The sequence below is a fragment of the Pomacea canaliculata genome, linkage group LG4, assembly GCF_003073045.1.
Source record: "Pomacea canaliculata isolate SZHN2017 linkage group LG4, ASM307304v1, whole genome shotgun sequence".
NCBI lineage: Eukaryota > Metazoa > Mollusca > Gastropoda > Architaenioglossa > Ampullariidae > Pomacea > Pomacea canaliculata.
Window position 1 is genome coordinate 22575062 of NC_037593.1, and position 72089 is coordinate 22647150.

At 37.8% G+C, this 72089-nt stretch overlaps 5 protein-coding genes across 5 annotated transcripts in view; 2 read left to right on the forward strand and 3 right to left on the reverse strand.

Moving 5' to 3' along the window:
• Window positions 1–16129: 16129 nt before the first annotated feature.
• Window positions 16130–24028, forward strand: LOC112561935 (cubilin-like). Its single transcript, XM_025234803.1, has 13 exons — window positions 16130–16267; window positions 16662–16740; window positions 17082–17206; window positions 17453–17602; window positions 18196–18289; window positions 18968–19083; window positions 19332–19493; window positions 19925–20009; window positions 21362–21486; window positions 21673–21833; window positions 22602–22685; window positions 23341–23450; window positions 23891–24028. The coding sequence occupies exons 2-12, from the start codon at window positions 16718–16720 to the stop codon at window positions 23425–23427; spliced, it is 1212 nt and encodes a 403-aa protein (XP_025090588.1). The 5' UTR covers window positions 16130–16267; window positions 16662–16717; the 3' UTR covers window positions 23428–23450; window positions 23891–24028.
• Window positions 24029–30104: 6076 nt separating this feature from the next.
• On the reverse strand, window positions 30105–47350 carry LOC112561934 (T-complex protein 1 subunit alpha-like). The gene is made up of 12 exons (XM_025234802.1): window positions 47230–47350; window positions 40002–40087; window positions 38219–38347; window positions 37819–37916; window positions 36727–36837; window positions 36104–36285; window positions 33874–34000; window positions 33130–33305; window positions 32823–32946; window positions 32336–32528; window positions 31845–32008; window positions 30105–30672 (listed from the first exon to the last, which is right to left on the reverse strand). The coding sequence occupies exons 1-12, from the start codon at window positions 47300–47302 to the stop codon at window positions 30462–30464; spliced, it is 1674 nt and encodes a 557-aa protein (XP_025090587.1). The 5' UTR covers window positions 47303–47350; the 3' UTR covers window positions 30105–30461.
• A 130-nt stretch (window positions 47351–47480) lies between these two features.
• Window positions 47481–55937, forward strand: LOC112562647 (2,3-dehydroadipyl-CoA hydratase-like). The gene is made up of 7 exons (XM_025236025.1): window positions 47481–47588; window positions 48054–48215; window positions 48627–48727; window positions 52626–52770; window positions 53624–53773; window positions 54329–54502; window positions 55538–55937. The coding sequence occupies exons 1-7, from the start codon at window positions 47495–47497 to the stop codon at window positions 55600–55602; spliced, it is 891 nt and encodes a 296-aa protein (XP_025091810.1). The 5' UTR covers window positions 47481–47494; the 3' UTR covers window positions 55603–55937.
• Window positions 55938–56464: 527 nt separating this feature from the next.
• Window positions 56465–59293, reverse strand: LOC112562648 (serine/threonine-protein phosphatase 6 regulatory ankyrin repeat subunit A-like). Its single transcript, XM_025236026.1, has one exon. The coding sequence runs from the start codon at window positions 58682–58684 to the stop codon at window positions 58031–58033; it is 654 nt and encodes a 217-aa protein (XP_025091811.1). The 5' UTR covers window positions 58685–59293; the 3' UTR covers window positions 56465–58030.
• A 4759-nt stretch (window positions 59294–64052) lies between these two features.
• Window positions 64053–72089, reverse strand: part of LOC112561689 (solute carrier organic anion transporter family member 4A1-like) — a 29599-nt gene continuing 21562 nt past the window's right edge. The window contains 5 exon segments of the mRNA XM_025234304.1: window positions 64053–69110; window positions 69395–69459; window positions 70652–70709; window positions 70712–70832; window positions 71800–71962. Of these exon segments, the coding sequence (XP_025090089.1) occupies window positions 68710–69110; window positions 69395–69459; window positions 70652–70709; window positions 70712–70832; window positions 71800–71962 (808 nt within the window). The 3' untranslated portion in view covers window positions 64053–68709.

A 72089-nucleotide genomic window follows, 5' to 3' on the forward strand; every position in this document is an offset into this window, starting at 1 on the left:
TCACCTCCTGACTACCTCGACTGCCTGATATTCTACCATATCACCTCCTGACTACTGTGACCGCCTGATATTCTACCATATCACCTCCTGACTACTGGGACCTCCTGATACTCTACCATATCACTTCCTGACTACCATGACTGCCTGATACTCTACCATATCACCTCCTGACTACCACGACTGCCTGATATTTTCACTACCATATCACCTCCTGACTACTGGGACCTCGTGATACTCTACCATATCACTTCCTGACTACCATGACCGCCTGATATTCTACCATATCACCTCCTAACTGCCATGACCGCCTGATATTCTACCATATCACCTCCTGACTACCATGACCGCCTGATATTCTACCATATCACCTCCTGACTACCATGACCGCCTGATATTCTACCATATCACCTCCTGACTGCCATGACCGCCTGATATTCTACCATATCACCTCCTGACTACCGTAACTGCCTGATATTTTCACTACCATATCACCTCCTGCTGTCGCTACCATATTACCTGGTACTGTTTATATTTCTAAACTCTGTCCTCTATATTAACACAGAAATAAGGTCTCAACGTTTCTGACTTTATTCTCTCTTTCTTCAGTTCATGCTCAACAGTAACAAACAGTGTGTTATGTGTGTGTGGATGACTGGTCAGGTTGTTTCCGTTACTGAATAGAAACCTGATCTTTCTCACCACCTGCACTCACACGTCTCCATAGCTCACAACTATTTACCGCTGTGTTCATACTGCCCAGAATAGTTAGGGGAAATTTTTGTGCAAGTATGAATCCATATAACTGTAACCCTGTAACCCCCACAACACATCTATCGGCCCTCTAACTCCTCACGACACATCTATCGGCCCTCTAACCCTCACGACACATCTATCGGCCCTCTAACCCCTCACGACACATCTATCGGCCTTCTAACCCTTCACGACACAGCTATCGGCCCTCTAACCCCTCACGACACATCTATCGGCCCTCTAACTCCTCACGACACATCTATCGGCCCTCTAACTCCTCACGAAACATCTATCGGCCCTCTAACTCCTCACGACATATCTATCGGCCCTCTAACTCCTCACAACAATCATTCCCATAAATCCTTGCTGTACAACACTCGCCTTCCACTCTACTGTATGCTAGTCAATTTTAAAAGTGAAGCAGGGAAATGGGATGAAGGAGTGGTTACAGCCCCGAAGTCGTACGACAGAGATGCGCACACTGAGGGGTTCGCTTTCCGCCTGACCTAGAGTACTTTTCCTCTGTTGACCAAGCTTTGAATGGGTACCTAACTCATCAGAGGGTTGGCGTAAAAACTTACGGCCCTCACATATCTCGGACTAAACTTTTGTGAGGGTGGTGCCTCTCCTTCTCTCTCTTACACACACACAGAGATAGCAATGCTACACTCAACCGAAGGACTGAGTACTGTGACTTCCAGCTGACGCCAACATCCTCCAAAACAACCAAGCTAGAGACAGTGAACCTGCAGACCTACCAGTCCTACGGAAAGAGGTCGAAAGATCTGTACATAGTCTTAAGGGAGGTAAATCTCCAGGCGTTGATAATGTGCAGTTGAGCTGCCCAAGCAGGGTCGGGGAAGAACTACAAAGGCTTTGACTATCTTGTTCCAAAAAGTCTGGGAACGCAAGGAATGGCCTAAAGAATGGACGAAGTCACTAATCACACTCTATCCCCCAAGAAAGGAAACAGCTAACCCAGAATCACAGAACCATAAGCTTCATCAGCCACCCGAGCAGAGTCATCCTGAAGGTTATACAGAACCGCATCAGAACCACCTCAGAAGAGCTTCTGGCAGAAGAACAGGCTGGATTCATACCAGGTAGAAGCACAGTTAAGCAGATCTTCAGCTGTCGCATTGTTATAGAAAAGCATTGTCACCATCAGCAGAACCTCTACCATAACTTCATTAACTTTAAAAAAGCATTTGACAAGGGGCAATTGCATGTGATGCAAAATTTCAACATCGAAGAAGGCCTCGTTCAAGTCGTCGAAGCGCTGTATAATAGCTCAACGAGTACAGTACCACTGAATCACCAAACAAGAGCTTACTTTCGCACCTCAAGGATGTTCCCTATCACCGATGCTGTTGAAGATCTTATTGGAGAACACCATGTTCAAAACTCTCCACGACCATCATACTTCCATTTTCATTGGTGGAGGACCGATCTGCAACCTAAGCTTTGCAGATGACAGAGATGTTAGCAGGCACTAACAAAGAACTGCAAGACCTCACCAACAGACTGAGAGAAAATTTAAATGCATATGGAATGGAGACAAACACTGAAAAGAGCAAAGTTATGGTCAATGGAAGCGGCAAAGCAGAGATTTATATGAACGGAGAGTAAGCAACTTCAAATACTTGGTTGCCACCCTCTCCAATGATGGGAGCTCCACGCCAGATACCCGCAACAGGATCCTGACAGCAACAGTGGCAATGGCTAGACCAGATAGGATCTGGCATAAGGTTTACTACCAAGAACCAGCCGTACAAATCCACGGAATTGCCGAGCCTGCCTGAAGCCCTTTGTTCAGATGCTTTTGTATCAGCAAGAAGAGTCCACGTCCACCATCAGTGCAGCAGGACTGGGACAATGAATGACTTGAACAGTCTGTTCTTGGTAGCAGACCTGACGGCGCTCGTGCACGAAACCTGCTCGGTTTGACCATTCCCCTTCTTATGATATAGCAATCCTGGTGCAACTAAGATAGCATGACATTCTTCAAAAAGATGTTGAACATTGCAGACGACAAGGAATATTCTTGACGGACACTCACTGTTGTCTGAAAGATTTTCAGTGGATTAAACAAAAATACAGCATTGAGCTCTTGTACAACTCTTCACTGACTTGTACCAGGGATCACGTTCCAGCTTGCCGAAATTCCGGAATATTTAGAAAATAGATGACTCCTTCTCTCTGAACGAGACTTCAAACTTCCTCTATCTGCAAAGCATGTGGACACAGTGCCTCAGTCATACTAGCAATGTCTGAACAGGAACTACTGAACATGGTAAATTTCTGTGCATATCTTTTGCCCATCTACTTACGAAAATACAAATATGCAGAGGCAAGATGTGATGTTGTAGGTGTGTCTTAACAACGGTTTCAGGTGTGAAACTACGATTTTTGTATCTTGTGTTCTGCTATGCACGTGTTTTGTTTTGGGTTTTTTTTCTGCAAGTTACAATTTCCCTTTGAAATCAGTAAAATTGGTCATTTGGTCATTTGTCACTTGCTATCTGGTTGTGAAGTCTGACAACTAATTCATTGATGCGATGCGAAAGTTTAAAAGAATATTTATAAAGCTTCATGCCAACTTCGTTCCGAAAAATAGTCCATCGGCATGGCATTCCAGGTATTGTTGCCTCGCCAGGTAATAGAAGCAACAGCTAGGAGCGGGAGCATCGTGACTGAGTACATGTACCTGGGAAAAGGCAGCTTAGGTCAGCAACGACTTCCCAAGGAAACACAGCAATCAGAGAACAGTGTTGAAAGCTGCGAATGACAGAAGTATGTTCATGGTGTGCTTTTGTATTCAGTTACCGTTGGTTGGGCTGAGGTCAAACATCGACCTACCCGACTAGGCTTCGCTGGTAAGTTATTCACCTTTACACCTTAGTGTTGGGTGTCTGTAGACGAGAAAAAAAAACTGTTACCCGATATTCTTTTCTTAGCAGCAAGTTACTAATGTAACATCAGCGATGATATCGGTTAGTTTTAGTAAATGTGTTGTGGACGAATGCTTGACATAAAATGCAAGAGCGAACAACTATCATTAATTTCCATGAAGATTCAAAAATATAACTGTCGAGGAGCAAGTGATTTTGGTGCCTCCCTAATGTTGTCAAAATAGCAGAATGATATATTGCAGGAAAAGCCTCTTGTCACATTGTATTCCACTGACCCATTGTTCTGTAACTGTCCTGCAAATGTCCTATTATTCAAATGTTCATCAGCAACTGTTCAACTGTTCAAATGTTTATTAACAACTATTCGACTATTCAAGTGTTCATCACTAACTGTTCAATTATTTAAGTGTTCATTAATTGTCGTTCAATTATTCACGCTCAAAATCATCGTCGTGCGTCCGATGCACAAATCAGACGTGGACAGACTCATGCCGCTGCAAAAGCCCACAGCTAAGTGGTTAGAGCACTGACGTCCAAACCCAGAAGCGTGCTGGTTCAATACCCACATGGCGCAGCAGTGTAAAAAAACAAATTTTAGAAAAGGGTTAGGGAACGAACTTGTTAACACCTTCGACCTTTGCCGTCGATAATGATTTGCTACATCCTGAGTGACAATAAATGTTGGGTTACTCGCCACGGGATACTGTTGTTCAGCTAACATTATTCCATCATCATCCGCCCGTTAATTAGTTTTGACATTAAATGTGTTCGCTGCTGGCTGGTCCTCTTTGACTTAGAAAAGCGGAATTCTGCGTAAGGGTGAGCAATTCTGGCCGAACATTCATGTCCACGCACGCTCCGCAGACAGCCACCACATTCTGATCCTTTTAAAACGTTAGTTACCTTGGGTCATTCTTTGCCTTCCCAGATTCTTTGGCACAGACCAGTGAGAGCCTTTCTTGCTTCCTCCCAATGCTCCTTGAGCAGCTCAGCCAGGTGACTTCCCTCCCTTCAGACTGTGTACATCTATCTCGACCTCTTCCCAAAGGACATTGGCTTCTGCCTTCAACTGAAATTTGTAAAGGTCTTAACAGGTCATCTTAACAGTGTAGTGCAGTAGTGCTTTTCCGTGAGAAGGTGGTCGCTGCTGTCTTCAACCACTCCTCCATACTATAGCATTTCTCCTTGGTCTATTTCTTCTTATATGCTTTTCTCTCCTTACTGTTCTGGATTTTGTACTTAGTTGCTTCTTTGAGGCTGCTCTTCCTCCAAAGCAGTGACCGTTGGTGGGAGATCTTAACTACCATTCGTGGCGTAGGAACCGAGAGTGGGTGGGGAAGGGCAAGAAGAGCAGCCGCACCCGAATTCAGCATTCCACAACAATTAAGTCCCTGAGGATGCTGATCCGGATCTCGTACAGAGAACATATAACCAATGAGGCAATGACTTTGTACGAAACAAGATGGCCACACTCGTAGAACACCAGGAACCTCTGATTTCAACAGTCAAGCGACGTACGATGGTCGTCTGAGTGGGCGCTGTAGGTGTAACTGTATGTTTGCTATTTCAAGGGGAACGAGCTTCGGTTCACCGGTCGCAAGATGCGAGCTGGTCTCCTGTCCCTGCTAACGATCAGTCTCCCCCTCCTCCACCACCTGTCTTATTTTTAAGTTCATATGGGATGGCAAACAAGCGATTACATCCAATAAGTACAAGTATACGTGTTACCTTGACACGTCTATGAGCACATGTACATAATGTAAGTACACATATACATGCAGTTTCAAAATAATAGGAACTGTAAAGTGAGATCCAATAATAACAAAACAAGTTCTTATACTACAACTGATTTGTTGTTATTATTACTGGGGTATGGGTTCCACCAGCCAATTAATAAGTTAAACGCTGGACATGAATTAACAGGTCAGTGACAGTATAAGTGACGTCAACGTCAGTTTGTGCCTACGTCAAGTGACCCTGTCTCGGTCAACATCTACCTGTACCAACATCTACATCGGATCTACCCGTATACCAATGGAAACTGAGGCAAAAAGCGGTCGAGCTGAGTGGTTGGTATTTCTACCCGGGACTTGAAACAAGGGTATCACCGGGTGGAACCGAAGACGGCGCGAGTCTTAAAATAGCGCGGAGTGGTGTCAACCTGTCAACCCACATACTGCGCAGGTGACACAGGCTCGGCACTCGGTGTTACACGAGGGTGGCGCTGGGCTGGCTGGTCGCATGGAAGCTTACGCATGCTGACATGGAAATACTCGACAAACTTTCACAGATCATCTGGCAATGGACAGGTGTTTTCTTGTACTGTCCTTCGGTGTTCGCAATGGTAAGTTGGAAGTTTTCGTTTTACCAACTGGTGTAGGTGTGTTCATTGTTTTTACGCCTGTCATCATCATATCTTCTTCTTTCGACTACCTTACAGTAGTGTAGTTGCTGTAGTAGTACCAGAGAGGTAGTACCATATTTTATTACTAGCATTGTATTTGAGTATTGTATGTGCAGAATGGTATCTCAACATGATGGAAATATTTTGGCAGGTGGAAGAACAGATTTTGTGTTTGAGAGTCAAAACATCTCGCGACTCGCGGCGTGTGTCGTGTGTTTATCACATTTAATATCCTATATATATATGTGTGTGTCATTGGTGTTTATCAGCATCACAGATCTCCATATCTATGTCCCTTGTCAAGTTCGCAACTGTTTCAGTCTTCTTCTTTTTTTTTAAATCAGAAATAAAGGAAACCTGAGAAAATACGATGAATGCTTACAGTAGCATTTCATGCTCAGTGAAACAAATGGCACCCAAGCCCCCAGAAAAGAAGAGGGATGGCTGACAGATTCGTTCTCTAGTCCGGTAGCACTCTAAACAATATCCCCAAACGTTAGCAGAATTAGAAAGGGGAAATTCTGGTTTTGATAACTGTTGATGTTTGTTTATATATTCACATATTTCACGTCTGTGCAGATTAGGAATAAAAGTTTGAATTATAAAACTGTTGATATCCAGTTGTCGATTAATGAGATAAGAGAATAAAAATGTGATTTATTTGATACTTATTTTTATTTTGAGGAATAGTACAGATAATCTTAATAGGATTCTTATAATTTCTTCTACTGTGAATGCTGGAAATGCTCAACTTTATTATTTTACATGGGCTTACCTTTGATGCTCATGCAAACTTTTAGAAATTCAGATCTTTGTGATTATTCTTACATACCCTCTACTTTCTTTCTTTTTTTTATTTGTGAAGGCTTAAAGACCAGCCACAGTGCATTAAAAAGTAATTTTAATGCTTGTCTTAATGATAGTCATTAATATCTTAGGAATTACTTCCCTCCATTCGCAGGGTTCGATCATCAACATTTTTACTGTTGCATTGGTAAAGGCTAAAACAATGATATTATTTGGTTAATTGATATCCTACCAGCAGTTTGAGAAGTGGAAGCATATAATAAAATATTTCTTTTTCCTAGAATGTTCGTAATACTTTGACTTCTTTTTACACAAAAGTGAGGATGTCCATGTTTCAAGGCAGGTGTTTTGTGAATGGTAGTTGGTTACTTCTCAGATTCTAAAAATTATAAGATTAGTAGTTTGCTTCACAGGAAAAGCCTACATTGCCATCTTTCTGTAGGGACTTGATCTTGATCAGTGCATGTGTATGCAAGCACTTGTACAGAGCTATAGTATTTTTCAGGTGTCTATAAATCTGTCACAAATGTAACAACTTGATCAAGACATTGTGCACAGTCACCTCTTTTCTTTTTGGCACAGGAAGTATGGCAGATTTCATTTGTGACCCCATCAGCAGCAGTGTGCAGATGAACCTTTCTAAAGACTACAGTTTGAGTGGTGTAGTCAAAGAGATATCCTCTGAGATAGGGTGAGTATGTACAAATGAAATTATTTTGTAATGACATTTACTTTTGCATATATTTTGAATATTGTACTTTTTTAAAATGTATTGCAAGTTTGTTTCAATGTGGATGTTTTTATTATGATCTTGTGACATAAGAAATAATCCTATTTATAGTTAATTCACAAATACGCTGGAGTAGTGCCATGCAAGCAGGATTTCATCTACATGGTTGCATGCATACTGCTACCATTGCTTTTAGATGTCTTGCTAATGAAGACTGTATGGTTAAAAAAGAACTGGTAATGGTAGTCCTGTAAGTTTTAAGTTGAGGGTAATGAGAGGTTAAAGACCAGATTTATCTCAGGGCCAGATTTTTTGCAAGAGTAGAACCTGTCTCTCCTCCTATGATCTGAACCCTAAGCTAAGAGGAGTAGGATTACAAAATGTATAAGGTCTCTTTCTCCTGTGAAATATATAAGCTATTATTCTACAAGGATTGTGTTGTGTACTTTAAGTTTCTAACCTTAAATAATACCTACCAGTCGAGACCATAGAGAATTTACAAAACACTAAGATGGTGTCTTTGCATTAAATGTAAAATTTTTAATATTGCAAATGAATTCCATTATTTTCTAGTCTGTGATTACTTTGAGACTGAAAGAAAGACTGGAATTTTATTGTAAAATTCTTACTGCAGTTAAATTTAACAGTTTCTTCTTAAAATCAATGTCCAAAACCCTCTGGCTCAAATAGGAAAATTGTTTTATCCTCTCATGTATCAAATTGGCCAGTATGCACAACTCCAGTTTGTGATCCTGATGCTATAGCAACTTCGCTATCCACTTCTCTGACCTTTGAGTATTTGGGGCTGATAAAAGGACATAACTTCTGTTTCTGTTTTTGCTTTTTTTGTCTGCTTACTATAGACAGTACACTTCAAGGATAGCCAATTAATGCATACAAAAATCATCAAAGCACATGCGATTGCGGCAGCTACTATGCTATTCGCTTAAAGCAAGCTCCCTGCAACAAGAAATAATTCCTCATAGCTGTCACACCATGATATTTCTTGTCCCACCGTGATACTTTCTGACCCACCCGTTAATGTAAAACAAAAGAAAGGATTAGATTATGATTTTTTTTAAGACATGGTGAAGGTGAAATAGAAAAAAATGCCATTTTCCACACTTTTCATCCATCTACATTTTTTTAAATTATAATATACTAATTTATATATTAATGTTGCTCATTTACATTTTTCTGCTTCTCACAACAGCCAGCTGAACTGTACACGTCAGATCATCCACAGTCCATCCAGTTTTCTCCGCTTTGAGGTCACATATTTCAGTCTTGGGGACATGATCCTTGTGGGTTGCATGATGAACGATTGGAAATTTTATTTTGTAAGTAATATATTACTTACGTTATTCTACTCCTTATATAAAAAAAGCTCATGTATTTATGTATTGCTGTCCTGCCTTGCTCTTAAAGACCAAGTGGACTTCTTCATATTGAGCTCTGAAGCCTACTAACACTAATTAATACTTTAAATTTCAAAATCACAGAAAAACATGATAACAAATTAGTATATATGCAATGTGAAGGGCTGTTTCGCTTGATGTTCTTATCTTGTATGTGACCTGTTTTCTATTTTCAGATAATGATTTTCCCAAAATTGTCAGCACTGTTGTTTGGTGTGGTCAGTCCTATGGTCCACTGATTGAAACTCGCCACAATGTGACTTTTGTTTATTACCCAGCTTCTGATAGACAATTTGGACGCTTTGATATCAAGTTCTCCCTTGGTATGATGATATAATTATTTTGATTCACTGTGGTCCTACCCCTTGAATCTCATTAAGCATTTCTAATGGTAGCAGACATTCCATCATAAACTGCATTCTTTCTCATTATATATTATAAGCTGGATTTATTTAGATAGTTACATAAATTCCAGTTATCTGGATTAAAATAGCATTATGCATTAAAATAACCAACCACAGGTGCATTCCCTTGATGGATTTTTTTTAAAAAGATTTAAACACTTAGGTAAGTCTGCTTGACTTTGTGAATGTATACAAGCATACTGACATTAAATCTACTTTAAATGTTTTGAGGTCAAAACATGTTCAAATAATATGAACTTTCTGATGCGACTCTTGTTTCTAGTTCAGCGTTTTTGCCAAAGTGGAGTCAGCTCACTACAGGTGGGCTTGCAGCCCCTGTATGTCTATTCACCAGGCTACCCTGGGCCATACACAGAGTAGGTTTCTTTCTGAATTTAGGTGTAAGAGTAACAATTTGTGCTTCACCCTTAAGAGACCTTTTTTTGATTCATACATGCTTCTGTGCATTACAGTATATTACAGTATTGATTAACTATTGCAAGCATGCATGGACTTGATGTTGATTGAATGGCGAGTGTGGTGTGCCAAGAAATCTCAACAAACACAGTGGTCATAGAGCTCAGAGAAATAGCGTACATGAGATATTATTCGTAGCAGTGTATGGGATGTTATTTGTAGCAGTGCCAATAGTGCCTCTTGCCTGAATTCCCCTTCCCACAATACATAATGGTTATATTGATTTCTTCATGAGTTGGAGAATTTGAAGGTGGTTTTAACATGACTTCATGTCGTAACTAGATGATACATATTAAGGATAAAGTATTTGGATTGACTGCTTCTGACCAGTAGTTTGTTTGGTCTATTTTAACTATATAAGTTCAGACAGTTTTCCAAACAGTTGTTAGCCTCCATAATAAATAATAATAATGATGATGGGAACTTATACTGAACAGCATCACAGCCAAGTTAGATCGCACTCTCTGCACAGACCAATAATGATAAATGAAAGATAACAGCCAGTGTACAATGAGGTACGTACAGGCACACTGAACAACATAAAGATGAGGTACAAGAGTAGAACGGAAAGCAATTGATGAAGGGATGTAGATACTATGAACAGTGTAAGGCGGAGTCCTTACATGATGGTTAGCATGACAGACAGTATTGCCAGGGAGTTAAGAATAGTATTTCAGGGTATGAATGTGATGTGTAAGAGAGCTCTACTGCTTAGCAGCACAGAGGGAGAACGTCTCTTGTCCGCATGTGACCTATCTTTGTGGAAGGGAGGAAAGAATGTGCGAGTCTGATGAGGAGTGAAGGTTTCGGGCAGGGGTGTGGACAGACAAAATTACAGTAAAGAAGTGGAGCCTTCAAAGAATCCATAGCATAGAGATGAGAGCTTTTAGTCAATTCTAGCTTTAACTGCTAGCTAATGAAGAGAGCGAAGATGTGTTGTGACATTTGCAACTCCGTAAAACGAGACAAACAGCTGAGTTCTGGACTTTCTGAAGATTGTCAATGAGGTACTGTGGACAGCCAGCAAGAAGAGAGTTGCAGTAGTCTAGTTTAGACAGAACAAATGAGTAGATGAGAATTTTGGTGGTTGAAATGGACAGAGTATGGCGAATGGAACTGATCTTCCGGAGCTCTTAGTATGCAGAACGACAGATGTGAGAAACATGCTTATCAAGAGACATGTCAGCAGACATTATGTAACCTAAGTTACATGTTGAAATAACAATATAAAACGTATTTCATTATCAAACCTCAGTTTTATGACTGACATAGTGGCAATTATAGCATGGATTCTATATATATAATACAAATAACAACACAGCAATGTTTTCTATAATGTGTTACAGCAACACAGATTGCAGGTGGAATCTAACTTCAGAGAATGGAGAGCCAATTAGTTTAGATACCTATGCATTTGATCTGGAAAACCATCCCACCTGCAGCTTTGATTATCTCAGGTTTGATGGAGGTATGGAAATTACAACAGGGATCTTCACACTTATAAATATACAGTATTCTTGGTTATGTCATAGTGTGTTACTTGTTTTCTTCTTCATAGCTATAAATATTTTTGTTTTGGTACAAGATGTAAAATACTTCTACCTCAAGCCTAACTTGTTTCCTGAATTCTCAGTACTGAGCCATTAATAGGTGAGCAGAACTGTCCTCCCTTGCTTGCAGATAATTGCATTCTTATGATGATGAGCTTTTTTGGAATCTCCATATTTATTTACTTTATGGTTTGACTTAACATTTGCTTAAATCCTTAGACTCATTTGCCAGTGAGGAGTTGAAGTTCCCTATGGTTGAGCTTAATACATTTTTTAAAATTATACGCATGTTTTCATTTTGTTTTTCATATTTTTTAAGGCAGTTATTGTGGAAAGCAGAGAGTTCGAAGGATAAGCAAGTCAGGTCGTGTTATGATGGAATTTGTATCTGATCATCTGCAGACATACAATGGCTTTGTCATCAGACTTGTTGAGATATCAGGACGTAAGTAAAGAAAACAATTATTTGCCAATTCAGGGAAGTAGGGCAGGATTTTTGTAACATTTATCCATCATGTTTATTATCGAACTTTAACCCACTTTAACGAGTCAAGCCAAAAGCTTGTTATACAAACCACAAGCATGGATCTGTTGTGATATTCAAGACAGGCTTGAAACAGGTTACACAGTTTTGATTTGAATAGCAGCAGGAGACATGAGATGAGTAGTCGAGGACCAGCGAACATACATCAAGAATTTAGAGACTTATAGCTGGTTCCAGTCAAATGGCACAAGATTATAGATATGTCCACTTTTGTTTATGGGGGAGCAGATAGCTAAGCTTATTACATATTAATATGTAATAGGGAAAATGAACAGAGAGAAAATGAACAGTCAGCTAAAGTCCCTGTAGCCTGCACCGAGTCACAAACCTCTAGGATTTCTTTGACTAGATGGATGCCAACATTCAGGTCATTGTGTCCAACTTTTCTGTATTTTGTTATTAAAAGGATTTAACTAAATAATATTGTAGTTTATTAAATCGGCATTCTCAACTACCATACATTTTGTTATGGTTTACAAAAATTCACTTAAAACCACAATGGTGCAAAAAAAAAGTGCGCAAAGGTTTTTACTCAGATATGAAGGTTTCCTTATTGTTTTACAAGATATTGTCGTAGTAAATAAAATTTAAAAGAAGGGGCTTAAAGCTATTTCACTGATTTAGATGATGCAAGCTTTTTTTTTCTCTAAAGTCTAAAGAAGTAATACAGTTAAAACACAGCTGAAATCAATTTAAAGAGGACAATATTCTGATCTTTTCTCACATTCCATTAGTAAATCTCTATCAAGCCATTTTAAGTGATGTTGATTTATGCTGAATCTTTCATGACACCACTGGGTTCTAATATTGTAGCAACAGTATAAACTCCACTTACAATCAACAATAAGTTTTCTTTACTGGCAGTTGAAGAAAGAGTTAAACGAACATATCATTTAGAGATGCAGTATTTCTCTATCATCTAGCATCTCCTGTAGACCATATCCATGCCACTACACATGCACAAGACAATAACATTTTTGACTGATTCGTAAGTTTTATTTTGATTTGTTTTTATCTGTATGTTTGGTTAAAGATTTCAATTTGGTGAGCAGTGTTTACATATAGATAATACAACAGTTGATTGCAGACATTCTTGTTTTGCAGAGCACACAGAGTGTGGCATGACTGTTCCTCTGTCCTCAGGCCCATTTATCTTAACTTTGCCGCCATTGCGTCAAGGGTAGGCATTTTGTCATTGTTTAGATTTGTCTGTTTCTTAGTAACTTATTGCAACTATTAAAAGGGTCCTTATACTTGTTAAGCTGCATTGGCAGGTGGCTTGCATCTTGGCAGCTTTTATTATTTTGTATGTGTGCCACCATTTTACACACTTCTAACATTTTTCTTTTGAGTTGCTCATTGTTGATGCTGCTTCTTACCTGCCTGTACCCTCACAGCTTATAGAAGGCAATTTGGAATATTGTTTTTGCTAAACCCTTGAAAAAGGATTACATTACTTCCAGTGTTAGCAATCAATTATAATACTCTAGCGCTCAATAGCCTAAGTCTAAATCCTGCATTTTAAATGTTAGTAGAAGCATACACAGAATTGATGTGCAGTATATTACTATTTAAAATATCTGCTGCCTTTTTATAGTGATTAGGGAAAATGAAAGGCAGAATTTTTATCCCTGTGGGAAATGTAATCTCCTAATAATACAGATAGATTTTCAAAGTTTACTGGTGTGTAGAATCTTGAAAATTGATTTCTTCTAGTGACCACAAAACCCAGATGCCTTCTTATTACTGCTAGTGATCATCCCTTTGAAATATGGTAGATCTAGTTGACAGTGCATTGTAACAAATTACACCCAGAGATGTAGTTTTTAGGCTTGTTTTCTAAAGGAAGACAATTTTCTCCTTGCCACATACGCACTAAAATGATAAAAAAAAAATGAGCTTATCCCCAAAAAGTAAAGAGAATTTTGCCATTTGAAATAAAATGCAAAAGTGTTGAACATCTACTGTCATGAAACCTGCAGAATTTTTGATTGATATAAAGTTTACAGAAAAGTAACTATAAATTGTGAACAATAAAGAAATAAGCTTACAGGATAAACTGATTACATTTTTTTTCTTTTGTAGTATTATCAATGATATTCAGTGCACGTGGCTACTGGATGCTGCATCTGACGACTGTGTTGTCTTGCTGGACATCAGTAACTATTATACCAGAGCATCTTGTATGGACTTCCAAACAAAAGTGTATGATGGTATGGCATGGTCTTGTTAACTCTAACAAAAGCAACTTGAAGCAATTCATTATTATGGCCTTTGATTTTGACAGTTGTAACTTGTATATACGTATCTCACCGTCTACTGTCTGCTACCTAATGTTCGTTTTTATCCTTACGAGTCGCAGTGATATAGCTTTAGTTGCTGGTTGGGTATAAAACACCAATTTCTTGTTCTCTCTCTTTCTCTCACACATTTCCCTTATAGGGTTTTAAAAATATTTTATCAGGATTTTCACCAAACGCCTATCCAGTGTGGGACCCAGAGAGCCTTTAAGGCTCTTTATAGATGGGATGAAACAGTTTGCAGACAGACCTATTTCAGTGCATATATCCCTCAACTATTCTAGGGGAGGTCATTCATTGTCCTGGCCTCACTGGGATGTTGAGTTCATCATTGTCAGAATTGACCTCCCAGGGAGTTAACAGCTGTCCAATGCATTCCAGGTCAAGAGAGATGGGAAATCTATACCCACATACACTTTTCTTACTTTCTGGCTTTTTTTTTTTTTTTCAAAATACCCACCTTCATTTATCTGTGAGTTAAAGTATCCCTTTTTATTCCTTCTCTGTTGCATTTCTTTAACTGTAAGTGTTATGGCCACAAGCCTAGCTTCTGTAAGTCCCAACCCTATTACTTTCACTGCGGTGGGACTGGCCATGCTTTTCAATCCCTCATGCTCTATGTTTAGTTCCTATAGCAGTAACACTGGGACACTGGGCCAAAACAATTTACATGCCATCCTTTTCTGTCTTTCTGACCGCCTACCTCTGTGCTGTCCTGTGCGACAGGAGGTAGTTCTCAGTAGGTAAAAGTTAGGACACACGTATGCCGATGCAGTTGCAAAGTGAACCCCCTCCAGGTTTTCCTTGATGAAGAATTTTACAGTTGTGAATATTTTAATAAACTGTCCTGGTGTCAGAGCTTCCACCAGCAATTTTTTGCAGTAGGTTTTTTGTTTTTCATATTTAGAGCTATCCCATCAGCAGCTGTTTTTTCATTTTTAAAGAGTATAGGGCTTTACAACAGATTTATGGTTTCTTAGATTCTAGTTTAAGGTTCCAGTTTACTGGTGGCTTTTTTTTTAAGACACAACACCCCTCTTTTATCTATTACCTACTGTTTTATGTTATTCTTGCTTCTTATGTTGGCTTTTATTGTTTAGGATGTAATACTAGGATTTTTTTTTTTCCTAAGCATTTTGATGTATGATTACTTGCTCTCACTGTGATATAGTTGCTGGCATGATGTAAAACACAACCAGCCAACCGAGTTTCATTCACTTCCATTATCAGCTGACCTCTGGGAGAACTTTTAGGCTTCTTTCGTGTTTTGTTTTCATGAAACTTGATGACAGAGAGTGGGTTGAGCACCATAACAAAAGACTTCCTTGATATGCCACTAGTAAATCAACAGCTAATAATAGATGCTTCCACAAACATAGAAACATGATCCCAGCAAAACTGCACTAATTTAACTGAACATAAAGTGTGGCTGATGAAAGTCAAAGAACCCTGGTTAAGTTGAAGAAGAAGATTTGTATTAATAGCTTTGCATTTTTACTCGTTGGAGGAGCATTATATTTGATTTGGTTCTAATAGAGGTGTCATTTTGGTGATTATGATGCTTACCAAAGAGACTTGGTGTTACACATTGTTAGATAATGAGTTAATGTCCTAAATGAGTTGTATTGGGACATGGCATATGTTTTGTTATTTGTTAAAACACACTTTTATTATTTTGATTAAAAATAATTTTCAGATAAAAGTGACTGGCATGGTAGTAACAGTTTTGTTGCCATGTTATGAAAAGTGAAAGTATGTGTCCCACTTATGTGTGCAGGTATAGATAATGATATCCCACTTGTGTGTGCAGGTAAAAATGACAGTTCTCCACTTTTGAGCTCTGGATGTGCACCCCAGCAGACATTTCAGACCATACGCAGCTCAAGTCGTTACTTGTTTATAGATGTTTCACTTGAAGGTTTTGGCAACAGCCCTGTCAACGTCACATACATGGCAACTGCCAGCTGGAAAGTCTGTTGAATAATTGTACCAGATATTATATTATATGCAATGAATCGTTATACTTGCATACTATTGTCAGCCCTGTCTGATAATGAGTACCCTATGTCTGCATCTGTTATGGGATATAGTAATTGCATTGTGGTTTTGGTTTTGTTTGGGGTTTTTTTTTTTTTTGTTTTTTTGGGGGTTTTTTTTTGTTTGATTGACAGAAATGTTTAATAACTTTTTTCCTTTTTGAAAAGTCAGTTGACAAAACATTATGTTGCTGTTTTTGATTTCTGATTCTCTATTTTATTGTAGTAGCTAAGATCGTGTCATAAGCATCGTTTATGACCTAAAATCAGTTGAAGGTTTGATCTTGGATAGGGAAGGTTATTTGTATGACATTGATTTGGTATTTCAGATACATCTCCAAGGCTGTTGTATGCTGGGTCAGCCAGTTCCTTTGTATGGCTGGATATGGCCACATTCTTGTCAACTTGGTATGTTTTTATCAGCAGTATTAAGTTTCTTTCAAAACACAACCAGATCTGTCAGCAGCTATTACAAGTTAAGATTTAGCATATTAGGAGGTATGTTATTCACAGGCTGGAATGCCTTAATTGCTGGCATTGTGTAAAACACAACCAACCAATCACAGGCTGGACTGCTATGATTGTAGTTCGTTCTTATAGCAATAGGAGATCTATGCAGGATGTGAGGATATAATGGCATGCAGGATGGTAATGATGCATTTCTACCGATGTATGTTCTGTATTTAAGTTAATAATATTCAGAAAAGTGACATCGATTGTCCAGAAAGATGCATTGTATTAATGTGCAGGCTGCTGTTGCGTATTGACCTTGATGCAGACAATGACTACAGTCGGTGCTTGCAAGTGTCGCTGGTGGACAACCCATTCACACCTCAAGCCTATGACCTTAGTTCTTTAGTCTATGCCTACAGTGGTCAGTTTGCTTTTATCCTTTATACCTATAGTGATAACAGAAATGTGTTGAATTTCTAAACAAATTTGGTGGCTTCTTTAATGTCCAAGATGCCAGTGGTCTAAATTACACAGCAGCTAACCTAAATTCTTTTTATCTTTCATCACTGCACACTACCTTTCTAACGTACATGCTTTCTGTGATTACAAAATTTGGAGTTATATTAGGAAAACGGGAATTTCTTTACAGTGATGATTTTATGTGCAGGTCCTGACACAACTTTTATGGAGTTAGGAGCTGGATGTGGACGTGTAACCAGTAAATATGTCATATCCCGTGGCACTAAAGTTCTTCTTCTTCCCAAGGTTAACAGCTCTACCTTCAATTCATCTGTATGGTTGGTGTACAATATAAGCAGTAAGTGATTTCATTTTATATTTATGGCTGCTGTAAAGTTGTGCGTGAATCTGTGACATGATGAGATAATTAAGGTCTAGTGGGATTTTTTTTCTTATAATTATTGACTAAAGCTCAGTGCAAGATTCTGTTTAACAAACTGTGGATGAATAACTCCTTATATTCTTAAAATACAAGGGTATAAACTTCACCATGTCAAACCTGTCAAAGAAGTCAAACCTGTCACATCACTCTTGTACATAGACATGCCTAATTTACATACAGCATCAGCCTCGTCCAATGACTGTACTATTGGCATTGTAAACATACCAAGGCCAGTGTTGTTGGCCTATTTCTCTGCATGGCAGTGTTATCTCAAGAATGGAAGGGGATTGCCAGTGACCTAGTCATTGTCCCTCCCCCAAAAAATGTCCATCCTGCTCAGACATTTAAGGAGAAAGTGATTTCTAGATCAAAAGGTTTTCCTTTTTATAAATGTCCTGATGCGTACCAGAGGAATGAAAACAAAATGTTGGTTTGAACATCTTCATGTAAATACTGTTAAGTTTTCATGTACACACTGGGTTCTCTTTTTTTTTTGTGGCTGCTTTTAGGTTTTTGCACTCCAGATATTATTCCTTTGCAGTCTTCAGAGACACCTGCTCACCTGCGATCAGACACAGTTGAAAATGGTGGAGGCTACCCAAAGTAGGTCAAGATAATCGTTGCAACTACTTTTCTTTTGTTCTTTTCAAATTTTGCATTACTTTTATTTCACTGTTATTTCAGTTTTAATTTGAGTTCTTTTTATTTTAGTTTTATTTGTTACTGTTATTTCAGTTTTATTTTGGAATTTCGTTATCCCAATTCTCCAGTGTTTTACGTACTTCCTATTTTTGGTCGTCATTTGCCTCGGTGCGATGTATTCTAGCATTACAACTGTACTGCTCAAGAACATATGGTAAATCAGTGTAGACAAATGTACTAATGCTGCAGTTGTGTTAAACATTAGTAGCAAGGCAGCCATGCTTTCAACAAGTTCTATATTTAACTTGATGCTTAGAGTCACACTCTTGTATGTTATAGAAGGAAATTAAATGTCAATGTTGGCAGAGATTGTGGGTCACTTCTCTTTTAATATTTAATATCCATTTTAAGAGAAATATACTAACAGTATAACTTCTGGTCTGAAGAATTTTTCAGCATTATTAAAGTAGAAAAATCAGATTCAGATGTAAAGTTTCATCTAGGTCAGATGTAGAATAGGTCTCTCATAAATTTGGTTAATAAAAACTTTCTAGAAGAAAAAGTATGATCATTGCTCACTTTTTTTCTCTTTTCTTCTTCCTGCACTTCACTGTCACTGGCTTTTTTTTTTTTTTCCAGCAATGCATATTGTCGTTGGCTTATAAAGCCAAGCACCATTCACTTGAGTACACAGGTTAGAGTTGATGACTCTCTTTTGACATTCACATGTGAGGACAACATAACAGCTTTTGACTGTGAGTTGTACATTTCCTTGTCTTCCTGGCCCCTACCTGTTTGTAGCTTCTAATTGTGATATTTGTTCACCCTAACAAAGATAAAAATTTGTTTATCAAGAGATATTTCTATAATAGAATTTCTGTAGCAATAGAAAAATTGTATGGTTGAGTGAAATAAGTTGCTGGTTCTTAATTCATCATATTGACTATACATATTGATTTTTGATAAATGCCAGAATAAATCTTATGTTACTTCTCCATTGCAGATAAGTCTGACAATGAATATAACAAGATCATGGACTGGTGTGGCTCACAGAAGCCAACTCTTGTGAGCTCTCTTGGCAATAGTATTTTGTTAGAATTCTTAACCAATGTGAGTGTCACAAATAAGGGTTTTAGCCTCACTTACTCCAGCATTGCTCTTCACAGTAAGTAATCCTTTCTACTTCAGCTGGTGTTTCTATAATGGTAATGTTGATGGTTGATTTAAAACCTACCTGTCCCTCAAAGTGGCAGCTTCAAGTGCGTACAGTTGGCAAAGAACAACTATGCAGTAGACAAAAATGAACAAGTTAATGTAAAACGAGAAAAATACAAGAGAATCAAGCATGAAGGAGGTGAAAGAAGCTGGCATAAGAACTAAGAATTCTGACAGTAAAAGAGAGGTGTTGGGATTTCTAGGCAGTGGTACCTACTAAAGACAAGTGATGTATTTCAGAAATGATGATGGTTAATGTTCCACTGAATGAATTTGTTCCGATGTCTCAAATCTCTTATCCTGAATACATCTGAATAAGAACAAACAAAAGACTTGGAGTCAGCATTGCAGACACCAGATTAATTGTTGTCTATGCTGCAGATGCTTGTCCCACCTTGACTTATCTCCTGGTGAATGCAACTCCACAGTATCTGACTTCACCCAACTTTCCGTATAATTATCCCAGGTAATTTTAATACTAATTCACTATTTGGATTTTGATACAAATTACATTTTCATGTATAATAGAATTAGATCTTGTCAGAATTTGAAGATCACAAGATAATTCTGCAGGTTAGTTGGTAACATGTTAGCTTTAAGGGGTTAGTAAATGTCTATGAGCATTAGCCCTCAAAACTATTTCTTGGTTAACTTTACCAGTGAACCCAGTTATTAGGAACTTAGGATCTATAACTGCCCTTTAGCCAAATGAACTATTGCCGCTGGTCAGTGGGGTTAGCAGTCTTTGCCACCAAAAGGCCCCACAAAACCCAGGTGCTTTTGGCCTGCACAGGAGAGCTCACAAGTCTTTGCTGTTGAGATGGCTCTGGCAGTTTTCTACGCTTTTGAAGATTGGTTTTTTTGCCTTCGAGTGCTGTTACCAGTTCCCATTCCACTTAAGCAGACTTTGCTTGGGATTTTTTTGTTTTTGTTTTGTTTTTGGGTTTTTGGGTTTTTTTTCTGAGCTGCAGCCTTCTTTGCATCTGCCTTGGGATAGATGAGCTTATTATCGTGATCTAGGGCAGAAGTATCTGGGTTTAGTGGTACCTCTGGCAGCCAAGGCCACTAACTCTACTAGGCAAGGACAGTAATTTATCTTGCTGTTTTAATCCTAAGCTCAGACTATCTGGTAAGCATTGGAGAAAGATAATCTACAACAATCATTTCATTTTTATACAATAATAATAAACATATTTGCATAGTGCGTAGTCATGCTTGTAAAGAGCGTGCTCTTAGTGCTTGAGACAAGAACAAGACAGGGACAACATGTGAAGGACGGAAAGATAAACAACAGTACTGAAGACTTATAAAAGACAAATATAGAAAACACTAAAATTAATCAGGTAATAAGAAATGAGAGTATGGTGATTCTGCAGAGGAAGACTAGGGAAGTAGCCAATAAATAGAGAGAAAAAAAGGGAGGGGAGTGAAAAAGGACTAGCATTATGTAGAATGTTGTTAGGAGAAATGCTCAAGAAAGGGGTGTTTTCAGTGCACATTTAAAGGATTCAATGATGAGTAGGTGGCGAATATGGAAGGAGAAAGAGTTCCATTGTTTTGCTGCACAGTAACTAAAAATCCTATGACCGTATGTTGTTGTTCTGGTGACAGAAATAGTTAGGATGCGGTCATCAGGCGAAGAACTTTACTTTCCAAAAATCCAAGCTCTTATTTCCTCCCACAGACATAAGTATGTAAACCTTTTTTTTCACATCAGATCATGAATGGGAATCGCTGCTGCAGCGTTTGCTAAGGCTAAGAGAGCCCACTATGTCCCCCCACTGACTGCTGCTTCATTTTATTTTGTCTGTCTGGCAGTAATGTGGACTGCAAGTGGCTGGTCACAGCAGTGACTGGTGTTGTGCAGCTGGAGCTTGTAAACCTGTCCATCTATCACACATCCAGCTCTTGCTCCTCTGGTGACTTCCTGGCCATATATGATGGTAACAGTTCTCTTTTTAGTTGTCTGTTGATTTTTAGTATTCTTATTCTATATGTGCAGCTCTCCAAAGCACAGGCAATAGAAACCACTTTTGAAACATTTCAGTAGATTGCCATTTAAAGTGAAACTTGCATGAAGGCAGCCTTTGAAACAACTGTGTGAACAAGAGCTGATCACTCTGCTGCAGGACCAGATATTAGTGGACCAGTCATTGCTGAGTTATGTTGGAGCGGTATTCATGACCCAGTGTACACAAGCTCCAGTGACTCCATGCTGCTATATTTTCACAGTGACAATATGTTCAGTGCACAAGGCTTCCATCTGCGCTTAGTTTCTTCAGAAAATGTGGTGAGTATGAAGTGATGCTTGTGATAGAATAGTGTTTATACCTTGAATGTTAGGCAGTTGTGTTCTTCAAGTGCTGCTTCTTACAAGATAATTGTAATGAGTTGTAGTTGGTCTTAATTTTTTCATGTATGAATAGTGTCTAAAATATTTTGACTGCTTGCGTCATTTGAACAACATCGTTTTCAAGAAAACTGAACATCACTGAGGGGCAATTGAACATGTCTGTGTGGAGCTGTAAAAAAAAGACGAAAATCATCTGTGAATAACGAAAGAATAACATTCTGATTCTATCACCCGAAGGACAAATTGTTGTATCTTCATGCAGCTTCTTAAACAGTGTACTTTCTCCTGACTTCCACCTTTCTGACCACTGTCCAACATCAACCTTCACTCTCTGTCTCTGTGACTACAGCAGGTCTCCATTGTTCATCTAAGTACAACTGAAGATCAACGATCTCCACTTTCTCTTTGGTCTGCAGGGGCTTATCATTGTTTTTGTAATTTGTTGTGTGCATGAGGAAGCAAGTGTGTGTATGACATTTTCACAATTATAGTTGCCTGGAAATTATGCCTATACACTAAAAGTGGCTGAATGTCCTTTATGTTTGTATGCAAAAATAGATGCTTGCTTTGAAGTAAAAGAAGGGAAATAACATCAAAGTTGTGTGTACATGCATGCAGGTCTGTTTATTTTTGTGTATCAGCAAGTTGTAATTGTAATAAGGATATGCATGTGAATGACATGTGACTATATTTCTGTTTGTACAGGTTTTAATTGTAACAAGGATGTATATGTCAACGACACTGCATATGCCTATATTTCAAGCCCACACTACCCTGAGCCTTATCCAAGTAAGACCTATTATTGTGCTTTAAAATGACTTTAAGAAGATACAGCATTTGCCAAATGATTCATTTTTATATTTATGAAAAGAATGTTGTGGGCCAATAGAGGTTTTGTTGATGCAGCAAACTGCCACTGAGTACTACTTTCACAGTACTTGGCTATGTTTCTTGACTGTGGCACAAACAGATGCTTCTAAAACATCTGCAACAAGCACAAAACAGCAAAGGGCTAACTGACATGTTTTCTCCAACCATGAGAAAATGTAAATAACTTAAATTTGCGTTTCCAATTAGTAAAAAAGTTTAAGATATTTGCAGAGGCCACACAAATAGCAACCTTCTTCCCTGAGTGCTGTTCACGAACATTAGAGGAGAGTGAGTTTCGAATTCATTTAGTTAATAAAAAGCTTGTCTTTGATATCAACATACATGCTAACATTTTTAGCGATGTATTCATCATCATAGGTATATTTCAAACAGGTGGATTTTGTGTCCATTCTGTCTCAGAACTGATTAAAGTTGTTTGGTTTCTGGTTAAATGTGTAGCTAGGGTTCTCCACAACATGGCATAGAGAGAGAGGCTGATGGGTCCACCAGCCTCTGATAGCTTCATCTCTCACCATATTACATATGTATATGCCAGAATCTGTGCCTCTTACAGGGGGGTAGACTGCTGGTGGAGAGTGCTGGCGCCACCAGGTCGTGTAATCAGTCTGGAGGTGGAGGATGTAGATATCCCAGGATGTGAAGATAGTGCTGTGGTATATGATGGTAGGTGATTAGTATGCATGTGCATGATTCTTAAATAAAAAGTGTTGGTTTATGAACTGGTATAGTGCTGTATTATGCAGCCTCCATCAACTGGTTGTTGGGTGGAAAGTCAGTAATTAGCTCTCATTTAAAAGTCACTGCCTCATCATTTGAATGAAGTCATGAAAATCTGTCCCTTTACATATACATTGTATACTTTAATGCAGAAAATGATTATACTTAATGGTGCTGCAGTAAGGACAAACCTAAAGTAGTGGAACAATGCATGTAGGATGTGTGTTCAATGTTAGTGATAAATGGAAGAGAAACTAGTTAGAATAGAGAAAAAAGCTTTCAAGAAGTTCTTTTCTGAGATGAGGAAGCCTTAGCTGCATGTAATACTGTGGTAATGAAACCTTTGTTTATCAAGATTTGCTACAGTTGTAGAGTTTGTTTGGCAGGGGAGTCTACAGAGAGCCCACGACTACACCAGATATGTGATGACAGTGATCGCGTGACTGTAGTCTCTACCTGGCAAGTCATGTATGTTTCTTTCACATCCAACACGCATGGAAAATATCGAGGCTTTAAGCTGAAGCTGCACAGTGCATCAGGTAGGATTTAATGTTCAAACAGCTACATCTCTTTCTGTGAAATAGGTGGTCATCATTTTCACAAGTATATCTGTAGTCTGTTAGATACTTGATCAGTCTTCACCAAACTTTGAAGTAGACAACAAAAGTGAAATGTTATAACCAATTTTTTGCAGAATTTGGGATGTTTTACAAATCCTTATATTTTTATTCATTTATTTTTGCATGTGTTTATTGATATGACTTCTATTATAATGCACAGATAATAAGTTCACTTTTGTGTAGTTTTGGGCAGTGTGTCTAGCATCCATTTTCATCCAGTATCATTTGTTTGTATGTGTTGGCTGTTTTTCCTTGTTTTAGAATCACTCAGATGTGATGGAAGAGTGATCCCAGTGACAGCAGCTTCTTCTGTGACCTACATCACTTCACCAAACTACCCAAATTATTATCCTCCGTGAGCATACCATTATTTCCTCATTGTTATTTTGTTTCAACCTTTAACTTTCATTGAATGATAGAACAGCTAATTTATAGAAAGGAGTTTAGAGATGTCTTAGTTGAATTAATTACATACATAAGTTATCCTACAATATACGCTTGGATTCACTGCCTGGAAATAACACTAATCTAGCCATGTTGTTTGTTGTGGTAGTCACTTGCTCATTGTCTGCAAGTTCCTGACCACTATACTGCACATTTTTGTAGAGTTGTGCCTGAGGAAAAAGGTGGGGGGAGGGGGCTCTGATTAGTTAACCACCTTGATATTAAGTCTGTTACTTGAGTTTGGAATGTTATGTGATGACAGTGCTGCATCTGGTGTCAAATCAGGTTACCACAAGTGATGCTCAGAGTTTAAGGAGATTTAAATGAACAGAGGTCATTAGCTCATCGTTTCAGGGAAAAATGGCAATGGCACCATTATACAGGCTCCTTCCCATTGTCAGGGTGTAATATAATTGTTAAATTTCGTTTAGATTAACAGCAGAGTAGTGTGTGTGTGTGTTTTATACATGCGTGCATTTTGCATGTGCATGCATGTAGGAATCAAGAATACTTTTAAAGGCATTAAAAGTGTGATTATTCATCATTATTCTTGATGCATGTGGACTCGTCAACCCAATTTCCTTTTGTTTGATTTGCAGGAATATTGTTTGTCAGTGGCGTGTGGAGACATCGTCCTACAACCAAACAATTGTTTTAGAAATATTAGATGCTGTCCTTGAGTCATCTTATTCTTGCAATTTTGACAACGTCATTATTTATGATGGTATGTTTTACATCTTTTAGTCATTCTGTTTGCGTTTCTGTTTGCAAAAGGACTACTATATGCAATTTTTTTTAGTTATAGTCTATTGCATTTTTCAACAGTTTATTATACTGGTAGAAAGTGTCAATAAAAACTATGAAATAATCACAAATGAATTATTTAAAAATTCAAAGGATATACTGCATGCAGAGGAGTCTGTCACATGCACTAAGCTATAAATGTTAATTTAAAAGAGAAAAAAGACTTTGTAGCTTAAGTTATTCACCAGTTTTTAACCTGAAAACAGCTTACAGTTTGGACAAAGCTTGAAGTACTAGTGGGTATAATGATCAAACATTATAAGTCTTGCATCAAAGAAAACAGCTCTCCATGCAAAGTATTGCTGTCAGACCATTCATACAGAGTTCTGCCTAGCTGAAACCCTTATTTTGTTGCTGGCTTTAGGTTACAATGAGGAGTCCCCAGTGCTGGGGAAGTTCTGCAGCCGTAGCACAGGTTCATACTGGAGCAAGTCTGCTTTTATGTTCATCAAATTTAATTCTGATTCCAATGGCCAGTTCCGTGGGTTCAAACTTGCTGTCCAGTCAGCATCTGGTGTCCTACCTACAGGTCCCAATGGTAAGGCAAAGTATTTAACGTCTTTCTCAAATTTTACTATTTTTCCAAAGAATTTTATTCTTAAAAGATATGATAATATAATCATAATACATGGTTATAAAAGATTTTTCAAGTAAAATTTATTTCTTTTGTTTACATTAACATGGCCTTCGATTACTGAAATCATTTAGCTTGTAAAAGGTTACCCTGTCATAGAAGTTATACAACCAGATCATGGAAGCTTTGATTAAAGCTACACAGCACAATCATGAAGCAATATATGTTTTATTATCAGTATCTGTAGGAATATGCAGCAACATGAATGTCAGTATTCTAATCACTGGTAAATGCAACAAATATTTAGTTTATCAAAAATGAAATTTGAAGTAATGAGAATAATAATGAAAATTTGTAGGCTTGTAGCAACTTTTATTTCTTCATATCCTGCAAGTTCATCTACAAATTCTGTTATCTACTTGTTTTACAGGAGACAGATCCTCAGAAAACAGTGCCAACAACATTGGAGGTGTAGTGGGAAGCACAGTTGGTGCATTTCTTTTCCTCCTCATGTGTGTAGTGGCTGTCCTGTGCTTACTGAACCGCCATCGCCGCCGCAATCATTCAGCTTGTGGGTCACAACTACATCAGATGAGACAGAATAACCACTCAGAGCAAGGAAACACTGTGTTTGTAGTGTCACCAGTCATCTTGAACCAAATGGCACCACCACCTTACCTGGTGTAGTCAATGCTGCCTACACTGCTGATGAGATGCCACCTTCTTACAACACTGTGTTTACCTCTCCTCCTCCTGCATACTGTCAACTGGAGACACCACCGCCATATACTGAAGAACTTTGCACCTCACATCCTCAGTCCAACCTGTCAGATCCAGATATTGGTTCTGAAAATGGCATGTCTATACCCAGCCATGGATACTGTGATTACAGGAACAACTTGCCTAACACTAGACCTGGACCGTCTAGCATGCATGAAAGAGAGTCAGCACAGCAGAATACTGAGGTGTCGTGCCAGGTACAAAACCATAAAAATATTCTGCCTGGCAGACAGAACCGTCTGGCACATGGCTTTGATGGCAACCAAGACAGGACTTCAGTCAGTAGAAAAGATTCCCTTGAAGCAATCAGACAGAATCTAATGTCAGCACCCAGACATAGTCTCTTGCCATCAAGGACTGGAGGTCATTCATTGCATTCACATGGCTTGCCACATGCCCATTCATTCCCTGGTGTACAATCCTCACCAACAGCAATCATGGAATGTTCAACTTCAAGGCTTTTCTCTAGTAGCTCATCAGAAACATCTACACAGGATATACCTGATGCACAAGGTTCATCTTGTGAGCAAACATCAAATATGCAAACTTCTTGTAGTGTTCAAGGTTCTAGAACATGCAGAGATCAACAATTGATTACACAAAGTGGCCAAGAAGGCAGGTCAACTGGAAACAGAGAATCTGTTTTACATCATGTGCCATCTGCTGAGCAGGCCAGCCATCCTGGTCAAGATCAGCACACTGTGTCACACATATCCAGGGATTGGATCAAAGAATCCTTTGTGTGATCTTTCTACAGATCCACTTACAAAACATACACGCACAAGGATTGTAAGCAATTGTACCCTAAATTTTCTGTCTGTCTGATCTGTTAAAACTTGCAAAAGCCATCTGCTGAAAAAATGGTTCCAGTTCTAAAATAATTTAACAGGGCAGCTAGCAAAATAGGAACTCTTTATTTCAATGCTAATCATATTTTCATTGTCAATTCATGTTTTTTATTACCTTTATACCCGGATGAACACTGTAAATGTATATGGAACTTAAGGTGAAGTACAACTGATGATCATTACTAAATTTTTATTGAAAGCAAAAAACATCTGGGATAGTACCAAGAAAAATATGTTGTTGCTAATGTCTTGGAATTTTAAAGATTTTATACACATTTATAAAATCAGTATTATTTTTACATTTCATGGGTATGTTAACACATTTTGTGATTACTTTCATGTACCATAAAATTCAGGTTTGAACATAGATTTATGTTTCCTGCGTTTATTTTCATTTGTCTAAATACTCAGTTCTCAGGTGACATTGCAAAACCAGAAAAGCTTTGTCAGAATGGGTCATCGGTTGGGATGGTATCCGAGCTTCTTACATATTGTTGGCCTTGTGATTTGTAGAGCAGAGTAGGAAGGGTTTGTACATTTGGTACTTGAAGACAAAACTGATTTGCCAAATCCTGTTTATCTTTGCTGTTTTGAGTGTCACTGTTGCAATTTCGGTAGGCAGTTCTGTTGTGCAGCTGCCATATTTACAGGCCACAAGTTGCTGACTGTTCATATACCTCTACTGTTATCACTGGTGCTGATTATGACAGCTTTTGCTAGAGCTGGGCTCCATTTTTTACTCCTACTCAGTCTGATGAAGTTGAGTAATTTCTCTCCTGATGCTAAGCATGAGGTCGATGTTTACAGAATGCAAGTTACACAGAGGTCTACCACTGATATGGAAGTGTGGTGTTCATGGAGAGTTTCTTGATGTTGAACAGTGTGAACAACCTTGACGAAACCCACAATTGTAAAAAAACAATTCTCTCAGATGTGTAACATTGTTACTTGTGATATTATACGGTACGTTTATCAGGCCATCTATAAGTGAATCCTCTCACGATATACTACTGGTCTTAACACTGTCAAGTCGCAAAAGATCCTTCTGGTATTGCAGGTGATTTTCTATCATAATGCAATTGCTGAAGATTTGTTAAACTGTGCTTCTGTCCAGTCTTTAACGTCTGGGTTTTTTCAATTTTACTGAAAATTAATTTTTTTATTTTTGACCAACTGTCATTTTTTGCAAATTTCATCATGGACTTGCACTATGAAAATCAAAAGTACCATTTAATGGAAATGGGAGAGAAATATCAATAACTTTGTTTATTCCTTTTGCTCATAATTTTAAGCCTCACAACCCAGCTCTTGGTTGCTGGTACCACATAAAATCCCACAAACCAGTCCTCACAACCCAGCATGTGCACTTCATGACCATGTTCTAAGCCAGTTTCCTTAGACTGTTTCTAAGGGATACCAAGATCGGACTGGTTATTTCCTTTTTGTCCACTGATCTATGCTGTTTTTGTTTACGTGTACAATTATTTCCCCTGAATCCACAAAAGCAAAGTAACTGCAGTAATACTGTACTATGAAACAAAACAGGTGACACTTCATTGGTTAATATCCACAAAAAAGAACTATAAAGGCTGGTGCTGTAAATTTAAGTTTATTGATATTGGGAAAAAGTTCCTAAAATGCTCTGCAGATCTAAAATGCTTGCTTTGGTTTTTTTTGTTATAAACTGGGTGATCTTTGTATTTTTTTCCAACTGTGCCTTTGCGTAATACATGTATGACCTACACTGCTTACACTACTTTCAACATGAATCTTATTGTTTGGTGCAGCTGGCAGCCACACAAAATGAAACCATGGGGGTCAAGATTTTCTTCCTTCTCTCTCCTGGGACTGGTGTGGTTATAGTCTACAGCTGGAAAGATCCTTTACTACTGACACTCCCTTTAGTTTTTCCTTCTCAGTTGACCCATACTGCATCTTGAAAATCTGCACTATATAACAAGTACAGAATCAACTAAAGTATAATCTTTCAAACTAAATGCAAACTGGCCAGGGAGATATTCAGAGGAATTGTATGTAGATATTTTTTATTTTTTGTAGCCTGTGCTGATGTTTTCGGTCATGTTCTAATGTTACCAACAATTTTCTGAAAGGGATTAATAAAGATGTATTATCATGAGGATGTAGTTTGTAGTGATTGGATTAATCAGCGTTTGAACACAAATGACCATAGCCTTTGAGCTGTATTCAGAAAATATTTAGAAATGGAGTTCTCACATCAAATGTACATGTTAACAATGATTTATACTCAACGGAAAAGGAAATTTCATGGCTTTATTCAAGCAAAATGTCTTTGGAAGCCACTTTACTTCCAGCTTTTAGGGCACAAAACAAAAAAAAAAAAAAAATCCATAATTTACCTTATTTCCTTTTTTTAAAAAAAATGCAGACTATCAATAGCATACAACTGTGGTGTGTGTTAATCATAGACAAGAAAAGTCTCTGATATATATACACCCTTTCAGTCATGCCACCAATTATACATCAAAGACTTTTTTAAAAAAAACACTTAGCATTTCAATCAACTCATTTAATGAAGACACTTTCACATGGACACAAGAGAACTTTTTTTAAAAAAACGGCTACAACCACAAAATTGGGCAAGGGGAGGGGGGGAGGAGGACAAAAACATCAAAGCTCAAAAAATGGGAAGGTTAAGCTGTTAAGCTGACAATTCAGAAAGTTTCTTCTTTATTCCGCAGCTTTATTGGTAGTTCTAGATCTAAACAAAATGTTTCCTAAAGATCAGAAAGAAGCACAGCTTGGTCTTGTTGCAGATTCACATGCATAAAATCAATATGTGGCCATCTGTTTTCTTCATCAGTCTGGGATAAGAGGAAATGAAGACAGCTTATGTTACAGAATAGACTCAATCATCAAGCTCCCCTGCATGATAGGCATCACTATAGGACTTGCCCCGTTGTTCCTGCGATACCAGTTTGATCATGTCGTCAATACGAAGGATGGTGATGGCTGCCTCAGTTGCAAACTTGATGGATTTTGTTTTGGACACAGTGGGCTCCAAAACACCTGCCTTTTTATTGTCTCTAACAACTCCAGCTATCAAGTCAAGTCCAACCCTGTAACAATTATAAGCACATATGATTGCCATGTTGCAAACAACTGCCAGGTCAATGAGAATAGTAATGCATTTAATATATGAACAAACCATGCAACAACTGCACCCAAAGAGATAATATGACTGGCACTTATACTGCACAAAATATTTTTAAAAATCAAGCAAAAACAAAATGCAGACATAAGGGTCTTCATGGAATGCTTTTCACCTTATGAAAAGAGATTTTTATTAAGTTCTCATATTTTGAAACGGTAACAAGAGTATGGTTCCAATGATATTTAAATGTTGGCCTTTTTTCTTCATTAAAGTCGCCACAGTCCTATTATTGTTTGTCATAGTTTAATCCTTGTTGCTCCTCAGGAAGCATTAGGGCTGCAACACCACCTCACCAGCAGACCTGGTTTTGGGCAGCCCATCTCAGTTGGGTTCTGACGTCCTTGGGTTCTCAGTGGTTCTGACGAAGGATGGTGATGGCTGCCTCAGTTTGGTGACATATGATGACTGCTTTTGTCATCTAACAGTTGCTTTATTAACATCATTTGGTCACAATTGAATAAATTTAACTTTTGTAGTTTCGTGCTTGCTTTTCCAGTTGTGTTTCTCATTTTAGTTGTAAACTTCCTGCCTCACCCAAAAATGCAGGCACAATGAACACTCTTTATCAGGATTCCTACTATGCCAGTTGGGAACTTTTATTTACCCACATCTTCTGTCTAAAGTTAGCCACATGCAACAAAACCTATGTGCACATTTAGCCAAAATGAATTTTGAGTGGAAAAAATGTACTGGCTGACAACAGCTGCAATGTGTATTTTATGTAAATATAACTGAAACTTCCATTTACGATGGGTCTGATAACTATGTCCTGTTATCCAACAAAAGGCTTGTCCAAAAGAGCAGCCCTAACTGTAAGACATCAGAGTTATTGTGTCCCCTTGTATATACACACAGGCTAACCAGGCCCATATGCAAGTTGAAGGGGAACTATTCATAACAGACAACTATCGTGCCACATTACCACTAAGAAAGCTGCAGCTGCTACCTCACAGAATACTATATTTCAGGGCAAATTAAGAGCAAGCATACAGCCTGTGATTTAGAAGGTAATTAGTAGGGTAAGAGACAAGGTACCAGCAAGATACACAAAGATTCAATAACAAGTAGGTCACTTACCAGCGGAGCTCACTATGTTCAGGTTTGGTCTGGGAGGTATGATGGTAAGCACGAAGCTTTGCCACCAGGTCAGTGGAATCCTGAGCAGCATTGACTGCAAGTTGTTTGGGTATCACCAACAAGGACCTAGCGAATTCTGCTATAGCCAACTGCTCCCGACTGGCCTGGAAAGCACATAAGATTAGCAATTATCATTTGGAACTTAAAAACATTTGTTTCGTATGATAAAGTGCTGAAGCATACAAGACTCCAAGATGTCCCTTCTCTACTGCCTTATTCTGGATTTATAGTTCTCAATAAACATTCACATCTACCTATTTAACGCTACCTTCCACAATACTTGACTTCACTGAGAACTAGCCTTTCTGTAGGCTCATACAAAGCAGAAATAAATAAAACGGAAACAGAAACAAAGCAGAACAAAAAAAAAAAAAGATAAAAGAATAACAGGATAAGAATAGGATAAGAGTGATGCACTAAATGATACTGACCAGAGAAGTGGCGAAGTTCTCAAGGTAGATGGATAGGGCAGCCTCAACAGCACCACCACCCACCACAACAGTCTTAGACTCCAGAACACGGCGCACTACACATAGGGCATCATGCATTGAGCGTTCCATCTCATCACACATATAGTCATTGGCTCCTCGCAGAATGATTGAAGCTGATGTCCGAGCTTTGGGCCTGCAGTGATAATAGTTTGTGGTATGTCACATAACAAAGGCCTCTGCATAAATTTCCAAGTTCTATCAGGAGATAGACATTTTTAAGTGTGGATTTGGTAATAACCAACCTATTCGTTATAACAATTATAGCAGACTTTCCACAAGTTTTACTCCATGCAGAGCAAAAGAAATAATGTTGACTGGCAGAAATATGAATAAACACAAAGAAAGCACCTGTTTGAATACACAGCTACAAATTAAAGCAAATGAAAATAACCTCTATTACAAACCAACATGATCTATACGAACATACCCCTTGACAAGAATGAGCTCATCATCACAAATTCTCTCCTGGATCACCTCTTCTGCATGTCCAAGCATGGACACTTCAAAAGACTCTTCTCCTTCTAGATTGGCAAGGGTCATGAGGAAGGTGGCTGGAACGTCCAACAAAATAATGCAAGTATAGACATGCATTACATTACATCTTGCTTGCTCATATTTTTAAAGCCATTCAAATCCAACCAAACCTTTGAGTAGGCTGAAAGTGAGCTTTACAGTGAAATCTCTAGTTGGCGGTGCTGAATATACCATCTCGTTTAGTACAGCATAACATTTACCTCCTGTAGCCTTGGCAATGCGCTTCAAGTCAGCCTTCTTGCATCGTCGCACAGCCAAAGCACCTGCCTCGACAAAGTACTTTAGACAGAGGTCATCAATACCACCTGTTGTCAGGATGACATTTGCACCTGTACTCAGTATTTTTTGGATTCTCTCTTTAGTGATGTCTGATTCTCTGAACACAAAAAAAATACACAAGAATCGGCATGTTATCTTTTATAAAACATTGTATCATGTTTTATAAATTGTTCTAGGGCTCAGGGACTATTTACTGAGAAGGCAGTAAACTTTAAGTGGTTTTCTATGTCTAGGGCAAACCTTCCGTTGCTTTTACTTTTCCTGATAAACCGCAGAGCATCTTATTTTTATATGTGCACACATGACTCTCACAAACATACAAGATGTTTTGTTGGACCACTGTGATACAAATCCATTTCTAATTTTTAAAAATACTACAAAACACTGCAAACCAACAGATTTTTATACCTTCAAGCATGCAGACTGTCCTGTCAAATCTGTTCTCCTCTAACATCTGAATAGATTTGGGAATATGGCAAAGGTAACAGAAACACAGGGGTTACTCTTAGCTTTTCTTTTGCTCTAGTGGTGACAATGTCAAGGGGTCTAGACTCTAGAGCACACGAATAATGATTGACAGCATGCTGCAAATACACTACTGCATCACATATTAGATCATCACCTGATGCCCCCAACCCCACCAACCCAAAAGAATCAAAACCAACCTCTGGCGCACACCATCCAGCTTGGTGGGGTCCTCTATCAGTACCTGCACACCCAAATGCATTTTGGTTTTTTGCAGGCTAAAGTCTAGACAAGCAATCTTGGCATCCACAATTCGCCTTGGCATTCCTGGAAAAAAAGAAAAATAAAATGTAGAGTTTTCACTTTTAAATGATCTGCACTTTTTCACATAGATTTAAAAACTGTTCAATTCACACAATTTGAGAAAATTGTGTCATTCTTTTTTACATTTAGGTTTTAAACAACTGCAAAATGCTAAGAACCACCACGAGAGAAAATAAACCCTTTGGCTGCCAGACACTAATGGGGAACGTGTGCATGCCTGCCAAGGAATTTGGATATTTCAGTCATTTTTTTTTAATCTGGAGCTCTGAAGATGCAAGCAAAGCATATAAAACCCATTAAATTCGTAGACAGAAGTGATTTTTTTTAAATAAGTGAGAACAATAAATACCAAGAAATAAGATTCTTTGGATTCTTACTTTATTTATTTTTTTTATAGAAAAAATAACTAAATGCGCAAACACTATCACACACAATCAAGTGTAATTCTTCTTGGCTTCAAAACTGTGTTACTTTTGTGGATTTCCTTCAGAAAGTTAAAAATACAGCCTAGATAAAGTTCAGGGTTTACTGTTTGTTGAAAACCTCAACTCATTTCTCACAAAAATGTTGTCTTCACTAACACGTGTTATCTGCCATGAGAAACCTAAGGTACGTTCGTCTCAATGGTTCATATACTTCATTCACACAAGTCACAAGCACTGTCATTTCAAAAACTCAAGATTTATACACAAAAGCTTGTTCTCCACATTCTGCTGCTCTGAACGCCCTTGCCGGGCCTGTGTATTGTATCATGCTTGAAATATTTTATTTCCAGGAAACAAGCATGCTGTGAGAAATTCCACAGCAGGGTACCACACACAGCCGCTGCGTGGAATGCCATTCAGAGCAGCAGAACATAGAAACCCAACCCTGACCCTTAATACTGCATTGAGTGGAAGTTTTCATTCCCCCTTTCTTGGTTTCAGGCAAATTTGAGGAAAAGTGTTTCTGAGTAAACTGAGCAATGTCTTCTGCCACACTACCTTATGCCACCTGCTGCTCAACCCTCTTAGCTCCTGTCCTATTTCTCGATACCTCCAGCAATGAACAAACTCACCACTCTGTCTGTCCGTCTCACTGCTGTCATCAGAACTTTCTTCACTTCTTTTTTTATCCGATCAAAATCGAGATCACTGTCCTTGTCGCCAAAATGATGAGAATCAGAATCTTCACCTCTTGTAACACATTGTCGTCACTTTAACTGCCATTCCATTCCTTATCCAGGGAATCCCCTGACTGTAGATCATCTGAATAACTGTTTGTGATCTCTGCTATGGCCTCTTATAGTGTGTTCTTTGACCACCAAATAGTCCGAGCACTCATACCATTCACCAAGACTGTGTGGCTGAAACCCTAGAGGGGGATCACTCTATTTTCACCCAAATAAAACGCCAATCAAACCAAGCATAGCATCAGAGCCAGTGCTTGAAATAGGGAAAATCTCACAGCTGCCACTCCGGCTTCTCTTTTAAAAACAGAACATGCCACCGACCAAATATTCTGTCAGTGGGCACGCTAATGGATGTTTTTGACAAAATTCATCAAAATTTTATAACGTCTGTGACAAAGAGCTGATACTCATAAGTGTTGATTGCAAGATACACCAGTTACAAAATCTAGCTAATCTATAATGTTCCTTACAATGTACTTAATAAACATGTGATTTATATAGCACAGTTCTCCACATGAAGGAGCATGACCTTAGTGCATACTTAAAAAGTAATTAAGGTGCAAAAGGGGATATGGGTCAGTAGGGTTTTGACTTTAGTTAATTTTTTTACATTAAAATCCAATCCTTAAGAAACAGCTTTATAATAATAATTTATAACTAAATAAGTAGAGAGTGTTTTCCTGCATGGGGATGAACTCACAAATGAATTTAATGCACAAAAGACTATAAACGAGCTGACAGTTAACCACATACGAAAGAAACATAGGCAACAGCAAATGGATGATACCATGGCATTCATGGACAAACAGCAAGAGTTCATTGGATTTCTTAATCAGGTTGTTTGACTAAACTTTAAAGCTTCAACCAAACAAATAGATCAACTCATGCAAAACCTAATACTAAAACTACTCAATTATATCTGAAACATATCTTACCTTGTGCAGCAATTGTACAGTTTAGAGCATAACCATGTACCAACATTGATTCACGTGTGCTACGACCATGCGCCTTTAAAACGTTAACAGCTTTGATGGGATAGCGATATCCTCCTTTACCATCCGATGTTTTCACTGCCATGGCAGCATCCACCACCATATTTGCAAAAAAGTCTGAATCCCTAAAGCAGTTAAGGTTTTATAATCACTGGGTGAATATCTAGAAAATAACAGAAAATAAAAGCAGAGGGGTAAAGGAGTGTATTTAAAAAAAAAAAAAAGAGACTAAACTCTTAATAGTTCACTTTAATAGGCACCACCATCCTTTGCTTGATAGATGAGCAAAGAAAGAACTGTAAATGTATATGGGGGTTTGTGATACACGTTTATTCAAAAAAAAAAAATGGATGTAAATTGTGATCATCCATGACCAGCCTACAGTAACTACTGGTCATAATTGTTATTTCCTAAGATACAGGATTTTTTCATTCACTTTTGTCTTTGCCTCTATGCTCATCTGATCCAGTAAGCAACGTTTAAAGAGTTGCTTCTTTTGCAGTAAATTAATTATATAGTTTGAAAAACATCAGCAATATTATCTTGATAATATCTTCAAAGGATACGGTCCTATTATTTTGCTTGACATGCTTGTCTTAGCTACATTGACAATGCAGTCTCGCCCCAGATCTTCCACAGGAATTGTAAGATGGTCTTGAACATATTTGACCGCCTCTCTAAAATGACCACAACAGGTACTGGTTAAGTTAATATTTAAAAAAAAAGGTGATAAAATATTTTACTTGATAATAGAAAAATTAATCCCACCTCTCTCCTCTCCTAAAAGGCTTCTTAAACATGAGTACACTATATTTTCACTGCATACAATTCCTCTTCAAACTATAAAAAAAGAATTAACATACATTATACTCAGAACAGATTAAACCAACATTAAGTCAATTCTCTATTATACATCAGATTCAGAACATTCAAGAGCTCATTGATATGCATTATTCCAGAATTTCAAAACCTAGGGCCCAAAGGCGCCTTTAGTTAAAGGCCTTGGTCCTTACGAGTAAAGAGGCACCCATCGTTACAACATTGTCAATTTCACTCTTCTTTATATATCTATACACATTTGATGTATAACAAAACACATCAATAATTTAAATGAAATTAAGATATAGGTGAAATTAATCAGATACCCTTGAAATCTCAAAAAAGTTCTAGGGGTAAAAATGCTTTGATTTGCCAGTCCTTTCTTTCCCAACTGCTGTGCACATTTGGAAGTGTTTGGGTGTAATTTTTATTTTGGGTGTATTTTTAGTGCACACCTAAATGTATGAGATGACTGGATTGGTTTTTGCTTTTTATTTTGGGGGGTAAAAGCCATGAGCTCGTAAGAGAAAAGTAAATGCAGGTAACTATTCATCATTATTATGAATAATCTGATAATACAGTTTACTAAGCACGTGTATTTAAAATTATTGTTCTTCCTCAGTCTAGTTTCAGCTAGTTAAGAGCTAATGTATTTCAGGTACAGTGTATGCCAACTTGCTTTTTTTTAAAAAATTGAAAATTGAAGGGGTCCTCCGAACTTTTCATGCTTACTGTACGCAATTTTTTGCGTAAGCAGAAGCCCTGCCCTTGCTCCCTTCTCTATTTAGTAGTATTTGTCCTCTACAAATAATTGTTTGCCCACAATACTGGACACTTACTTGCATGCCAATCTATAGCCACTTATAATGGAAGTAGGGTGAATCTTGCACTTGACAAGATCATCTGCATTTTTCAGCAATTCAGCTGCCATAATCACCTGCAAGTATGCACATAAAATATATAAATCAGACAGTATATGATATTTAATGCTTGAAACAATTTGTAACGTGTTTCAGTTTAACAAAAATTGCTTAATGGTGAAAATACATGTGCCTGCTATTAAGCTTTTAATGGTGTATTATTCATCAAGTATAGTATCATCTGGCACTATTTCTTAAATTAACACACAAAAACACTTTTAAATTGCCATGAGCCTATTTGTTATGTTTTAAAATGTAACAGCTGTTTACATACTACCCATTAGTCCTTGTCCTCATTATTTAAGAAGGGTGCACCTACTACACTGGTTGTTCCATCTCCAACTTCCTGGTCTTGCAGATCTGCCAACTCAACCAACACTTTAGCTGCTGGGTGTTCAACCTCTAACAGCTTTAGGATAGTAGCACCATCATTAGTGATCGTAACATCCTGCAATTTACAGACAAATAATTGACTACTGCATTACAACTTTCTTCTTGAATGCTGCTATTATCTCTCGCTGTGAGAAAGATTCTGAATCCATTATAAATGCCACAAACAAACAAACAAACAAAATCACAGGATAAGGTAAGCTATCAACTCTTAAAGACTGGTTGCACAGTCTGTTTTTAAAAAAGTGTATATTCTTAGAAAAATTTGTTAAAATAATACCACTCCTGGTATAAAATGCCTAAGTGCCAAACACTATTTTGATAATTCTGTATCTTTGTTTTTGTGACCATGGGCATCACACTGGAATTTGTATTTCCTTGATCAACTAGGGAGTTATTTATAGTTAATTTCTGTTCCCCCACAGTTTATGCTTTAGATCTGTTGTATTCAGCCACAAGGCAGATCTCCAGCACTTGTTCTTGGAAGACGGTAGTCTGCTGTCACTGATGTAGCTCCCAAACATCATCTTTCTCAGTTATGTCTATGCCATGATGTTTGCTCCAATCTTATTGGTGTCTAGGTACAAGGAGATGAATAAAGTGTTCTTTGTTTCATGGGTGAGTAATTAAAAAACCACACAATATAATCACATTAGGGCATTTAGTATAAGGGAGTTTTTCCAATCAGATTTTCAAGCCTTGAATGGATCAACATGTTTGTGGCCAGGTGTCCAGGCCATACCAACAAAACTAAATAAAATGCGACATTCCAAAGTGACCCTTCCTTTAATGCACTAGTCAAATTTTATGGAAGATCTTAAAAACCCAAGAACTGTGATGAAAAATGTTTATTAAAGTCAGCCAAAAACAACAGAAGTTAAAGAATTTAATCCTGAACATTTTGTGCACAGTACAAACTGGCATTCTGACAATATGACAATTCAAAGTTATTTGTCACAGATTATATTTTGTAATTAACTTCTGAGATAGACAAGACAGGCTGTTGAATTTTTTCAAGACTATACATATAAAATTGGTGTCAAATTTTGCAAAATTCATCAGAAGAGCAAGACAGAAAATTTTTGTAAAATGCATAACTTATTTCTCGAAAACATAATTTTTTAATACCAAAATGCAATGAGGAAAACATGGCCCTTCAGTTAAAATAATGCAATACAGTTTTTAAGAAGTCTTGAACTATTTGGGTCACCTACAATTAGAGATGATCAATCTAAGGAAGAAAATCACCTTTATTCACCCACTTCAACACCCAGTCACCAAGAAAAATGGGAAAAGTGAAAAACAATAACTTGCACCGAGCTCTACTTCATCAGTAGAAAAAAATAAATTAGCACCTACTACATCTTTGAGACTGTGAATTGCAACAACTCACAAATATGGACAAAAATAATTTCTTTAAATAGAAAAGAACATCAGGATTAGAGATGCATTAATACTACCCATTAATATACTATATGTTTATTCTAGTTGGCTCAGTCTTAACAGGCTCTGTGACTTTAGTCAGAATTATGTAGTAAATCACCAGTGTCTAGCCAGCTAAGAGATTACCTCTGCCATGACTTCTGAGAACCAAAAGACATAATACATGAATAAGATACTCTACCACTGACATATAACTAATCACTTCAAACTTTAAAAATTATTTGCCTCACAATGGCCATCTAAATTAAAAAAAACAAAAAGCAACTTACCCCAATATCATCCACTAGCATTTTGTCTAAGCCAACAGGCCCAAGACTGCTTTTCACAATATTAGCAATGGAGCATGCTGCCAAAACTGAAAGAAATAAATTATATAGATATAAACAATGGTTCCTATGTTTCGATACTGCTATAATAAAATCAAAAACAGAAAAGTTCAACTGAAGATTGCTTACCTGTGCCTTACTAACATTATACTAAGGCTTTATCCCATCAACATGTGATATCTTCTAACTGATCCTACAATCCTTGGTACATTTAATTTCTCTACTCAGTGTGCAAAAAGTATGGGATATTCTTTAATTTGCATACAATGTGACTTGTTACATTATATGTTGTGTTTGTTAAAGAAATCACATAAAATAAGTACATTTTGAAAGAGACTGCTTTTATGGGTTATCTGTCATTTCAACCCAAACCATATTGGTCCAGTCATAGCTACTATACCAGTGGTTCTTAACCGGGGTTCTATCGAACCCTAGGGGTTCAGTGAGTCGGTCTCAGGGGTTCAGCGGAGCCTCCGCAACGTAGGTCAAGACACACCCGCAATTCGTGATGACACTAAAGAAGGGTTCGGTGAATGTGCATATGAAGCTTGTGGTTTGGTACCTCAAACAAGGTTAAGAACCACTGTACTATACCATCCCAACACCAAAAGTCAAATCAATCCAGGCCAAAAAAATGTTGATCTCCAATGACAGGAGTAGACATCAACATCAAATATTATCAAAAGAGCCCTGCGATGTTCAAACAAATTTAGCCACCATCTTATCAATCAAAAATGGCTGCGATTTTCTTTTAAAAAGCCTTCGTAAGTCATTATTTTTTAGTATGGATGTTCGTATTAAATGTATGTATTCTGCTCAAATCTCACAATGTCACATAATGTAACTTTCTTTTAAATATTTTTTTTAAAAGCCTATGTAATCACTTTTCTTTAGATTGGAGGTATTTATTACATATACAGACATTTGGTTAATATGAAACAGGTCCTCATTTAGCCTGAACCTGGTCGATTTGAGAGTTTGGGATGGTGTTGTCTACTTTGGTCATAGTGAGATTAATTCAACTCAGGTGGGCAACAATTAGTGCCCATCATCAATGCTGCAAGGGATGGTTTCCTGGGTTCAGAGCTCATCTCGGACATGCTGTTCTTTTTCTACCTGCGGCATCTGTTTACAGAGCTGGCAGCCTTGCCGTGATATAGCCTTACTTGCTGGCTTAGAGTAAAAAACCAATTTCACCCCTTCACCACAACTCAAGTGAGAGGTAATTATAGGTGGGGTAATATGGTTTTTGGTCAAAATGACTGGCACCTATTCATTATTGTCTCTTTACCAGTGCCCATCAGTTGATTGGGCTTCATTAACGGTCTTTAGCAGAAGTCATGTCTATAAATATAAAATTATTGTGACCAACTGTGTGCTTTATTGCAACTTTTTGTGGAAATCATGTTAAAACAATTTGTCAACAAGGATGGTGGAGAAGATGATGACATCAAAAGCCGCATCAACAAGGCCAGGCATGCTTTCAACAACCTACGCCCCATCTGGAACTCCCGAGCATTATCCTTCAGCAGTAAGACCCACATCTTCAACACCAATGTGAAGGCAGTCCTACTGTATGGTTCTGAAACCTGCAGAGTGACAAATATCAACAACAAGCTCTAGACTACTCCATATTCTGAGAATAAAATGGCCTGAAAAGATCTCCAACAGCAGCCTGTGGAAAAGAACCAAACAGAATGCCACTAGCCAAGACATCAAAAAGTACAAATGGGGCTGGAGAGGTCACACTCTGCACAAACACCCGGTCCACTGGTGGCACAAACCAGCTGACACCACTACCAGGCAGACACTTAACTAGAACCCTCTGGGGAAGAGGAGAGTTGGGAGTCTGAAGCAGACTTTGAAAAGAACAGAGAGCAAGGCAAAAGATGTTGGAACCACATGGGCCTAACTGAGGGGAGATGCCCAAAACCAGGTCCACTGGCGAGATATCAGATATTTAAAGTCAGATGTCAGTGTTTGTAAAGAATGAAAGATATTAGAACAGAACCTGTTTTACATGTACACTCGCTGATGATGTGTTTAGATCAAGTGTATGTGTTGTGGCATACGCTATGTTGGGTAAGTAGAAGAGCAATATTCTTAGCATGTAAGTTATTAATATTTGTGAATTAGTACTCCGTTCTTGTTTCCCCATGTGCATTTTGTCAAACTACTGTTTTGTATGCTACATATGTGTACAAATAATTTTTAACTACGTGTTCCAAGCCTGCTGTATACCGAGTGTAAATTAACTATCAGAAGTTGCGAACTATAAGCCGTGACTTTTTTACCTAGCTTTAAACCCTGCGGCTTGTTTGTGGATTTTTCTGATTTCGATTAGTTTTTCGGTGAGCTCCATGTTAGAGCGTTACCTAGTAACCTTATGACTGTTGAATTCACATTTTAAAATCAAATCCGCATTCAGATCAGTTGCTGAAGCACACACCCTCATCATGCCAACGACGCAGCTCTCAAGTTGTATATATTTGCGGCTTATAAACCAGTGCAGATTATTTGTAGTAGAGTTTTTTTTAATTTACAGGGTACGGCTTATATACAGGTACGCTCAATAGACAGAAATTTACGGTAGTCTTTAATGATACAACAGGGTTCCCAGGGATCAGGGATGGTGCCAAAAAAGGACCTTAAAAGGACCTTAAAAGGACCTTTCATGCATTCGAAAGGACCTAAGTGACAGTCATCAATGCTTAAGTTTTTCTCTTGTGTGGTCGGAAAGATGTATTATTTATGAATCTGTGGTCTTCTCTATGTTCTCAAATACATGTATTTCTAGTAATAAATAATCAAAGAGTTAATTTTGATGCCTGTCTGCCATATTTAGATTAGATAACTTAAAAAGTGTCCTTAGCGCGCTGATAACATACACCGTTAATGTTCCAAGTTTTCTAGAAATCTAAGTAATAATAATTGCAAAACCTGAAAGCCATTCTTTGGTGTAATACAAAAGTCAGTTCACGTGTCTCTCTCTCGCACACACACTCTAATGGGAAGAGAGAGATAGAAATAGAGCTATGCACAGTAGTACTAGAAGATCAAAGTTCAAGAAAGAGTAAGTTTCTAAAGAACTTTTGAAAAAAAGAGCGTTTTTTGCGAATACGGAAGGGCAACTAGTGTTGTACAGATGTGTAGACCAAACATTTTCTTGTGACTACAAGGAATGCCAAGGATTGGAGGATCAGATGAGGAATGAAAAGAGTGTGATCCTAATGCTAAACCAAAGATGGAATGAGTCGAAACTGTCAAGCATTACAGCCCATTTATTTTTAACCTTGAGATATTATTTAAGCATTCTTATTACACATACATGTAACACATGCAAACAATACATAAACAGCATGATATACTAATACACATAAGATTAAGATTACAAAATGACAAAGCAATCCATCTACTATAAGCAAAAGTTTCATTGATGAAATTCAATTCTTTGTCACCCCTACAGCTTTACCAATACTAAACAATACAATTTCTTTACACAACCTAATTTCCTCTAAATAGTTCTGGTTTTTTAACATGTTCCATAGCATACATGTACAGAATTGTGCAGGCTTATTTAAACTGAAATAAACATTAATTCTGAATGTCACAATTCAACACCTTTTAATTTCTTCCTGTAATCTATCAATGTCTGACTGAATCTTTGTTATCTCCTTCTTCTTGTCTTTGGCTAACAAACGCATGTTGTTAGATCTTTCAATAAGTGAAAAACTTTTTTGCTCTTCAGCCTGGAAACTATGTCTGTCAGCCAGTTCCAGCAGGTGTCGTTCTTCGGCACTGGTGGTCTTTAGCCTTTTTGTGAGTATTACCAGCTCATCTCCTAATCTCTTTCTGTGGACCTGCTTTTCTTCTGTTTCCTTCTGCTGCTTCTGCTCAGAGAGGTAACGTTCATACCTGCCATAGGCACTAGAAGCGGATATCATCAGTGGTTTGGAGATCTCAACATTTTCCACCCCTCCCACACTGTGAATATGATCAAGAATTACTCTGCGTGCTTTTAGTGCAGTCTGACTAAGATTGTCAGCTACTGTTTCTTTGTTGAATGAAAATCCTCTTTCCACTGTAGCTTGACCATGAGAGAGTAGGAGTAACTGTCTGACAACAGACCACAACACCTGAAACTCTGCTTTTCCAGCAAGGGCATCATAAAACCAACTATCCAGTCTTTGTGTCATAGGGTCAAAAGCCTTACTACCACACTCACCTGCAGAACTGTCAAGAAAATTACGGAACTCTGACAATACCTTGTCACAAGTCACATCATCAAACCTTTTCACACCTTGGCAATACAACAAAACCTTTTTTCATTTTTGTATTGATTTGTCTTTTTCCCCATGGTCTTTGGGTTAAGAAAGTTATGTTTCTCACTAGGGTGTACTTCAGTGGAGATTTATCCTGCAATTTAGAACAACTGCTTTCAAAAAATCTCTGCATTCAGCTCTGAAGGCCATGAGAGTTCCATCGTTTACTGATGACTGTTTCTTAGCTACAGCCAGTAGTCTATCAACCCTGAAGCCAAGTTCGATCATGCTCAGATTGACATGGTTAGAACTGTTGCATATATCAACCTGCACAAGTTGGAGGGCAGTTTCACATTTATTAAGTACATTTTGACTTGATAAATTTGTGCATCAGATTTTTCATAATGTCATGTAAGTCTAAACAAAGGAAAGGAAGAAGAGGCTGATCAGCTTGGTATTTTCTCAAAAAAGGTTCAAGTATACTGGCAATTAAACTAAAGAAAGCCAGACGACATGAAAAGCAAAGGGTAGATAAGACTCCAGCTTTTACAATATCAAAAGATTTGTTCTTTGGCAATGTTATTTTTTCTCCATTGCAGCTTTGACAAATTTTTCCAAGTATGGAAGCATAACAATTGCTTTTTCAGCAACAGAATTGTTTTCAAGCCATCGGTGAGCACAGAACTTGGCTGGAAAAGATGTGGAACCAGTTACTTTTTATATAATCTTCTCTTCTGCTGGCTGTCTCTGAACAAGATATAAGCAGATGTAAGAAATGACTCAAGCTCCCATTGAGAAGCCTCGCACCCACGCCTAAATGCATTGTGCATAACATGGAGTCCACAGCTGCCCACATTTAACAAACCAACATTGTGATTGGTAATCATGTCGTTATTAATTTTCTCAAGAAGGTTTAGGTTTACAGAAGGTCCATCCATAGAAATTTGAAGTAAATTAGCTTGCTTGAAGTTTGATTCGCTAATTACCTTACTGAACTTTTGTTGAAGGTCTATGGCCGCGGAATGACCCAAAAATTCCGAGGTCAGGTAATGAGTCCTTACAGCATTGTCACTCCAGTAACGAACATGGAAATCCAGCTGTTTAGTTTGAGTCTTATGGTTAGAAGATTCATCAAACAAAAGAACATACTCAGGCGACGAATTTACACAGTCCAGAAGCAATTTCGAAAAGTGAGGAGCAAGCCCAAATGAAGTTAGATAACTGGCTTTTGTTTGACCGCACTTAAATTCTGCAGCTACTTGGCTGTCTGGGAACATAAGTCGAAACAGTTCAGCAGACTTTTCAGCAGATCTGAAACTGTAGTGTGATTCCACAATCTTGAGAGTCCACAGGATCTCTGCCTTCAATCGTTCATTGCTCATCACGAAACCTATTCAAAGAAAACATTTAAGTTACCATTATGTCTGTAAACATTATGTTCTGTCTGAATAAAAGACAGGTTTCAAAAAGCAATAATTAATGACATGATAATATAAATAATACTAAACTAAGTTAAAGTATAAAGATGGCAGCATAGTTGAAAATGAAAGTTATTTTCAGCTAACTGATTTAGCTTTAATGTTAAATTGTTTGATTTTAAAAATCCAAAAAATAATGTATTTGCTGGTAAAATAGGATAATAAGCATTACATTATTAATTATACTTCTTTTTAATCTTCCTGATCAGATGCCAAAAATTCAGATCAATTTCTGCAGCAAAGCTGTAGTAAGATTCGTGATTGTATAAAACTCTATTTGTAGTTCGAATCATGAGAAAATGAAAATCTCAACTTTTTAATTTAAATAATTCTTGCTATTTACTGATCTTTAAGCTATTGGCTTCACCGTAAATTAGACGATAGGCTTAATAAAGAGTGGAAAAAAACCGCAAAATGTTATGCACGCTTTAATTTAATGTGTTTTTTCTAAGTACCCACATCGTTAACTAAATGAATCGCTAAAGATAAATAATTGTCAACTTACTGGACACACTTGCAGAGCTGGTCGGTGCCGTCTGATTTTGAGCGGGCTGTGGATTTCTCGATGACGAAAGTAATCAGTTACACAAAAGCGCGCATCTTTCAGAAATACTTTTATTTGCCTTTGGTGTCTTTCGGTAACCATGTGCTGTTTCAGAACACTTTCGCCCATTGATGAAAGATTCAGAGATATTTGCAGGCAGCACATCGTGCCAAATGTTTATTGCTCGAGTCTTTTATTAACCAATCTTTATACTTGTCTTCCTTTAGCCACTTCTCCTGAAAAGAGCACTTCCCCGGCATCTTTCAAATTGTTAAGCAGACAAAGAAATGTGGTCGACACGACGAGAGTGAACTCGCGAAAGGCCGAAACGGACGTTCCCGCCGCGAGCGAGACTGGGTAGTCATGTGATTAAAATAGCAATGCAGCGAAAAATCGTCGGTATTTTGCGCCAAAGTCTACTCCGGAAATAAATTTGTTTGTAATATTTTATCGATAAAAGGACTTAAAAGGGTCACAGAGAAAATGTAAGGACCTGTGTGAGAATTTGAAAGGACCGCATGGCAAATAAAAGGACTTAAAAGGCCTTTTGGCGAAAATTCAATATAAAAGGACTTAAAAGGACCTTGCAAGGACCTGGGAACCCTGTACAATTATTTCTTCATCCCAACTTTGGACTGTGATCAAGAACTCAGATTTTTCTGGCGCATTATCTACCTCAAAATCTTGACTGAAATCACTATGAATCTGATTCTACAGAAGATTTTAACAACGAACATTCCAGAACGCCTGAAGAAGGCCACGTGAAAATCATGCCTTGAGGGGAAGAGTTATCAGTTTACAATTAACTAAAATATTCCTTTCTGATCGCCATACTAAAAATTTCATAAACGAACAGTAACATCAGAAAACTGTTTAAAAATACAAACCATTCTGTGTGCGAACGGACTGGCCTGTAGTTCTATCTCCACCTACAGTAAGCGCAGTGCTGGTGTTCGCCATTTTGTTCTGTTAGTTTCCAAGCCGCAAATCCACACGAAAAATTAATAAGCTTAGAGTAAGGCTGTGTACATATAACTAACAAACAATCACTTTCAAACTCCATTAAAACTATTTTGGCAAATAAATAATTATGTTGTAATTATTTATAAGGAATGTTTTTTTTTAAATGACGTATGATCACATGATCAAAACATGGCGACATTATTAGGGCGTTTATTATCTCTGCCTAAGAAGCATATGACTTTTGCTGCGATGGATACTTCAGCAGATGCAAATGAAATTGAAGGTCTCTGGAGATGTCATACATTATTTTAAGTTGTGATTTAAGATCCATTACACCCCTTACTGTATTCAAGAAATTGTTTTCTCGATGAAAGAAATTTGCAATCTTATTTCCTTCTTTCAGTGTATCGAACTATAGGTAGGATCGAGCTACTATAGAAACATAACCATTATTATTATTGAACGTTATTAAATATGTTTAACCAGCACTCTACGTTGATACACCCTGTAGAATTCCTCTTTTTGTCTTCTATCTTTTATTGTTTGCATAGTTGTTTCTCCTTCCGTCCTTCGTTAAAAACAAATTCCGTCCTTCGTATTGATCTGTCCATGTCTTCACTTTGTCTTACGGGTGAGCATGAATGATTATGTGTTATATCACAGCATTATTATCATTATTAGAACGTAGGGCCATGCAACAATCATTAGAACCCAAGACTCAGTAACATACGTTTAAATATATTTGCAGACTCAGTTATGGTGGAAAAGTTTGGAAAAGTGATGACCATAGGTATAAATAGACCAGATGTACGGAATTGCGTGAATCCAACCACTGCTGATCGACTAATAGCAGCCTTCAACCAATTTGAGCTTGACTCAGAGGCATTGGTGGCTGTGCTGTATGGCAAGGGTAAGGATACACAGCCTGAAACAGTTTAGCCCGCCTAAACTGTTTCAGAGCAACAAGGAATAAACTAACTAAACTAATTAAGTCACTGCCCTAAATCAACATAGAGTACTCAAGGCTTGGCATTTTCTTTCCAAAGTTATAAAGTAGTGTTAAGACCCTGCAGATGTTTCACCAATGTAGCCATAGTTATAAAGTAATAGTAATAAAGTGCACAGTTCATGGAGATAATGCTGAAAGTATAGTCGTAAGGTGCTTTTGATGTAGTGCATGACCTCATGGTGTAAGTCATTGTACAGTCTTAGCCTTGGAGACTAAGAGTTTGCTGTGTGATTCCACTAGAACAGGGGTGGTTACACATGCATCTGTGGTCAAATATGTATACAATACTAAAACTGTATTTAAATGTTGCAGGGGGATGTTTTTGTGCTGGCTTTGATCTGAAGGCTTTAGCAAAAGGTGAACTGGATCCCCTTTCTTATCATGATCCAAACTCTGGGACAAGAGCTGCCATGGTTAGAATATAATATTGGCCTCATGTTGTTACCAGCTGATAAACTTTTTTCATAGAGTAGCTAGCTATTGGCAAAAATTGTCCTTTAATATGACACTTAAATAAAGCAGAGTGTGGGCAGGTGTGTACAGTTTGTCCAATCGTAACAAAATTTCCCAGGTGTACTCCTTTTGTTGTAGACCACATTTGGTTCAATTATTTTCTTCTAGGTCACATTTATTAACATTTTTATGCTACCAGTTACTCCAAATAAAATCAGCACAGTGCAAATTTTGGCAAAGATTTTGACGTTACTGATATCAACATCATTTCAAATATTTAACCTATAGAGATAGAATGATCACATGCATCTAATTCATGGAACAAGTGTTTGACTATTTTTCTACACCATGCTTTTCAATTACAGTGGTACCTCGACATACGAGTTTAATTCGTTCCGTAACCTTGCTCGTATGTCAAATTGCTCGTATCTCAAAGCAATTTTCCCCATTGAAATTCATTGAAATGCCATTAATCCGTTCCAGCTCCCAAAACACCACCTCAGTTGTTTTTGTTAAGTGTTTTTGAATAAGAAAAAGTGTATTTACAAGAAGAAACATTTATTTATGAATAACAAATACATATTGTATAAAAACATATTAAATTCTTCGTTTGTGGAAGTGTGTGGGATCTGCTTCAGCAAATCACCGTAAATCGCTAGTGCCTTCTCACATACGATGCTTTGTGTTAAGATTCCTCCTTGAAGCTGCTTCTCTGTCACCCACACAGTCAATATATAGTTTCTCCATCTTTTCATGGAGAGAAGTCCGGAGCTTAGAAATTATTGTAACGCCCCTAGCTGGCGTGTACTCTTTATCAACTCCTGTTTAAGCTCAGAATATATCATTGATGTGCTACACCCGTACATCCTCGCCAAGTCAATTACTCGCACACCTTGCTCATGTTTTTCTACGATTTCGCGCTTTAATTCAATAGACATCATCTTCTTTTTCGGACCCATGGTTACAAAAATAAATGTGATAATGTTTTGTAAATGTACAAAAAGCAAAAAAACGCGAACCCAACTTATCAAAAATGCTTCGAAAACGAGGGAAACAAGCACACAGACTGAGGTCTAGTCTGAGGTGGGAGAAACTGTTAGACGCTGGACACGACCCCAACATCCGCCCCGCATGTTGGGGTCGTGTGCAGCGGTGTAGTGTGCGATTCCTCGTATCTCAAATCTTGCTCTTATCTCGAAGCAAAATATCGCTCGCTCGGCGGCTCATATCTCAAAACACTCGTATGTCAGGGCACTCGTATGTCGAGGTACCACTGTACTTAATTGATTAAGCTTGACTGAACTAATTTCCCTGATTTTTGCTCGAGATTTCCAGCATCAGTTTTCAGCTAACACCAATAGAACATAACCACATTTCTAAAGTTCTAAAGTAAACCTACATGTACTTCAATTTTTTTTTTTAAATCCCACATGAAAACCATTTCACATAGTGTCTAATAAATTTAAATGAAATTTATGCTGCTGCTGTTGCAAACCTGATGTGGATTTCTGCTGTGAATCTTTGAAAAGGCTGGCTTCCAGGTACTTGAAGCTTTGAGGTGTTCTTTATTCATATAAATCTGTTGCTGTTACTAAATATGACTTTATTCTTGTTAGGGATAGTCTCTATTCCACTTGCATTCCCACTGTCAATCTGATGGTAGTGTCCTATTGTTTGCTTTTGCAGTCTGCCATCAGATCAGTGTTATCCACAAAACACAGATGGAACCTGGGCCTCCCACCAGTGGAGGGAGGTGTGTTCATAAAGGATTTTTGCATGATGGTATTGAATAGTACAAGTGACAGGTGGCACTCGTAACTGACACTGTTATCAGAAGGACGGAAGACATCATTAAGCTACTCTCATTGAGCTCTTGCACAGTGCTTTTATGACTTGAATGAGACCTCTTAGATGTTGAATTTTTATGTCACAAGCCCTTGCACCAGACTTTGTCAAGTATCTTTTAAAAGTCAGTAAAACTGTGGGATTATACGAGGGTTATAAGAAGCATGACTTCTCTCGCAATGTTTCCACACTAAAGCAGTCTCTGGGCCCTAAGTACATGGTAATTGCCCAGTCCTGAGGCATGTAAATGTTAACAAGGCTCCCAGTCCAGATGGGATCTGTGGATGCACAGTCCATTACTGTGCCAAACCAACATCACCTTTGCATCCTCCATCAGGAATCTGGGATTCACTGTCACTGAAGACATGACTTGCTAAACAAGTGACAGCTGTCTGTCAGTCTGTCTATTATGAACTAACCGTGATCAGCGCCATCCATCACATTCTGTCTATGCATGCTACCAACACTCTTGTCTGTGTGTTTGTTTTATCCAGACTTGGTTACTGCAACTCCATGCTTGCTGGCTGCCCTGAATACCCTCTTCACAAACTCCAGAAAGTACATAACTCTGCTGCACGTCTCATGGTTAGAGTTAGGAAACAGGACCATGCCACCTTTCTCCTTCATTTTCTACACTGGCTTTCCATCCGTTCTCGCATCCAGAAGTGTCCATGCTGTGTTTTAATTTCTTTGCTGGCACCTGCCCTGATTATTTTTCTGAACTGCTTTTCCCTTACATCTCAGCTAGACAACTCCGCTCGTCATCTGATGATTGTCTCCTTACTCTTCCTGTCACCAAAACAACAACATATGGCCACAGGATTTGGGTTATTGTGCAGCGAAACAATGGACCTCTCTCTCTTTCCATATCCGCCACCTACCCACTATTCATTCCTTTAAACGTGTACTGAAAACACATCTCTTCCATAAACATTACTCCTTACAACCTTTTCCATATTGCTAGTCCTTTTTCACACCCTTTTGTAATATCATGATACTCTCAGCTCTTGTTCTTGTTATTTGATTCCTCTTTGTGTTTTCGGTATTTGATTTTATTCTTCGTTTAGTACGGTTGTTTATTCTTTTATAGTTCATTTGTTATTTGTTTGTTTTTCTGTTTCTTGTATGCTATCCACGTTTTGTTCTTACTTTTAAGCACTAAGAGCATGTTCCTTAGGAGTCTGAGTATGCGCTTTACAAATTTTGCATTATTATTACCTCATGTGGAAATTCAGGTCTTTCTCTGCCAGCTCTGTCATTTTAATTCAGTTCTATCAGTCCTTCGTTTAAAGTTTCATTACTTTTTATTTCTCATCTCTTGATTCTACAATCTCTCGCTAGGGAGCAGGAACAATCTTGTCTCTCTTGTTAATGTCTGTTCCAAGATCACCAGGACCAGGTAGAAGGACTTAGCAGTGTTAAGCAATCAGCAAATCCTTAGAAAGGCATTTTGTATCTTTACAATCCTTGTATCCTGATCAGGTGTTGGCATGTGAGTTTTCACTCTTGTGGTCTGGCCTTTATGCAGAATGAATCATCACTGCAACTTATTCATTCCATATTCTGTACACTTGATAAATTCTACTGACCATGATGACCTAAGGCAGTTGACCAAATGTATCTACTGTTGATGTGTATGTATATATAGAGAGAACTTATTCACTGTAGTCACATGTATATATGTGTACTTGCTGCGAATTGTAAATTATAGCAACCCCCATTTTTTTTCACTCAATCGTGAAACATTTGGAAAACTACATGCTAAATTGCTTTGCTCATATGCATTGGGTTGCCTTTCCAAAATTCCAGAACTTTTTCAGACATTAAAGGAAAATTGCAAAATTCCAAAGATTTTCTAGATCTGGAAAATAGTTTATTTTGCCACATTTATTCTTTGGTTTTTTGTTTTTTTTGTATGAATCCTGGTCTTTGATTCATAAATTTTTTTTATTTACCTCACAAGTATCAATGCTTAGAAAATGCAGTGACAAGTATTGTAACATGTTGTTGCAGGGTCCCACAAGGATGGCATTCAGCAAACCTGTGATTGCTGCCATAGATGGTTATGCTGTAGCTGGCGGTCTGGAACTAGCATTAATGTGTGATCTGCGGGTAGTAGAAGAGTCAGCTGTGATGGGAGTCTTCTGCAGACGCTTTGGTAAACTACATTATGTTTTCATGCATAGGACAGATATATTAACAAAGACAGAACTTTCAAGAATGCATTATCAACCAAATCTTTTAAGCAATGGCGTAGGAAGATGTTTGGCTTTGTGTGGGCAAACTCCATGCTGGCAGCGAACAATGTTCACATTCTTGTCCTCTCAGTATCTTTTTTGATGAGGCAGCTGCCCCCCTCTGCTACAGTTTAGAAGCTGTATCTTGAGCATCATCTTGACATTTTGTTTGTGAGGGTAATCAGGTGTTCACTGTATAATGCAAAAGGCATAATGAGATCAGGTAATGAACAGTAATACAGTTCAAGAGTATTTGTCACCTGCACACTCTTCAGCAGCTTTTGGACTGGGTAAAAAGCTGATAAAAATCTGAATAAGAAATGCCATGTCCAAAATTATTCAACAAATAAAATGAGGCCAACCTAGTTGAGACGGAGATTATTTATTCCAGAAAGAAACGCAAAACAGCAGAAAAAATCCCTCTTTTCCTTGGCATTTTTTTTTACTAGTGGAGCCTGTCAGTGATAAAATTATGGCAAAGAAAAAGGTGGCTCTCTTGAGATATTTGTCCACACACCCATACATTCCCATGCAACTTACTCTCCATCAAAAATAGCAGGTTTGTGATAATAAATGAATGAAAATGCTTTGTTCAGGTTGTTAAAGTACTAAATAAATAACTGTTAATGCAGCTTGATCCACATGAATGTGTTTTTTAACTAAAAGGAGTAGTTTTCTGCACTGTTCAATAAACATTTGAAGGCTAACAGTTGTCACATGATTTATTACATTTTAAAAATTAATTTATTAATTATTTCATTTCCTGCTTATAAGGTGTCCCTCTAATAGATGGAGGCACCATGCGCCTGCCTGCTCTCATTGGACTGTCCCGAGCTCTAGATCTTATCCTAACAGGCCGACCTGTATCTGCCAAAGAAGCATTTGATATTGGACTAGCCAACAGAATAGTGGCAACAGGAACTGGTGTGTATATATACCATTTACCTGATGTGAAAGGCATTATTATATATATATTTTTAAGAATGCTGACGAAGTGGTAAGTGGGTTGTAGCTGTAGATACAATTTCATACTTGTGGTAGGGAGATAGGGATAGGTAAGGTCATTGGTTCAGTCGTCACATTTGCTGTCGAGCGATCAGTGATGCAAGTGTCTTCTAATATTTAACAGTTAGAGATGTGTTCAGCTTTTTATTGAGATGTAACTGATATGTTTCATATATGCTATGACAGTAACAAGTGTAAGCTTTTACTGTCATAATCATTACTATTCTATTTGTACACTATCTTTTGGTATATATATTTTTGCACTGTATGCCTGGGATGCTTGGGTTTAAAAATGTATAGAAAGATGACGGGTAGAAATATTAAAAGGTTTAAAATAACGGGTTCCTGCATATTCTTATAGGTTCTTGGCCTGATCAAGTGGATACTTGACTTGTGTGCCAGTATGCAGCAATTTTGATGAAGGATGTTTTTGTTACCATAAATAATGTGAGGTGTTGGCTGTTGTATCTATAGCTCTAGGACAGGCCTTGCAGCTGGCTAACAGTCTTGTCAAGTTTCCTCAGGCATGTATGAGGGCAGACAGAGCCTCCTGCTACTACTCCACATTCCAGGCTGCATCTATGCAGGAGGCACTCCAGCAAGAGTGGACTGCAGGCATTGAGGTCATCAAATCAGAAGCCATACAAGGTAACAAATTATAGTCACTGTATATAATATAATGATAAAGATAATGTCTGTTTATACAAGCCTACAATGTACATGCTGGACTATGACTATACCAAAAAAAGAAGAAAAAAGCATCCAGGTACAGTTGAATAAGGTGGTTTACATCTTGTGTGGGCATTGTGCTTGAATGGCTTCCCCTGGTGTTTACCAAGGCTTACATTCAGTGACTGGTACACTTAAGACTACAAGTTACATGCCATCTTTCCCTGTCCTTCCTTTCTATTGGCTGTTCTACTTGGTGGTAGGAAGTTGTCCTATGCAGGTTTGGGGTAGGATATACCTATGCCATACGTTCTTACCTTTTAACTTCCCTTTACAGTTTGCACCTTTTTTAATTTACTGGTTTTTTCAAAAAGTCAGTCATGGTTTGCCTCACTTGTATTGTTTCCCTGTCTGTGATAAAGGCAATGTTGCTGTCACACAAAACGCTAACAACGGAGTAGATCCATGCAGTTCAAATGGTCTTAGTATTTTTCATCAGGTTCTCAGTTAATGCAAGTGTCTTTATTCAAACTTTGCATCATTTCTTATAATCAAATCATACACTCAAATTAGCGGTGAAAGAGGTACTTTAACTTTACAGAAAAGAAGTGTTGTAGCTTGAATCCATTACTGGGATGGACATATATATACACAGACATATGCTTGCTGCTGAATTGGGACATGCCTGACAGAATAAAGAGAAATATCATGGTGGGAATATAACAAGGGAACACTGATAGGCGAAACTAAGTGAAAGTTTGAGCAGCTATCTGATAAGTGTGACTGATAGCAAATACAGGAATAAATTGTCTGTTTGAATAACTTCTTACAAGCTAAATTGCTTAGGCTGACCAACACAAAAGAGGGGACCACAGCCATGCATGGTTATTGCTAGAACCTGCTGTTTGTGTTATGGCCTTGAAAATGGCCAGAATTCTATTTGGAACGAGATATGGAACATACATATGACCAAAGCATTTATAAGTGGGATACAACTCTTTTGTATGATTGCAGGTGCCAACAGATTTGCAAAAGGAGCAGGACGTCATGGTGACTTTACTGGTGGTTCAAAGTTGTAGACTGTCCAGAGAAGTTGAAAAAGTCACAGTACATGTACTATACAGACTCCTGAGACTTTTGTTACAATGCTAATTAAATTAAATTTAAATGTCAGATCATAAAATGATTACTTACAGAAAGATTATTTTGCCTGGGTGGTGAGTTATTTTATATTTTTATGGGTTTTTTTCATGAACTTCATCTTTTTTGATTAAATATGTAATGTTAATGCATAAGCATTGAAAAAAGAGCAGGAATGCCTTATGACCTAAATAACACGAGTGCCCAGGTACTACAAAAACCAGGAAATAAAAAGGCACATCATATTGTCAATAAAGATTACAAATGTAATAAATCCACGAATGAAAGTTGCACATTTTTTAAAGACCTTAAGATGACAATCATATCAGGGCATTTGAAAGGGTCTTGATACATGTATGATGCATATTACAAATATCATGGAAGTATGTGTTCCACGTAAAATCATCAGACATTCATTTAATGTACAGTATTATGATTTTTACATTGTTTTGTGCTGCGTATATTTCACAATGTGAAAATGCTGTAGACCATGAAGTATTAAATGAATATTATGACTGCTAATATTTATCCATGTCTTAATTTTGATTACCCTATTCTTCTTCATCTGATTCCTTTCTGCCCCCAAGTGAAGCATAGGGCCATAACTACACCACGCCATTGAATCTGGTTCTTGGTGTCCCTTCCCAGTTGGGTCCATGTTATGCCAGCTGCCTTTGCCTAATTACCGTATAAAGAGTGTGATATTGAAAGCAATGCCTTCCCATGCTTTAACCGTGAGACACTAATGAAGCAGGAAACAAAGGTACACATATGCACTTAGGAACAAACGCAGAAGTACAGTTTCATAACCAGACATTAGCCAAGGACTGCTTGAGCTTCTTTTATGATGGCAAGTTACAAGAGCCACTGTCTTTTTTTTCTCACTGAGAAACCTGCAGGCTGAGCCACTTCAGTCACTCTGACCTCTGCTTCATAACACTTTATTTATCCTACAGGGCAATTAGGGGCAGCTCGAAATGAAAGCACAAAACAATACCACAATATATTACCATAGCATATTCATATCTACAAGACTCATATATTCATGATTCAGGCAGCTGCATTAATTCTCACACAGTAACATTCAGAAGTCACACAGCCAAAACAATGAAGGACAATCTCAATCTGTTGGTCCTGCATGCAGGTATACAGAATTGGTGGCCTGATGAGAGTTGGGAAACTTATAAAGGAGGCATTTATAGCAAAGAGTCTAATTTGTGACATTGTCTAATAGGCTGCCTGTGAAGGAAGCAAAGCAGGAGGTGGGGATGATTAGTCTTCTGCGCTTAAAATCCCAGAAGGGCAGCAGTGTTCTGAACATATTGAAAGGTGTGGAGAGTGGCAACAGGAAGGTCAGCAAAAAGAGAGTTGCAGTAATCCTGGCATGAAAAAAGAAAGGAGACAACTAGCTTGATGGTGACATCAGTGTTCAGATAGCGATGGATAATGGAAAGATGTCATAAATGGAGGAACATGGGAATAATAAAGTTAAGAATGACATCAAGACTCTTTAAACTAGACAATAAGGAGATAAGAGATGATGCCCAACAATCACAGGAAGAGATGGTGGAAAGGTGCTGCCTAGTGCCAATCATTGCTTCAGCTTTGCCAGGATTAACTTCAGTTTGTTTTCAGTTATCCTGCTGAATATTAGAATTGCAGTGATTGGTGGAGGAAAAAACATCAGTTTCTGTTGGTGGAAAACTTCCCAGTAGTTGCATGTTGTAGGCGAAGATTTGATAGTGGAGGTCAAGGTGGTCCATGACCAAAGACAAGGGCTGAGTAAAAAGTGTATAGAACGGGCCCAGGACAGAACCCTGGGGGATGCCGTAGAGCAGGGGTGGGCAATTAATTTTCCCAAGGGGCCGCATGAGAAATTGGGATGGTTTTAGAGGGCCGGACTAATATAGTTAAATCAGTTTTACCCAATATTGTATATATAGTATATATACTGGCGGGCGGGCCGGTCAGAGACAGGAGGCGGGCCGGCCTTTGCCCAGGTCTGCCGTAGAGAACTGGAAAAAGCTGGGAAGAATGGGAACCAATGACAACAGTTTGAGATTGGTCATAAAGGTAGTTCTAGAACCAAGAAAGAGTTGAATGATCAAAATATCATGGCTATATGTATCAACAGACAGGTCAATGAAGTCATACTGAAACCAGCTCATTACCATTTCTTCATATTCTCAAGATTACTCAATGTCTTCCCAGTATTCTCCTGATGTTATTTCTGATTCTCTAAAATATTCAGTCTTATTAATTAACCACGAACCTTATAAGTGTATATATATCCTCCAGCTCATTACACCTTGGTGCTCAGAAAATCATTGTCCACACTATCACAACTGAGACAATAGGTCTCTGAGGCTACACAATGTTTAATTCATCACAGCACAGTATGTACCTTCGAATGCTCTGAGGCAGATATGTTAGCTGCTCCACTTTCTTCTTGATGTCTCTGCCAATGCATTTGCGGACAAGCTGTCGACAGCTAGCCTGCAGAGAGTGAGGCTTGCTCAAGGCCTCAAGCATAAATTCATGAAGCAGTGTATACTGCTGGATGTAAGGAAGGACCCAACTCAGACTATAGTACTTACATCCACATGCAACCAGCAACTGCACCACACGGCGATTAGAAAAGTGAAGTGCAAGAAGCAGTGGAGTCAAAGACAGTCTTCCTTGCAAGCAGCTAAACACTCCCGGTGCCAGATCTGGTGGTCTAGCCTCCAGGTCTAATCTGCAGTTTTGATTCAAAAACCACAGAAGTGCTTCAAAATTCTCGGTGGCTATAGCAACATGTAAAGGCGTGTTGCCATAATTATCCTGAACATCGACGTTGGCTCCAGCATTGTACAGTAACTCCAAGCATGCTATGGTATCATCTGCATCAATGGTGCCGATACTTGGCAGCAAGCAGTAGTGGAGAGCAGTCAGTCCTCGTGCATTACTTGTGTACACCCTACAACCAGCCTCTAGGAGAGCCAACAGACACTGCACTCGTCCCCTACAAGCTGCTTCCATTAATGCTGTTTTTTGAGCAAGACTAATAGAATCTCGATGCAAACTATCCAGTGCAAGCAGGAAATGGAGAACTTGCAAGTTGTTGACTTTGACTGCTTCATGCAGTGCTGTTGCTCCTTTAAACTTCGTGTTGATGTCAGCACCAGCTTCAAGAAGACACTGTATCACATCTATTTGACCTGACTGTGTTGCCCGCTTAAGTGCCAAACCTATGGTAGGTGTAGTCAGAAAGTTTTCATCTTACTGTCTGTGCTTCCTGTAACAGTTTTTGCAGTGTTTCCACATCCCCAAATCGTGCAGCCATAGAAATGAAGGAGACAAGTGGATCCCGCTGTGACCTTGGTTTTGATTGGTCATAAAAATATGTTTGATTCACATCCATCTTTAGAGGGTCAGATCTTCTGCAATACATGAAAATTCATGCTTTATGTACAATTGGACATGCAAATCAAATATATTGGAATCTTAAATACTTCCTATACAAATAATGAAAGTACAAACATTCAAGTTTTATCAGAATTAGGATGATATATTTTACAAGATTTTGTGCTTTGGCCAATAAAAATGGTTTCAAAAGTATAATACACTTTGAAATTTTCGACAGTGTTGTTAAATTGTGTGCGACATTTAGAATATATTAAGAAGAGTTTTGCATTTTGTTACTTGCATGATGCATTATCACCGATGGTACATCCCATGACTAAACTAGTGGTGCCCACCTTTTCTCCCCCGAGGGCCGCACTGGACATAATATAAACCAGAAAAAAATCAAAAATCAAAAAAATAAAAACAGACTTTATTGTCTGCCCAGGGACCCAGAAATTTGTTTCACTGGGATAATCATATCTACGAGCATACTATATCGACAGAGTTAGCTCTCGCCATAAACCTGAACATGACGGTTTTGCTAGAATCATGACGTTTAAATGAAAATATGTTGTGTCTGATTAAAATGAGCGGGCTGAATGAGGCACCTTTTCGGGCAGCGCACGTTGAGCACCCCAAAACTAAACGTACACTGGCAGAAAAAGTACTCAAATTTTGTTAATGACTATTGGCCTACATTTCTACTTTATCTTAAGAATACTTGTACATGTGCCCCCAAACTAAAAAAAAATTACTTGATATCTGATGTACATAAATTTATAACGTGTTTGCAAAAGTTTAATAACACGTACTGTCGTGTGTTTTACTGTATGCTATTTGCTCCCATCACCCATACTCCAATAACACAAATCTAATTCAAAGAAAGATATTAAACATTTGGAAAAGTGTAAATGGAGTGTTGAAAAAAGGAAAGTCCAGCATTTAAAACAAAGTGATCGGCAATTACTTGCAACTGCTTCGTGAGTCCTAAAGGTTAGTTGAAGACAACTTCTCGTAGCGCGTAGTGATCTCCCTTGCTCCCATAGTTCTGTGTTGTACGATGTTGGTTGACACAAAATCTCACAGATTTCCATTTACATGCGTCAGTTGTTTCTTTACTTAACGACGATCTTATAAACAGTTCAACAACAAAAAATAATATGTTTTAAATGACTATAGTAGTTTGAGAATGAAAAGCAAAAGGGTCTTCTTCAGAGTGAACAACTTGCGGAACCGTTTCTGTTTGTTTCTCGTTTGAATTCAGTTCGCTGGCTACGGTCAGCTGTTTTGTTGTCGGGTGCGCCCGGCAGTGTAGTGGTTAAACCACTGGCTTGTCACCACTGCAGTGAAGCGGCTCAAGGTTCAAAACTCGCCTCGGGACACTCTGTATGTGGCACCTGCTGCTTTCCGCAACGCGGGCTCACACTCTCGCCATGAACTAATTTCCTCGGACTGCTTGCAGACGATTTTTTTTTTTTTTTTTAATAGTTGACTGCTAGAACGAGGCTACTCAGGCTACAATGCTTCCGAGGTTTAGCGCATAACATTCAATAGCCAGAAAGGGAAGAAACTGTTGTCTTCTTAGAAGATTGTTTTACTATGAATTATTTCCCTTCAAGAAATTAAGAAATGGTCAACTAATCAGTATACTGTATTTTGTTACACTTGAACTAGGCACAGAGTCGGAGATCTGGTCAAGAGCCATATTTCAGACGGTTGTCGGTTATTCAAATTGACATGGATTTGTACTCCAACAACCAAAAATGACAAAATAATAGTAAGTAATATTTGAACTCTAATGTAAATTCTAATAAAATGTTTTATTGGTTGGCAGTCTGTGTTCGGATACTATGTGTAATTTTTGTTATAACCTTCCTTCTCGTAACCTACCTTCATGACAGGAGCTGTCCGTTGTATAACTACACACGTCCGTGGTTGTATGCAGTTGCCATCTTTCATTTCATTTTAATACACAATGTACATAAAATGTGTCTAATGTCACTGACTGTGATGATGACCCATGCAATCTACCAGGGAAGGCACTATATATAGTCCATTAATTCATACTGGCGCTACTCAATACTACCATTCTCTCGATCCTCCTACCCTCCCCCAGGTCACTGCACACACTTTAGTGACACTATTACAGTACACATGGTTGGGAACAAGTTTATTAATTCTGTAAATTAAAAAAATTCTTGAATCATGCGTTAAATAATGCAGATATTTGGACACGCGTCATGTTTCTATTCTTGAAGAAAGTTTTCTTTTTGAATTAACGGAAAGATAAACTACATCTTATGCTCCAGATGAAAGAAAGACTCAAAGAACCAGTTAAACCACAAACTAATATCTGTTAGGAGGGAGTGTTGATGGCTTTTAATTGCTGTATATGTTTGAGGTATTGGAAAAGTAATCTTCTGAAGTCGCTATAGTCGGCGTCCTTTTGAAAGGCTGATACAGCTTCCAACAGGTGGAGAATAATATCACGAGGCTGTCATAAAAATTAACGAAAAGTAATGTTCTGACATCGAATAAAATTGTTAAATGGGCATATATTTCTAGCTAAGCACTAAGAGAGGCAACTCTTTATCAAAACGTTCCTGAGTGGTGAGGAGTAGCCTCCCATTTCTCGACCTATTTGTCCACACGCACGCACAGAGCTACTATTATTACTGTTACATTTATGTATACAGAGTATATACCATGCATCCCAGAGGGTTTCTGAATTATCTTAGGCCTCTATATTCAGATCATTGGTCTATAAGGTACCACTGTGCATGGCTCAACAAACTGTTTCAACACAGTGCCCTGACTGTTCATACATAGTGCTGACTATTCACACTATGTTGTGACTGTTCATGAACCTCCTGAAAAAAATCTGTGGCAAGAATTCAACGTCTGGAAAGTATGACAGTGACGCTGAAGAGTTAGTTATATTTAATGTACCAACGGCATTTCAGTGGGAAGCAACAGTTCTTTAAATGAGAAAGCGCAGATATTATTTTGAAATACTCCCTGTGTGTCCATATTATATACTTTTATCGGTGAAATTCAATGACAATGGTGACAGCATGCTTACAGGATCCTATAACCTGGCAATCATACTTCTTTCATTATCAGCTAAGTTCAGCTCATCCCAAAACAGTCGTAGGGCAGCTCTGATGGAGAACAGCCGTGTTGAACAGCGATCAGCAGGATCGGTCTTCCGCCTGCCTGAGAAGGTCCCTCAGTTCACTTCCATTATGGCAATGCCTTAAAAAAAATCCAGCAGTGATCCAGCCTTGAATGCCTTGTAAAAAAATTCATGAGTTGGTTAGTTAAAAATAAAATAATCCTCCACCTATTCATTGCCTGAGGTGACCCAGTTAATCTCTTTAGTTTAAATGCAAGTTTTGGGGCAAAAAACTAGTGCTCAGTAGTTGATAAAGATTAAATATCTGTCTATCTGTCTTTAAAAATGCCTACGTGCTGTACATGAACCTTACCTTTTAACAAAACTCGTTAAATCGTGTTTTTCCTTCATTCTCCAGAAAGTACTAGTGCAGCATAATTCAGTAGTTGTGGAGACTTGTGAAGACAAGACTTTTGCCTTTGTCGTTGAAACTTTTCTTCCCGTGTGCTGGAGAGTTGGACGAAGGGGTGGAAAGGTTTGAGAGAGTAAAATTGTTTTCATTCATTTGAACTTCAGATTACAGCGATTTGCGTATGAACTACACACTACTAATCAGCTTAGCCTTAAGCTTTACTTAATAATTGGAAAGGTTTTTAACACATAATAAGTTTGGAGTATTGATGTATGGACTTCTTTGTTTGTGTCTGCACAATATATTTTATGTAGCTAGATGGTATATGGACATATTCTTCTTGTTGCTAGGAAAATGATGTTTCCTCTCTCTCCTTTCTTTGTGTGTGTGTGTGAAAGAGAGACAGATACAGAGAGATTTGGAAAGCACATCGTAGGGAGACGGTGGAGCAGATGATGACAACAAGGCTACAACTCCGCAACAACAAGGCTAGGCATGCTTTCAACAGCCTGCACCCCATCTGTAACTCCCAAGCATTATCCTTCAGCACTAAGCCCCGCATCTTCGACACCAATGTGAACGCTGTCCTACTCTATGATTCTAAGACCTGGAGACTGACAATTACCATCAACAACAAGCTCCAGACCTTTACCAGCTGATGCCTATGTCATATTCTGGAAATAAGATGGCCTTAAAAGATGTCCAACAGCAGCCTGTGGAAAAGAACCCACCAAAATGCCACTAGCCAAGATATCAAAAAGCGTGAATGGGGGTGGATAGGACACACCCTGCGCAAATCATTGCCAGGCAGGCACTAGACTGGAACCATCAGGGGAAGAGGAGAGTTGGGAGGCCAAAGCAGACTTGGAAAATAACAGTTGAAAGTGAGACAAAGGACGTCGGGACCACATGGGACCAGCTAAAGGGGGCTGCCCAAATCCGGGTCCGCTGGTGAGATGTTGTTGCGGCCATTAAGCTCCTCAAAAGGAGCAACAAGGAATAAACTAAACTAATATTACCAACTACATTTTAAAATTTCTAGCCAAAAAAGTATTTTAGACACTAGGAAAATATATCCTTCACTTTAAGAACAGAAATTTTCCTGCCAATCTTTTTATGGTTCTAGTTATACATGGAAGTGTGCAAGTAAAAGAAAAAAGTGTATTTGACTAAATCTGTGTAGCACCTATAACAGGTGAGATTGATTTGGTGCTATAATGTCTTGCACTTACCTTCTTCTTAACACGCAGTTCTGGACAGCAAATGGTGTCCTTTGGAAATTTGAACTACTTATAAATGATTTTATGTCCTGCATGCTGAACCCAGGACAGCCAACCTTCACTGAATTGGTGACGTGCTAACCCTTGTTCCACTGGGTTACTGGTTGGCCAGACCCAGTCAAGGAAATAAAATGATGATACATATATACACCACATGCACATACAAGCATACTTGTGGTTCTGGTAATGTGTACATACCTGTTGCAATATCTTTTATTTCATGCTTAAGATTTTCACAAAATAAATTCACAATAAATTATTTCATAAAATATATGTTGTAAATTTTTCTTTTGTAAACAATTTAGTATGTGATGTATATTCAACAACTGTGTGATATCTATTATCAGATGTTCAATCCAAGATGCATTATTGATGCCTTAGTAGCAGCCTCCATACAACACAAATCATCACTCATTTTTCCAATAACTACACTAGGATCAGCTCATCAATACCAGCAATATTCAAGGCAAGTATTTTGTGCAACATCAGCAAGTTTGATAACATCATAGACAAAGTGTAGCATATACTTTTTACGATTTCAAATCAGAGCTGCATCAATCAAAGAGTGTTCAAAATATCCTTAACTGTAAGTCTGTTGGCATTGTGAACCCTCATTCGTGTACAGGCTTGAGCTTGCATGCACATGTGCCTGTATAATATATGTGTCAGTAACGCACAACCCTGTGTATACTTCTGTCCGTGTTGGGAGTGAGGATTCATACAAGTAAATATTCTGCACAAACATGAGTGTGGACCATTTGCATGCTAAAACATAATTCCCCAACACATGTACTCTCATGAGACTTGTGTCTACTGTTCTTCAAATCTGTATCAGGCACAAAAATTTAAAGAACTGTGAAAATGTGTGTATACAAAAGTCATTTCTTAAGAATGTAGCTTTTTTTCATAATAGGTAATAGCAACAGGCAACAGACATTTACGTAATGAATAAGTAGGCAGCTTACAAGTACACTGAACAACTGTCACCTTCATAGACACGCAAGTCACATTTTATCTTATAATGCATGACAACAAACTGCTAGCACCTCCAAAGTAAGCATCCATTTTCATAACATCAATAAACATATATTATTCATTTTAATAACAATGCTGAACATGTAAGACCCATCTTCATCACAACATTTAATATTTGATGTCACATCTTTAGGCATATGCATTTTTGCTGAAAGGAAAGCTTTACCCATCTTTTTTGTCAAACACAAACAATCACAAACAGATACAGATTGTTTTTAATAATAAAAAAAATTTATCAACAATTTAGTAGTTTGTCCATGCATGATAAAAATCTGGTATCATTATGAAAACAAGTTGCGTCTGAAGGAAACTGTAGAGTAAATAATATCAGAATTTTTCTCTTTTGCCCAAAATGAAAAGCAGTCCGGAGGATGATGTAGATCAAGTAATTCCTAGTAACACTGGCTTCAGCTCTATAGCTATAGCTGTCATGCAAACTTTGGTCACTGGCGCTGAAGCAACAGTAATTGGGATTATGCAGTAAATACAGATGTAGTGTGTCTCTAAAACACTTGGCCAAGTTCTCAGCTACAATATGGTCCTTACAATTTGGTCTGTTAAGGCCTACATGCTCCAATCACATTTGTCTGAAGCTCAGAGCTAGAAGAGCAAGTTGTGTGCACTGATATGTTACTGTCTCAGATTATATTTAAAATTCATTTATTTCACTTTGCTGCCAGTACACAATGCTGTCTCAAATTATATTGCTGCCAGGATTTCCTTAGAGGCAGAAAATAGTGATTATGTACACAAGTGGCAACAGCACTTGAAAAATAATATGCTACCCAACATTTTTTTTTTTTTAACGCAGCATAAAAGTATGGTGTATGATTGCTTGATAAATAAAGAAAAACCAAAAAGGTCTTCAGCATTTGTTTTGAAAAACAGCACATGTAAATTTGAGATAAATCTTGGCATTGAAATGGTGAAAATTAAATATGAAGAATTTGTCTCACAATTTATCAGACTTAAAAAACATGATTCATGTCAAAACGAAATTTTACACTTTATCAGTTCAACAGATAACCTTGACAAGAAATATCTCTTATATCTATCTTTACATCATATGCCAGCACAACTGTCATAATAATTAATATACTACCTATATAAAACAACATTTTTCTAAGCATGACAGGAAATCGCAATAGGTAGTTCTGGCACAGCTTCTTTATTGCTATAATGTTTATCTAGAGATAGAAACATCATGGGGAAAAGTATAGTACAAAAAAATTTCACATATATATATACCAGTCATAGATTTAAATGTACATTCAATAAAGCTTTTGATTCCATTTCATGGTGCAGACTGTAGGTAGTCTTAATCATAGACATGAGTGTAAAGGAAATGAATATTATCTAAAATGTTATTTACTTCACACTGTACATATTACATATTTCAAGCAAACATACTAAGATTGTAACATCAAATAATATTTTATTCCATCTTGAAGGATTAAATCTAATTAACACCCATGTACTTTTCAAACATTTCTTTAAATATATAGTATTGGAGATCTTTACTGAAGTTCAACTCAATCTTTACTTTCATTTCAAGAATACCATCAAGTAATTACCAGGAAATATAGTTTTGATTTGAAATACCCAAAAAGCCTTTGAAACCCACTCAAAATTATTTTACATATTAGGGGGTAGATCTTTACACCAAATATAGAAAAACAGCAAGCAGTATTGTCTCAATAGAGAGTACCTTGCATAGAGGAAAAAAATTGTTTCGAAGAGACATTCTGAAGTGATTGCCTTATGATGGTTGTTAGTCCACTTAAGCTTGAAAGGAATGGCTTGGAGTTGCAAAAGGAGATGTTGATGTCACTCAATAGTTGCTATAGTCCTTTTGTTAACTCTGATCTAGAATTTTGTTAGACTTTAAGTTTACCCGATTTAATTAAAAAGCTGAAAAGAAAGATTTGATTTTTATTTTCTCTCTCATGCAGGAGCGTGCACAGACATGCATATTTATGCACTCTCTTTAATCATGATCAAAACATGCCACAGCCAAGGAAATGGAAAGCACCAAGGTAAAGGAATTGAGGCAACAGCACCTGCATTTTGGAAAAAAAGGTCAAGACCAAAATATTTTATTACTTTATTGTTTACTTTAGTTAGCCTTTAATGCTGATTTTGAACCTAGCTGCCTAGGTTACTATGATTAAGACCCCAAAATGCTTGTTATAGCTGCCCTTTGGGTCTTAATTATGCCAATATTTTTAATAAACTGTTTTCTTTAATATGCAACCGCCGGTAAGACAAAGGCATATTCTGGTATGTGAGCACCGGTCATAGTAAACTGGGAATGAGATAAATGATAATATTTTGTAGTTTGTATTTTTTTCATTTCTTATTTCCCTTTTCTCAGTTACTTTCCCACGTTTGGTGGTTAACAAACATCTTGCATTAGGAAGAGCATGGTGAGCAATAGTAACCGCATTAAAGTCTTCTTGTACTTGAGAAGACTGATAAAACCTCTTTGTGCTTCAAATATTTTGAATGAATATTCAAAGTCAGAAACATCATATATTGCCCAACATCTGCTTAAAGCTTTGGAAAACAGGGAAATGAAAATGCTGGTGATAAACATCCATTCTTCTGGCCAACACCACTCACTGGTTTCAATATGCTTACACCACACTAAAAAGAAAAGTACTCCACTCCAATCCACTAGACACCCTAAGAAGAGGCCACAAGGGTCTAAAGCAGGAGTGAGGAACGCCATTTGATCCAGTCCACCAAGGCAGCTATGTCTATGATTTTTTTTCACAAAAACACAAAATGTATATTATGTGAATAACAGCAATAACATGACACATTTTGAGGGACAAAAAAGGAACGTCCATTACAGGAAAGACATGACAGGACAGACACATATGCTTCTTGTCGGCTTCCTGTGGCCTACATGGACAATATCGGAGAATGAAGCATGCATGTGACCTTCACCCGAACTGTGGGTAGACCACTTACAGTTTGATATCAGCTGTTGATACATGCAGCATTCTTCGACCATGTCGGCTCATACAATAAAACAGTAATCACTGACGTTGCCATGTAACTTGGTATACAGTTTGCCTACAAGTGTCCAAAGTTATCCTTGCAGGGATTTCCAAAGGATAAACAAATGAAAAAGCATTATCTGGTAAAAAAGGTTTTGTTACTATACTGTCTTCTCTAGGAACCCTTTAATTATAAACATATATTTTACACTCCAAACACTATGCTCTTCATAGAAGCAGAGCATATTTTTTGTGCACCTAATTACAAAAGGGCAAATTGTGGCAACTCAAAGGACACCAGTGCCAGGCAGTCTGGGACTATACACATACATCTTTTAATGTGGCGAAACTATATCTTAACCAAATAAAGCAGGCTAGTTTTTCAGTAATTTTGTATGTCCTGCAAATAATGTTATAAATATCAAAATGGCCCTTGGAGGAAAAAAAGTTTCTCATCCCTGGCCTAAAGAAACCTGGAGAAGAACATGGAAACATGAACTCAAGTGTCCTACAGTAGCAGCCAACAAATAGAAGTGATGCCCTCTTGCCAATCTCTCAAACATCAGAGAGACAAACTGATTAATAAACAAAAAGAATGAAAAAGATTATTATGTACATATAATTTAAAGTATGAACATTTTTAAATACTTCAGCAGGTTTTGTGAAGTGCTTCTATATACACATCTCATCTATGAGTCTGTATATATAAGAACATAGTTTTCTAATTTCAAGATCACAATACACAAAGTACCTGAAGAAAGAAATACACAAGGACGCAAAATTACTTAAGTTATTTGTCACAAGCAGGAATGCTAATTTTTTTTGCAGTTCTGGCCTTCCGTGTCAATCCCAGGGTCACCATTGTCAAAAGACTGATCACCTATGGAGGAGAATGGGACTTCTGTAGTGGGAGTACTCGCAGGAGTGGAAACCATGGTAAGTGTAGTCAGGCTGGAATGAATGGAACTGCCGTTGGCAGTGACTGTTAGCATATTGTCTTCTTCAACAGCTGGCTTAGCGTTATAGAACACTAGAGCCAAAGCAAAGAAGATTACAGAGAGCACAATGAACACAAGGCCAATGGCCAGTAGGTTGTAGCTCATTTGCATGTTGTTGTAGAAATAGCATGCGCCCTCTCCTCCACAGCGATCTTGCCACAACACACAGGTCACATCAATAACCTTCCCAAACAAGATAGGACCAGGGATGGACCCTGCAACCATAAAATTTCTCAGTCAGTTTGACTTTGTGTGTTTATATCTTAAATTTTATTTCATCCCCTTGTTTTCTACAATATGATGGGTTTCATTCTCAAAAGTGACCAATGATGTATAATACTCTTGCCCTAGGAGACAATGGATGTATGTTACATGTATGTATATGTACATGCATTGATACTGCATAACCTGAACAAATGTTTCCATAATGTCAAGTTCATCAAAATGACATGATAAGTTACGTAGTAGTCAAATGAAAAAAATAAAATACAAAACTTGCCTAGACATCTTGCTATTATCCACTGAATGCCCAGTCCAAAAGATCGCTTATCTTGAGGAAGACATCTGTTACAAAAATTTAAGTGAACAAATTATTTATTTAAAAAAACTCATAACATAAATAAGATAATAAAATGCTAACAGTTAAAAAATAAAGAATGAAAGTAACAAAATGAACAAAATAAACAGTTGGAAATGCTACAAATTTTTTTTTTGTCTCTACTATCTCTCATCCACTGAAGACCTTTATCAATGATTGTTGTTGTTGGAACAGTTATTATTATCTTTTAAATATGGGCTGCCAAGAATGTTTCTTTAAAAAAAAATCTTTGTCAACTATGAAGATTAAAACAATCATGCATTTTATGATGAAAAAAAAAATACTTCTTACAAAAGAAATTTCAGATACATCAACATGATATACATATCAGCTGAAATAAAAACATTCATTCCTGCTTTCCCATTGTGCACACATACTTCTTTGCTATATGTCTTATATCTATATTATACATTTTCTCATTATTTTTATATTTATTCACCTAATTTGTGGCTGTATGACTGATTATACATCAGGCAACCCATTTAAAAATTTTGTAATGAGCGCCATTTAAAACAAAAATAGAAATAGAATCTATGTCCGCGTACTTTTTTCTTAGACTGCAGAAATACTTATGTATAGTTATATTTAATGCCATTTCTGTTCTAAGTATGAGGAAGCACAGACTTTTGCCATTATAACTAGTCTACTCAATCATAAACTCAAGTCTGCCTAGCTGACTTGCTGCTGTCATCATCAACCACTTAATATTGCACTTTGTCCAAAAACAAAGAAAAGCAAAGCAAAAAAAGCATTAACTTGGTCTGAATGTCACTCATTTGTATCATTCAGCATTAAAAGCATAGATAGAGTGTGCTTGTGACTACTTTGATTAGTAAGAAAGTTCTAAAGCTATGCATGCATTAACATTGTTTAAATTTAGCTCAGCCATATTTATTAGTTAACTAGCTGCATTGTAAGATGAGCAAGACTACAACTTTTATAACTCATAACCATACTTTTTTATTTCTGTTTCTTTTTGTTTTTGGTAAAGTTATTCACTGTTTCAATTCTTGATGAGTATTAATTTTTAACCAGTTATATAAGGCCTTGGAGAGTGATAAAAGCAAAATAAAAATGCTTAACAAAGAAAGGAAACTTTATAATAGTTAAAATTCTAATATTTCTAGCCATCAGTAAAGAAAACCTTGTGCTACTTACCTCAGTGAGGCTGCAAGTGCTGGCATTGAAGTTATGAAGACACCAATCATGACTAGGCAAACAGGACCAAGAATAATGGTAACCAGGAGCATGTACTCTTACACTTTCCCTTCTCAGCTGTCCACTGGGCATTATCATAGGGTGTCAGCTGATAGCCCACGCAGCTACAGTTACTGTATTTCTGGCAAAACATGCAATCACTGCTTTTATAACTACAAACACATAATGCATTAGTAACTACAAAATAAACATAACAGAATGTTTCAGGACATCTTAACTTTCACGTTAGCCCTGAGGATAACTCAGGCTTGGAATTTTCTATAAAAATGGTAAACCAAGCATCATTCAGCATAACCTGATTTGACCCCAAGAGCAGTGTTCAGCTCAAGTACTGTGGAAGCTGCTGTTCCTTTTATCACTACTACACTTTAAAACATGAATAAAGGAGACGTAACTAATGTGAAACAAGGCAAATATGACAGAAATTATCACCTTATATGATTTTATCTTAAAGGCTGAATTTTAGTCTCATGGTGAGAAAGAATGGTTTGATGGGAGAAAGGGGGATGAGTACATCCAGTGCCAACTACCCAAGTTGTCATTCTTCTACCCTAGAGGTTATTTCCACTAATTTTTTCCATCTGTCCTTACAAGTATGTTCACCTCACTCAGCCAGACTGAAACCATTCTTTCCTGCCAGGCTTTTAACTGAAGAAGATACAGATTAAGACAGCCAAAAAAGTTGATAATAAGACCTAACAAGTTCCTGTTTTGCTTCACAGATGTTGCATCATTTTTTCTATCTGTAGAATACATTAACATCTTTCTTGTAAAAAGCACGATGTAGATGCTTTAAAATACCTATTTTAAAAGTGCTGCCTATAGGAAAAACACAAGAATGATATATTTTGTAGACACCCATTCAGACTTGTCAAATATGTCACACTTCATGTCATCAACTGTTTTTTAGTTGAAGATGTAAGTAGACTGCAAGAGAATGGAGGAAAGAACTTATGAATTCTATGATCTGTTATACCCTTAGCAGTATTAATCCAGGAGGGAAAAAACACAGCCAGACAAGCCATGTGCAGCAACTCCAAACAAAGGTGAAACACTTTAATAAAAGACCACATGTGAAGAGAACTTACTTTGATGATTGAGTCTTCCCTGATTATGTCACTGCACCCCGCAAAACAGGCTGAGTAGTACATAACGCCATCACTGCCACACACAGGCAGGTACTCATCAGGTGAACAATTGCAGACAGCATTGCATGTGTCCACAAGCTGCTGACCATTCCTTTCTGAAAAGCTTCACAGACATATAGATAGATGTGTGTGTATTGCATAATTTCACATGGGGAGTTTCATAAAAAAAGTAAAATATTTTGCTTCTGTATTGACCATATTGTACAAAACATTTAGATTTGAAGAAAGAA

What these genes read in the sequence shown, in the direction of transcription:
- LOC112561935 (XM_025234803.1), top strand. Translation starts at nt 16,718, where the DNA reads ATGGCCACATTCTTGTCAACTTG. An exon ending in CTCCAGCATTGCTCTTCACA is followed by an intron (nt 19,494 to 19,924) that starts GTAAGTAATCCT and finishes TCTATGCTGCAG; the next exon opens with ATGCTTGTCCCACCTTGACT. An exon ending in TTTCCGTATAATTATCCCAG is followed by an intron (nt 20,010 to 21,361) that starts GTAATTTTAATA and finishes TCTGTCTGGCAG; the next exon opens with TAATGTGGACTGCAAGTGGC.
- LOC112561934 (XM_025234802.1), bottom strand. Translation starts at nt 47,302, where the DNA reads ATGGCGAACACCAGCACTGCGCTTACTGTAGGTGGAGATAGAACTACA. An exon ending in GAGATGGAACAACCAGTGTA is followed by an intron (nt 37,917 to 38,218) that starts GTAGGTGCACCC and finishes GCATACTTGCAG; the next exon opens with GTGATTATGGCAGCTGAATT. An exon ending in GAGCTCATTCTTGTCAAGGG is followed by an intron (nt 32,529 to 32,822) that starts GTATGTTCGTAT and finishes TTATCACTGCAG; the next exon opens with GCCCAAAGCTCGGACATCAG.
- LOC112562647 (XM_025236025.1), top strand. Translation starts at nt 47,495, where the DNA reads ATGGCGACATTATTAGGGCGTTTATTATCTCTGCCTAAGAAGCATATG. An exon ending in AATAGTGGCAACAGGAACTG is followed by an intron (nt 53,774 to 54,328) that starts GTGTGTATATAT and finishes TTGTATCTATAG; the next exon opens with CTCTAGGACAGGCCTTGCAG. An exon ending in CAAATCAGAAGCCATACAAG is followed by an intron (nt 54,503 to 55,537) that starts GTAACAAATTAT and finishes GTATGATTGCAG; the next exon opens with GTGCCAACAGATTTGCAAAA.
- LOC112562648 (XM_025236026.1), bottom strand. Translation starts at nt 58,684, where the DNA reads ATGGAAGCAGCTTGTAGGGGACGAGTGCAGTGTCTGTTGGCTCTCCTA.